The following is a 72,089-nucleotide window of genomic DNA, read 5'->3' as shown; positions in this document are numbered from 1 at the left end:
GTTCTGTCAACCATTATTGAGCAGATTTTGTTCAACCATTATTGAGAAGCTAGTATTGCTTTACTTTCTGAATATAAAGGTAGTGGAGTGTGACATTTTTCCTTAATCCATTCATATAGATGCTGAAAGAAAAATTCAGAGTGTAGCCTATATCCTTGAATGAAGCCAGTACTCTTTTGATCTCATAATACTGGGTGAAGAAAATAAGTATCTTAATTAGTTGGCCCTTAATGAAGACAAATTGATTTTAATTTTTGGTACACTCTTATAGTTGAAAACTATTTTATTTATGAATTCTTATGAATAATCACTTCCATCCTTTTTTCCATGTTGAATAAAATATTTATGTTTATTTAAAAAATAAAACTCTATTGAAAATATTTATAACATAGTAAGAGTTGGTCCTATTTTAATAGGGGAAAAGGGTTTTGAATCTGTATTATATTTCACTTTTACTTATTGTCAACAGGTAAATATGATTTCCAAGTGAACCACTTTGCTTTTAATTCATATGTAAGTTGCATATCATAATAGAATACAGTGTGTTTTTCAGTATTGGTGTGAAAGGAGCAAAATATATTTTTAAAAATCACTTCATTCAAACGTGACTTTTGTTATATATCATTTTATGTAGATTATAGGAATAAATAAGTAAGCCCTTACTGGTGCTAACAAATATTATTTCAGATAAATGGTAGAAAATATAGTGGGTCAACTTTACTAAAGTTAAAATAGCTATGTATAAATATTCCACAAACCTAAGACTTTTAAAAAAATAATAATTTTAATTATATGCAACAGATAAATTCTAAGTAAATGGAAGCTATAAAATGCCCCTTGAAGGAAGTAGTAAATGCATATGTTGGTTTTCTGCAAATTAATATGTAAATATAGCATAATCACAAACCACAAAATATTCTTTTGAAAAATTGAAAGTGCTATTATGAATATTATTTTAAAAGTTAGTGGATGGCACACAGTAAGAAGAAATTGGCCAGGTTGGTTTTTGGGGGTGGGGGGCGTGGGGCACGGAGGATAGAGTTTTGCATTCCCAGACACTGAAATTCTTTGTAATGCTAAAATAATTTTAAAATATGTGTACTAGTGCCATGAGAGAAAAACGGAAATACAAACAAAGAAATATAGAATAGATATTCATTTCTAATTCATTATGTTATACTTGGAACATCTATTATTCATGAAATCCCACCAATACAAATCCTATACTTTTCCCCAAATTGAATGGAAATGCATTATTTATATATAGTTCAAAAAGGACTATGTAGAGAAAGTTATTGAATAACATACTGGCAGTATTTTCCTATTTTTAAAAGGATTATATTAAAATTGGTAGTGATATTTAAAACATTTAATAAATAGTGTTTGGATAATCAATCTGTTATCCTGTAAAATAAATTTCAGATGTAATTTATAATAAAAACATAAAGCTGTACTTAAATGAAAATCATATAAAATTAAATTAAAGGTCATAAAAATAAATATTTCTAGAACAAGAGTGGTAGAAGGCAGCAAGAGATTTGCTTTGGGTTTTCAACAGTAAGTATGTGCATGCATCTTTCTCATATAAGGAACTACTGAATCTATAATCATGTTAGACCCTAGTGGCATGTCTTAAACATTGATAATACATGATTGTATTACTCAAGCTATCTCTGCAACAGTCTCAGATAAAGTTTGTACTTGCATAAAGGTAGAACCAAATAGAAAGGGGAAAAATAAAGAGAGAAAGCTGCCCAGATATAACAAGGAATTGGGAAAAAAAGTGAAAAAGTGAGTGAGAAAGTTCTGGTTTCCCACCTCCACAGCTGTTTTGATCATGTATGCTAATGTAAGTTCACTCCTATCATCTGGGCAGATTAAGATCTGATTGGGAAATTCCCACAGAATTCATATATTGTGGGGTACAAAGGGACTGCACTCTCTTTATGTTCAGTCACTAAGTCGTGTCTGACTCTTTGTGATTCCCATGGACTTCAGTACACCAGGCTTCTTGGTCCTATACTATCTCCTGAAGTTTGCTCAGATCTCAGATTCATGTTGATTGAAGTCAGTGATGCCATTCAGTCATCTCAAACACTGTCACTCCCTTCTCCTCTTACCCTAAATCTTTCCCAGCATCAGGGTGTTTCCCAATAAATCAGCTCTTTGCATAAGTTGGCCAAAGTATTGGAGTTTCAGCTTCAGCATCAGTCCTTCCAAAGAATATTCAGAATTGATTTCCTTTAGGATTGATTGGATTGATCTCCTTGAAGTGCAAGGAACTCTCAAGAGTCTTCTCTAGCACCACAATTCAAAGGCATCAAATCTTTGGTTTTCAGCCTTTATGGTCAATCTCTCACATCCATACATGACTACCAGAAAAACCATAGCTTTGACTACATGGACCTTTGTTGGCAAAGTAATGGCTCTGTTTTTTTAAACATTCTAAAAAAACTAACTCTTCCTGAAAAATCCTTCTTCTCTGCCTTCTTCCAATCCATAACATATTTTCAATTTCATTTCCTAAAATTGTTTGAACTTATCCACTCTTTAAGTGGATAAAGATTTTTCACTACTGCAACTTCATAACAGTACTTCTAGGAGATTCTTCAAAATAATCTCTTTCCATTTACTTTGATACTCTTCTGATCTTTTATCCCCATTTTCACTGAGAGAGTATTTTTATTGAATAGCATTGAATAGCATTCAATACCATTGAACAGCAGCACAACCAGGCATTCCTGTCCATCACCAACACCCAGAGTTTACACAAACTCATGTCCATCGAGTCAGTGATAACATCCAGCTACCTCATCCTCTGTCGTCCCCTTCTCCTCCGGCCCCCAATCCCTCCCAGCATCAGGGTCTTTGACAATGAGTCAACTCTTCCCGTCAGGTGGCCAAAGTATTGGAGTTTCCGCTTCAGCATCAATCCTTCCAATGAACACCCAGGACAGATCTCCTTTAGGATGGACTGGTTGGATCTCCTTGCAGTCCAAGGGACTCTCACCAGTCTTCTCCAACAATACAATGAGAACATCAATATTTCAGTGCTCAGCTTTCTTCACAGTCCAACTCTCACATCCATACATGACCACTGGAAAAACCATAGCCTTGACTAGATGGACCTTTGTTGACAAAGTAATGTCTCTGCTTTTTAATATGCTATCTAGGTTGGTCATAACTTTTCTTCCAAGAAGAAAGTGTCTTTTAATTTTATGGCTGCAATCACCATTTGCAGTGATTTTGGAGCCCCCCAAAATAAAGTCTGATACTGTTTACACTGTTCCCTCATCTATTTCCCATGAAGTGATGGGACCAGATGCCATGATCTTAGTTTTCTGAATGTTGAGCTTTAAGCCAACTTGTTCACTCTCTTCTTTCACATTCATCAAGAGGCTCTTTAGTTCCTCTTCACTTTCTGCCATAAGGGTGGTGTCATCTGCATATCTGAGGTCATTGATATTTCTCCTGGCAATCTTAATTCCAGCTTGTGCTTCATCCAGCCCAGCATTTCTCATGATGTACTCTGCATTTAAGTTAAATAAGCAGGGTGACAATATACAGCCTTGAAGTACTCCTTTTCCTATTTGGAAACAGTCTGTTGTTCCATGTCCAGTTCTAACTGTTGCTTCCTGACCTGCATACAGGTTTCTCAAGAGGCAGGTCAGGTGGTCTGGTATTTCCATCCCTTTCAGAATTTTCCATAGTTTATTGTGATCCACACAGTCAAAGGCTTTGGCATAGTCAATAAGGCAGAAACAGATGTTTTTTTGGAACTCTCTTGCTTTTTCAATAATCTGTCAGATGTTGGCAATTTGATCTCTGGTTCCTCTGCCTTTTCTAAAACCAGCTTGAACATCTGGCAGTTCACAGTTCACGTATTGCTGAAGCCTGGCTTGGAGAATTTTGAGCATTACTTTACTAGCGTGTGAGATGAGTGCAATTGTGCGGTAGTTTGAGCATTCTTTGGGATTGCCTTTTTTGGGGAATGGAATGAAAACTGACCTTTTCCAGTCCTGTGGCCACTGCTGAGTTTTCCAAATTTGCTGGCATATTGAGTGCAGCAGTTTCATAGCATCATCTTTCAGGATTTGAAATAGCTCAACTGGAATTTCATCACCTCCACTAGCTTTGTTCACAGTGATGCTTTCTAAGGCCCACTTGACTTCACATTTCAAGATGTCTGGCTCTAGGTAAGTAATCACATCATCGTGATTATCTGGGTCATGAAGATCTTTTTTATACAGTTCTTCTATGTATTCTTGCCACCTCTTCTTAATATCTTCTGCTTCTGTTAAGTCCATACCATTTCTATCCTTTATTGAGCCCATCTTTTCATGAAATGTCCCCTTGGTATCTCTAATTTTCTTGTAGAGATCTCTAGTCTTTCCCATTCTGTTGTTTTCCTCTATTTCTTTGCACTGATGGCTGAGGAAGGCTTTCTTATCTCACCTTGCTCTTCTTTGGAACTCTGCATTCAAATGGGAATATCTTTCCTTTCCTGCTTTGCTTTTAGCTTCTCTTCTTTTCACAGCTATTTGTAAGGCCTCCTCAGACAACCATTTTGCCTTTTTGCATTTCTTTTCCGTGGGGATGGTCTTGATCTTTGTCTCCTGTACAGTGTCACGAACCTCCGTCCATAGTTCATCAGGCTCTCTGTCTATCAGATCTAGTCCCTTAAATCTATTTCTCACTTCCACTGTATAGTCATAAGGGATTTGATTTAAGTCATACCTAAATGGTCTAGTGGTTTTCACTACTTTCTTCAATTTAAGTCTGAATTTGGCAATAAGGAGATCATTACCTGAGCCACAGTCAGCTCCCAGTCTTGTTTTTGCTGACTATATAGAGCTTCTCCCTCTTTGGCTAAAAAGAATATAATCAGTCTGATATCGGTGTTGGCCATCTGGTGATGTCCATGTGTAGAGTCTTCTCTTGTGTTGTTGGAAGAGGGGTTAGTTCTAAAAGGTCTTGTAGGTCTTTATAGAACCATTCAACTTCAGCTTCTTCAGCATTACTGGTTGGGGCTAGGCTTGGATTACTGTGATATTGAATGGTTTGCCTTGGAAACGAACAGAGATCATTCTGTCGTTTCTGAGATTGCATGCAAGTACTGCATTTCAGACTCTTTTGTTGACCATGATGGCTGCTCCATTTCTTCTAAGGGATTCCTGCCCACAGGAGTAGATGTAATGGTCATCTGAGTTAAATTCACCCATTTCAGTCCATTTCAGTTCGCTGTTTCCTAGAATGTCGATGTTCACTCTCGCCATCCCCTTTTTGACCACTTCCAATTTGCCTTGATTCATGGACCTAACATCCAGGTTCCTATGCAAAGATATACTCAAAGCTATAGTCCATATGGTCAAAGCTCTCTCTTTTCCAGTAGTCGTGTATGGATGTGAGTTGGACTATAAAGAAAGCTGAGTATCAAAGTATTAATGCTTTTGAAGTGTGGTGTTGAAGACTCTTGAGAGTCCCTTGGACTTCAAGGAGATCAAACCAGACAATCCTGAAGGAAATCAGTTCTGAATATTCATTGGAACCACTGATGTTGAAGCTGAGACTCCAAAAGTTTGGCCACCTGATGAGAAGAGCAACTCGTTGGAAAAGATCCTGATGTTATGAAGGATTGAAGGCTGGAAGAGAAAGGGACAACAGAAGATGAGATGGTTGGATGGCATCATTGATTCGATGAACATGAGTTTGAGTAAGCTCTGGGAGTTGGTGATGGACAGGAAAGCCTGGTGTGCTGCAGTCCATGGGGTCGCAAAGAGTCAAATACGACTGAGAGAATGAATTGAACTAATGTCTGCTTAAACTATGTAATGTCTTTTTATCCATCAATTCTTGACTCAAAAATTAGTACCTCAAGGAATGAGAGGTCAGGTCATCAGGATAAAATGTTTGCTCCAAAGCTTACCGAGATTTATAGCTAGTGCATAATTTTATCAAAACAACACAACAAAATTGATTAACATTCACAAACTTACTTACCATTTACAATGATATCCTATGGTAGACACAAGTGTTATTTGATATCATAGATTTGGAGAATGAGGTTTGGAGAGCTGATATAAATTGTTCAATATCACACAGCCAATATGGAGTGAATGCATGCTGCATACCTAGATAATTTGATAGGCAAGTCAAATATGATAATATGATACTGCCTCAGAATCAGAGTTCCCTTCTGAGAGGTTAACAGGCAGAAAGGCTAGGGGTTTCCAAGCTGAGGAAATCTACTGCAAGAGTCAGACTTTTTTTTTTCTCACTCTTAAGCGTCAGGAGGAAACAAACTACAGGTGTCAAAGTTTTGTTCCTTCTCTATATAAAATTAAAAGGAGGTTTCTTTTAAAATTCTGACTTGCCATGAGGACACCTGGTTCCACTTGAACTTTTCTCAAACCTTGAGCTAGCAAGTCTGTTTTTGTTAGGAAATGGTTTTCTTAAGCTATGCTAATGAACTATATATTTTCCTTAAACTTTGTCTTTCTTCAGGTTGATTTGCCTAAGGCTCAGAACTGATAATGGCTGGACAAACCAGTATGTTTACTCATGGAAATATTCTCTTAAGCTATGTTAATGAAACTGTATTGCTTGGAAACCTGCCTTTCTTTAAGATTTCTGTCAACTGCTTTATGGCCAGGAATGACTCATCTTGTGCCACTGTGATCTCAAAATGCATATTGTGGGTGAGGAATCTGGTACCACTCTCAGTTTTGAGACATTTGTTTTCTTTAATTTAGCAGCTTAATTTCTCTAATTAGCAGGTGGCTAATATAATATAACTAATATATAATATAACTAATATAATATAATTAATATAATACAACTCCTTGCTAAAAACTAGCAAGAGGGCATTCTTTCTGCCCCCTTCTGATATCTATGTCAGAAGCTTCCTCTATCTTTTTTGTACTTCAATAAAACTTTATTACACAAAAGCTCTAAGTGATCAAGCCTCATCACTGGCCTTGGATTGAATTTCTCTCCTCTGGAGGCTGAGAATCCCAGCGTCCTTCACGGCTCATAGCAACAACCTTTCACTTCTGCATTAAGCAAGTTAAAAATATGAAATGTGACCTGGGTGATGAGTGTCTTTGGGTTGTCATGGAAATGGTGATTCTGCTTGATCTAACAGACAGTCTAAATGGCTTTATTTCCCAATGATATTTTTAAAACATTTTAAATTGGAGGATGTTTGCTTTACAATACTGTGTTGGCTTCTGCCATACAAAAGCGTGAATCAGCCATAAGTATACATACGTCCCCTCTGTCTTGAACCTCTCCATACCTCCCGCCCCATCCCACCCTTCTAGGTTGTCACAGAGTACTTCATTGAGCTCCCTGTGTTACCTAGAAACTTCCCACTAGCAGTCTATTTTGCATATGGTGATGTATATGTCTCAGTGCTTCTCTCTCAGTTAGCCCTACTTTCTCTTTCCCCTGCTCTGTAATTCTGCCACTGGGCATATACTCTCAGAAAACCATGGTTGAAAAAGACACGTGTAACCCAATGTTCACCTCAGCGCTATTCACAATAGCTAGGATATGGAAAGAACGTAGATGTCCATTGACAGTTGAATGAATAAAGAAGATGTGGTACACATATACAATGGAGTATTACTCAGCCATCAAAAGAAATGCATGTAAATGAGTTCTAGTAATGTGAATGAAACTAGAGTCTGTTAATCAGAGTGAAATCAGAAAGAGAAAAAAATATCATATATGAACACATATATATAGAATCTAGGAAAATGGTACTGATGAACTTTGCAGAGCAGTACTAGAGACACAGACATAAATAACAGACTTCCCAATGAATTTCTTCCCTGACCTTGGTTAGAAATATTTTATTAAACAGATTTATCATTAGTACTATACGTCATAGTTGAAAGTGTTAGCTTGTATCTGAGAAAAGATATCACCTTAAAGAGTGATGTTTTAATATTACTCATTGAATGATAAAATAAAATACAGGTTTCCTTTCACTCTTACAGCACTAGTGGTTTTGGCATTTTAAAATTGAAATTGCATATAAAAGAGTTTATGAGTGGGAAAATTTGGGAACTGAAGAGCTGATCGTAATTTTATTTGCTAATGATTCAGGAAATATTTACTACTAAATACACTATTATACTAGATCAGATTTGTATACAATAGTTCATCAAATAGCCATTATAGATTAGATAAGGAGAGCAAGAAGAAAAAAGTGAAGCATGACTTTGGAAGTAGGCAGCTAAGATCTAGGCCATAATGTTATCTATTGACATAAGCCATTCCATAAAACATTAACATCAGAAAAAACACGTATGAACTCTCATTTTTTAATAATTTTATTTATTGATTTTTTTTTTTTTTTTTTTTGGTTGTGCTTGGTCTTCATTGCTCCTCAGTCTTTCTCTAGTTGTGCTGAGTGGCAGCTGGTCACTAGTTATAGCCAGTGGGCTTCTGATTGTGGTGGCTTCTCTTGTTGAGGTGCATGGGCTCTAGGGTGCCCAGGCTTCCATAGCTGCAGCATGTGGTCTCAGTAGTTGTGGCCTCAGCAACTAGAGCACTAGCTCGATAGTTGTGGCACATGGGTTTAGTTGCTCCACAGCATGTGGAACCTTCCTGGATCAGGGATAGAACCCACATCTCCTGCATTGGCAGACAGATTCTTTACCACTGAGCCACCAGAGAGTCTTCTATGCACTCTCAAATCATGTCTGGAAGCAGGAAGAAGGCAAAGAACTATGCCACTACAAACATCACCAGAAGAAATTTTTTGCCACTTCTTTACTAGTGATACTACCAGCCTTCCTTCAATACTTTCACTTTGTATATAAGAATTATTTAGACAACCACTTCATGAACCACTTTGTGAGTGCAGCCATGAAATTAAAAGACACTTGCTCCTTAGGAGAAAAGTTATGATCAACCTAGACAGCATATTAAGAAGCAGATATGTTACTTTGCCAACAAAGTAACATCTTGCCATCTAGCCAAGGCTATGGTTTTTCCAGTAGTCATTTATGGATGTGAGACTTGGACTATAAACAAAGGTGAGCACTGAAGAATCAATGCTTTTGAACTATGGCGTTGGAGAAGACTCTTGAGAGTCCCTTGGACTGCAAAGAAATTCAACCAGTCAATCCTAAAGGAAATCAGTACTGAATATTCATTGGAAGGACTGATGCTGAAGCTGAAACTCCAATACTTTGGCCACCTGATGTGAAGAGCTGACTTGTTTGAAAAGACCTGATGCTGGGAAAGATTGAAGGCTGGAGGAGAAGGGGACGATAGAGGATGAGATTGTTGGAAGGCATCACTGACTCAATGGACATGAGTTGAAGTAAACTCTGGGAGTTGTTGATGGACAGGGAAGGCTGCCATGCTGCAGTCCATGGGGTTGCAAAGAGTTGGACACAACTGAGTGACTGAACTGAACTGATAAATGTTAATTCTGTTTTTTGTTTGTTTTTTTTTGTATCTTTGTTAGGAATTGATATTGTTGATCAGTGGCTAAGTTGGGTAGGACTCTGTAACTTCATGGACTGCAGCACACTAACCTCTTCTGTCCTCTACTATCTCCCCAGAGTTTGCTCATATTCAAGTTTTCATGCTTAGTTTTCCAAGTTTGCTGGTATATTGAGTGCAGCAGTTTAACACGACATCTTTTAGGACTTAAAATAACTCAGCTGGAATTCCATCACCTCCACTATCTTTGCTCATAGCAATGCTTCCTAAAGCCCACTTGACCTCATATTCCAATATGACTAGCTCTAGTTGAATTACCACACCATTGTGGTTCATGAAGTCTTTTCTTGTATAGTTCTTCTGCATATTCTTGCCACCTCTTCTTAATATCTTCTGCTTCTAGTAGGTCTTTACAGCTTCTGTCCTTATCATGGCCATCCTTGGATGAAATGTTCCTTTGATATCTCCGATTTTCTTGAAGAGGCTTCTAGTCTTTTCCGTTAAATTGTTTTCCTCCATTTCTTTGCATTGTTTGGTTAAGATGGCCTTCTTTTCTCTCCTTGCTTTCTCTGGGACTATGCATTCAGTTGGGAATATTTTTTCTGTTTCTCACTTGCCTTTTGCTTCTCTTCTTTCATCAGCTATTTGTAAAACCTCCTCAGACAACCACTTTGTCTTGTTGCATTTCTTTTCCTTTGGGATGGTTTTGGTCACTGCCTTCTGTACAGTGTTATGATCTCTATCCATAGTTCTTCAGGCACTCTGTCTACTATATCTAATCCCTTAATCTATTCATCAAGTCTACTGTATAATCATAAAGGATTTGATATTGGCCATAACTGAATGACCTAGTGGTTTTCCCTACTTTCTTTAATTTAAGCCTGAAATTTGCAATGAGAAGCTCTTGCTCTAAGCTACAGTCACCTCCAGGTCTTTTTTTTTTTTTTTTTTTGACTAGGCAGAGCTTCTCCACTTTGGCTGCAAAGAACATAATCAATCTGATTTTGGTATTGACCATGTGGTGATGCCCATGTGTAGAGTCATCTCTTCGGTTGTTAGAAAAGGGTCTTTCCTCTGACCAGCATGTACTCTCAACAAAACTCTATTAGCCTGTGCCCCCCTTCATTCTGTACTCCAAAGTCAAATTTGTCTGTTACTCTTACTTTTGCATTCTATTCCCTATGATGAAAAGGGCATCTTTTTTTTTTTTTTTTGGTGTTCTAGAAGGTCTTGTACTTTCAGCTTCTTTGGCATCAGTGGTTGGGGTATAGACTTGGATTACTGTGATGTTGAATGGTTTGCCTTCGTAACGAACTGAGATCATTCTGTCATTTTTGAAGTTGCAACCCAAGCACCGCATTTGGACCCTTTTGTTGACTATAAGGGCTAATCCATTTCTCCTAAAGGATTCTTGCCCACAGTAGTAGATACAATGATAATCTTAGTTAAATTTGCCCATTCCCATCCATTTTAGTTCATTGGTTCCTAACATGTTGATGTTTAATCTTTCCATCTCCTGTTTGTTCACTTACAATTTACCTTGATTCATGAATCTAACACTCCAGGTTCCTATGCAATATTATTCTTTATAGCATTGGCCTTTGTTTTCATCACCAGACACATCTACAACTTAATGTCATTTCTGCTTTGGCCCAATCACTTCCTTTTTTCTGGAGCTATTAGTAATTTCCCTCCATTCTTCCCCAGTGAAATATTGGAAGCCTTCCAACCTGGGGGGCTGAACTTTCTCTGTCATGTATTTTTGCCTTTTCATACTGTCCACGGGGTTCTCCAGGCAAGAATACTGGACTTTTTTGCCATTTCCTCCTCCAGTGGACTGTATTTTGTAAGAACTCTTCACTATGACCCATCCATCCTTGATGGCCCTGCATGGCATGGCTTATAGGACTTGATATGTTGCTTTAAATTAAGCCTGTATATGTGTTTATTTTATTATTCCAATGACATTTTAATGTGGCGCCATGTTTTTATATCAATGTGAGTTTCTACTTTTTTAAAAATAAAGTCATAACTTAGAATATAATGATGCTCTTGCTTCATGAGTTTCAAACAAAATATCCTGTAACCTTAGCCCCCAAGTTAAAAAACTGCAGACTTATGTTACCAATGGAGCACCATGACACATGATATGGAACTTTTAGGGTATAAAACTGTAAGGGAAAATAAAAAGCAAAGCAAAAACCCTATTATCCCTAATGTCTTTTGAAACTCTCCAGAAACCTTAAGAGAAAATGCACAAAAATACCCATTTCTTACTTCATTTTATCTTGAAAATGAGAGTAAAGGGATTCAAAATTATTACCTTCATCAATATTATTCAGAGATAAATTAGTGGAAAATTCTTTGTATCCTTATCCATAAGAACAGAGTTTCATAGAGCATTGCTGAATGACTGCAAAGCCTTAATATGCAGAAATCAGTTGATTTTTCACGATCTAGCCAAAGATATGCTATTATTTTATATATTGTGCTGTGCCAAAAGCATTGCCTAATCCATACCATCTTTGAGTTCTTTCTACCATTTGTCCAATACTGGGAAATTAATTCCAAGGCAGACTTCTAGAAGAGAAAAAACCCACCAAGCAGATTAATTAATTCTTTATTTTCAAATAATACCTCACACCAGTCAGAGAGGCCATGACCATAAAATCTATAAACAATAAATGCTGGAGAGGGTAGGGAGAAAATGGTGGATGTGTAAATCAGTACAACAGTCTGGAGGGCAGTATTAGAACTTCCTTTAAAAAGTAATATTAAAGAGGAGAAGGGAGGAGAGGGTGAGATGTATGGAAAGAGTAACATGGAAACTTTCACCACCACATGTAAAATAGATAGCCAATAGGAATTTGCTGTGAGGCTCAGGAAACTCAAACAGGGGCTCTGTATCAGCCTAGAGGGGTGGGATGGGGAGGGAGATGGGAGGGAGGGTCCAATGGGAGGGCATATATGTATACCTGTGGCTGATTCATATTCAGGTTTGGCAAACAGCAAAATTCTGTAAAGCGATTATCCTTCAACTAAAAAAAAAAAAAAAAACACTAAATTAAAAAGAAAACAAAAAGTAGTAATGGAGCTACCATTTGGCCCTGCAATCCTACTTCTGAGCATATACTCAGGAAAATCATAATTTAGAAAGATAAATACACCTCAATGTTCACTGAAGTACTATTTACAATACATAAATTAATAGAATCCCAAATTCAATACATTTGAACATACCAAAATTTTAGTTATTGAGAAGGTTTTTTTAAGTTTATAGAATTTAATGTGTTATAAGAATTGATGCTTTCAAACTGTGGTGTTGAAGAAGACTCTTGAGAGTCCTGTGGACTACAAGGATGTCAAACAAGTCAATCCTAAAGGAAATCAGTCCTGAATATTCATGGGAAGGACTGAGGCTGAACCTGAAGCTCCAGTACTTTGGCCAGCTGATGAGAAGAGCCAACTCACTGGAAGGGACCCTAACATTGGGAAAGACTGAAGGCAGGAGGAGGAGGGGATGACAGAGGATGAGATCACCAGTTCAATGGACATGAGTTTGAGCAGGCTCTGGGAGATGGTGGAGGGCAGGGAGGTCTGGCGTGCTGCAGTCCACGGGGTCACAAACAGTCAGACACGACTGAGACTGAACAACAACAGCAACAGAAAATTTTATTATGACTCAAAGGAATGAATATTATAAGAGTGAATTGTGTATAATTTGGGGAAATATCGTTCCCATTTCAAATGATATTTATACAATTTTATGATGAATAAATATGTCATATGAATATAGACTATACATATTTCATACAGCACTACCTACCAGGTAAAATCAGTCTAGTTAAAACAGAAAGAAAAATTATATCTGGTCTCTTAGGGTTATAGTTTGCTAATAGTTTGTTTCTATTATTTTCAGATAACTGTGCATAGTATTGACGCTTGTCCAAATTCTTTATAAATGTGCCTTTTCATTTTTTTTTTTTCTCATTTCAATCAAAACAACTGACCTTTCTTTCTTGTCTTGGATTTATCCTGATGCTGAGACTTTTGTCATTGGATATAATGTTCTTACAACTGTATCTGATCATTGTTGTACCTTTGCAACTATATGCATTGTATTCTGCAGGCTGTGATACTGTAGCCTCAGAGATCACTGTTACCTGTAACTAATGGGAATCATTTCACTGGGCCTCTATTGTAGACTGAATAATTGTGTTCCTCCTGACATAATCATATGTTGAAACTTTATTGCCAATGTAATGGTATTTGGAGGCAGGGCCTTTGGAAGGTGATTTGGCCATGAGAGTAGAGCCCTTGTGAATAGAATTATGTCTTATGAAAGAAACCCCAAAGTACTCTCTTGCCCCTTTAATTGTGTGAGGTCACTGAGAAGATGGCAGTCAATGAAACAAGAAGTGACATCTCATATGCATGTACTGCTGCTTTGACCTTGAACTTCTTAGTTACCAGAATTGTGAAAACTAAATTTATGCTTATAAGCTACCTCGTCTTTGATAATTTCATTACAAAGGCCAAAACTGACTAAGGTAGGCACCAATGTGTAGAGTTTGTCCTGATTTCAGTGTTAAAGAAGAAGAATCCTATCTTTAGGTGCATTAGAATAATCCATTGCTCTTAAAGGAATTTTGTGTTTCACACTGGAAATTTCATCATTTTTCATTCATACTTCAATTTTTCATTCAATATTTCATATTCAATATTTCATATTCAATATTTCAGGTTTTTTTTTTCTTCACCCACTCCTACTTCTCACCATAACAGTCAGATACAAGTCTACCAGAGCTGATCTTAAAGACTAGTTCAATGACAGATAAACTGGCAAGTTCAAATATGCATCTTCTTTGTTTTCTGAGTCAGTATTAGTGTAGCAAGTTGACCTACCTAATTCATGTTTATCTTCAGTTCAGTTCAGTTTCTCAGTCATGTCCAACTCTTTTTGACCCCATGGACTGCATCACGCCAGGCTTCCCTGTCCCTCACCAATGCCCAGAAGCTGCTAAAATTCATGTCCATCTAGTCGATGTTGCTATATAACCATCTCATCCTCTGTTGTACCCTTCTCCTCCTGCTTTCAATCCTTCCCAGAATCAGGATCTTTTCCAATGAGTCAGTTTTTCACATCAGGTGGCCAAACTTTTGGAGTTTCAGCTTCAGCATCAGTCCTTCCAATGAATATTAGGGACTATTTTTCTTTAGATTGACTGGTTTGATCTCCTTGCAGTCCAAGGGACTCAAGAGTCTTTTCCAACAACACACTTCAGAAGTGCCAATTTTTTTGGCACTCAACTTTCTTTATAGTCCACATCTCATATCCAAACATGACTGCTGGAAAAACAATAGCTTTGTCTAGATGAACCTTTGCCAGCAAAGTAATATGTAATATCTCTGCTTTTTAATATGCTGTCTAAGTTGGTCATGGATTTTCTTCCAAAGACCAAGTGTCTTTTAATGATGGCTGCAGTCACCATCTGCAGTGATTTTGGAGCCCAGAAAATAAAGTAGGTCACTGTTTCCACTATTTCCCCATCTATTTGCCAGGAAGTGATGAGACTATTTGCCATGATCTTCATGTTTTGAATGTTGAATTTTAAGCCAGCTTTTTCACTCTCCTCTTTAACTCTCATCAAGAGACTCTTAATTCTTCTTTGCTTTTTGCCATATGGGTGGTATAATCTGTATATCTGAGGTTATTGATATTTCTCCCTGCTATCTTGATTCCAGTTTGTTCTTAATCCAGCCTGGCATTTCACATGATGCACTCTGCATATCTGTTAAATAAGCAGCGTGGCAAGATGCACACTTGATGTACTCATTTTCCAATTTGGAACCAGTCTGTTGTTCCATGTCCTCATTATTCCATGTCCTTGTTGTTCCATGTTACATATCCAGGTCATGTTGCTTCTTGACCTGCATACAGATTTCTCAGGAGGCAGGTAAGGTGGGCTGGTATTCCCATCTCTTGAAGAATTTTCCAGTTTGTTGTGATCCACACAGTCAAAGGCTTTGACTTAGTTAATAAAGCAGAAGTAGATGTTTTTCTGGAACTCTCTTGCTTTTTCTATGATCCAACAAATGTTAGCAATTTGATCTCTGGTTCCTCTGCTTTTTCTAAATCCAGCTTGAACATCTGGAAATTCTCAATTCACGTACTCTTGAAGCCTGGCTTGGAGAATTTTGAGCTTTACTTTGCTAGCTAATTCTCAGAAGATTTTCCTTTCTACCACTAGGGTTCCAACAAACTGTTTTCCACTAATTATCCAGTAATTATCAGAATTTTGATTAACAAGTTAGGCTCAAGTAAAATCCTCTGCTACAGTCACTTTAGAAACAAAAGATTGTTGACATTTTAATAGTGGTAATTTACAACTGTAAAACATATATCAACTTGTTAAGCCCTGGGGGAAAATGTAATATAAAGAGATTCATTAGACGGTAGGAAAAAAATTATAACCATCACAGTATATTCCCTGAATACTGTGTACTATCGACACACAAAATGAGTTCAATAGTTATTAACATTAATAGTTTTTCTTGTTCACAGTTGGATGCAATTCAATTTAATCAAGGCATACTTATTGAATATATCTTTTGTAGTGTTTGCAAATCACTTTTTAAAGTAGAAAATAACTAGATTTAGTTTCAAGGCATCTAGTTTCTTCTATAATTGTTATAGCACACAACATAAGAGAGAAGCAGTGTATTACATGTGATCCTAAAGGGGTTGTATCTGTCTGAGAAGCTGAGGATAACCCCTTGTAGAAACTTGTATTTGAATTGTTATTTGAAGAATACAGAGTATTCTGAAAACCAGACCAGGAGAATTCTAAATACACCCATCCAAGCAGACAAAAATTTGGTGTTTGAGATAAAGGGTGTTATTAAGAATGAGTTAGTACTTCAATTTAAATAAAATATTCAGGAATAAATAATTGAAATTAGAACAAAGATGGTAATACACAATACCTTGCATAGCTAGAGATTGTTTTATTCTCAATACATCATTTTCTTAAAAAATGAAGTTATTAAAACAATTTTTAAATAAAAGAATGCATGATCAATTTTTTAAAATAAATAATTGGTAGTTGAGTATGTCATTAAGTAAAGATTAACATTTTATTTATTTTCTTGTTATACATGTTTTTAGGTTGTGTGAGAATAGGATCATGGGGAGAGGGTGACAGTTTGAAATTATTGTAAAAGAACTCTAGATTAGTGAAGTGACAAATAAAATATTTCTGGGCTATCATCACTTCTAAAATTTTATGCACTATGATATATTTATAAAATGGAATAAATAATAGCACTTTTTCAAGCTCCATAAATGGGTCTATAGCTCTGCACTTCATAAATTGGTCCATATCTTCATGCCATAACCAACCAAATAGCATACTTCCTGGAATTGTTCACTCCAGGAGAAAATAAAAGTAATAACAAAAGCAATTGAGTAGAGAACAGGATTTAAGACTTCAAACATTTTTAAAACTCGAATGAAGTTACTCATTTTTAGTCTATTTGTAACTTTAAAAAACTATTATAACCATTAAGTTCAAGAGTCAGACAAATGTCTTATGACACTAACAGTTATGGAAGATATTTCATTTTAATATTAAATGTAATCAATGGCAACATATGGTACTCTGAAACCTTTATTTACACAAGATCTAAATTTTATTATTTTTCATCATCTTTTCCCTCCTGTGTGTTAGATTATAGACAGACAGAAAACCATTTTACAGCATTTACTTCTTTGCAGAGAGTAAGATTTCTTGTATGTTTCATTATGAACCCATAGTTTACCGATTTCCTAATGGAAAATATGACTTCCATGTGTCCCTTCATTCAAATACTAAAATTTCAATTAGTGTTGAAATTTACTGAGCACATAGCCAGAAGAATAAAATTCCACCTTTTGCATAGGATTGTGTGTATGTTAAAAAAAAAAAAAATGCTCCATATTGTGTAAGTATCAAAGAAAACTATTATTTTGGATAATATAGCAACTCTGTAATCAGCTCTCCCATTCTGTTCTTTTTTGCTACTGATATTCTTCGCTGCAGAATTCTCTGCCTATGCTCTCTCTTTCTTTTAAACCTGTATTCTTGGGGTCACTCTTGGGTCAGTCTACCTTAATGGTCAACCAATGATTGTTCAATGGCTCAGATAATTTTATTAAATGGCTTAAGCCAGTAAGTCTTCAATGCTTCACCAAAGGGATAGATAGATAGTTTCCCTTAATGGAGTTCGCCTTAAAAACCCAAGCAGTTTAAACATACATCAATGCCTTACGTCCTGCTTGTATAGGGTTTCAGCATGAGTAAAAGTTGAGTACCTGATTCCTTCTCAAGATTTTTGCTTCTTTGTTTGTGCACCCCCTTCCCCAGGCACACACACAGCTCTCTACATCACCAAGAATATTGCAGACTATTCAAAGTCCACTATCATCTCCTTTCTCAAATCTTCATTTTCAATTTTTGGCTTATATCTTGTTTTTCCACATTCATATTTCAGCCTTAAACAGCATCTAGTTTTGAACAATTTTTCAAATTGATTTCAATTGTTTTCAATGAGCACCTTGCAGATCAGGCTTTTCTCAAGGAGTAAGTTCTGAGTCACACCAGTCTAAGACAATGCCCTGAAAAATGTGGCTTTTCTGGGAACTTTCAATCAATTCAAATAATGACAATTATATATCAGAATAGGAATTTTAAAAAGCTCCACACGAGGTTTTTTTCTTCTAGTAGCTGTAAGCCTTCAGGCAATTACATTTACTGTAGTTTTAAGGCAGCTGTTTTCAAGGCTAACACAGACCCTGCACATGGGTAATTTGAGTTGCAATGCTAGAAACCCTATTCTTGTCAAAGTCCAGCTACTTTTCTTGAATAAGCAACATTCTTAGTAGATGTTATAAGAAAAAGAATAAGTACAAAGTAATCAGAAACATCAAAAAATGTCCATTGAGTACATTAATAATCTCAAATCAGAAATTCAGTAATTCGGGAAAGATGTATCAGGCCATTAGATAAATTAAGTGAGAGAGTCTAGAACTCAACAAAAAGAAAATAGAAATTCTAAACTACTTAAAATTTCAGATGTATATCTGTTATAGCAAAGCTTATTACTACAGACACAAGCATTAAAAATAAAAGATGAGAGCAAACAGGCAGAAATGGAAGAAAACAATTACTTCAGAAATATTTTGAAAGCATTCTGAAGTGAGAACTAAAAGATTAAAAAAAATCAATATAATAAATATGGTTATAAAGGGGAAGGGGGAGGGATAAATTAGTAGGATGAGTTTAAGATACATATGCTACTATATGTAAGATAGATAACCAGCAAGGACCTACTGTATAGCACAGGAACTAGACTCAGTATTTTATAATAACCTATAAAGGAAAAGAATCTGCCTGTGATACAGGAGACCAAGGTTTGATGCCTGGGTTGGGAAGATCCCCTGGAGGAGGGCACAGCAAGCCTATTCAGTATTCTTGCCTGGAGAAGCCCATGGGCAGAGGAGCTTTACAGGCTACAGTCCATGGGGTAGCAGAGAGTCGGACATCACTGAGCAACTAACACACACATAAAAGAAAAGAAACTGAAAAAGAATACATATGCGTACACATGCTGCGTATAACTGAATAGATGTTTTGTACACCTAAAACTAACACAGCATTGTAAATCAACTCTACTTCAATTTTAGAAAATGAGGATAGGCACACAGATCAAAATGGTTAACGAAACTTGATCCATTGTGTCCACATTGAAACATATTCTTGGAAAGATATTTGATGTGAAATATCAAAATTTTTAATGGCCTGGGAAAGCACAACAAAACATAACACAGATCACAAATAAATAAGTAAATAAATAAATTCTCTATCTCTATATAAATTGTCTCTCTCTCTCTCTTTTATATATACATATATATGGATGCAATACTTGCAAAAATTAGGCATTCACATTAAGTAACTTCTTCAATCTTTTCCTGCTCTGAAGAACTATGATTATGTATACATAGACTGCAATCATTAAAAAATCATGTCTTCTTTTACTGATATGTGTTCTAGCTAGAGACTTTGAAATGGTTTTGGAGTATCTGCATATCAGTGGGAAGGAAAACTTGAAGATGAATTTCCATTGCCTACAGGAAACACACTCCAATCCTAATTGGATATCTTACATAGTGAGTCTCAGTTTATTAGAAACTTCTGATTTATACCCTCCTGGGGTGGGAAATGAAATATGCGGATTTGGATGTCATCACTCTAGGGCAGTGGAATCAGGAAAGTGCTTGAATCACTAGTGGAGGGAAAATGAAAAGAAAATAGAAGCCAGAAAGATAGGACTTCAGGACACACCTAAGTTTTGGAGTGGAAAAGGGGAAGAACAGTCAATAACAGAAGCAGAAGAAAGCATTAGAAAGGAGGGAAAGATGACAAAAGAGAAGAAAATCAAGAATGAGGGATAGTCAATATGGTTATGATCTATAATAAGCATTAATACTACAAATTACATATTTCTAGAGAATGAATGCTGCCAAAGAGCACAATAAAGGGGATTAAGGGCTGAAAAACAGGGAATATTGGAGACAATGGTTGGAAAAGGAGAATTCTAGGGAGTCAAATGTTGTTATTTCCATTTATATTACAAAATGTCCCTGGGCTGCTATTATTTCTAAACTATGTTACTACTAATTAATATGATATGATTTTTCAAGTAAAAATAAGGGGAATATGTCTTTTACTTGATTTTCAGAATGCATTGCAGTCTCCTAATTTGCTAAGCAATGTGAACAATTCAATTTCTGCTCTCCAAAAATTTTTCTGAAAATAATACAGCAAAATTAGGTTGTGATATGCATTGAGATCACTACAAAACACTTTTCTCATTGAAGGTGCTTCATACAAGACAGATGTTTTGACAACCACACTTATCATCTCTCTGTATATTTCTCTGTGCCCTTCCCCTTGCTAGCATTTACTGACAGGCAGTGATCAGTGTTAGCTCTTCTGATGTTGAGCATCTAGCCAGCAAGCCTCCTGCAGGCTAGGAGCAAAACAAAATTCTCTGTTTCACAGCTGAATAATTAATTAAACATTGGTAAGTCTGTTCTGTTGTTCTTATTGAAATTGAAAAGATGATATCTTAACTGGTAATGATATTATGCTGGAGCAAACCAGGGCCGCATATAAATGAACATTAATGGTAAAGTGCAATACGTTCTGCTCTCCTGCTAGCAAAGTGATGTTATTGAGGAGGAAAATTGCCCTTTGAATTTTTATCATTGTCATGTAGGATTTATTAAACACTTGTAGAGTTTTATTGAGCTAGGTCTTCTCCAAGAAAGTTTTACAAGCTCTGACATTTAAGAGCAAGGACTTTAAACCAGCAAGTGTTGATAAAGTAGATTGCAAAATGCTGTTTGAAAAAGAGAAATTAAAAAATCAGATGAGGGAAGGGAAATAATACTGAGGGCAGAGGGCAGAACAGGAAAGAAAACAGCTCTGCAGTTTATTTCTAGGAGATATAAAGCAAGTTAAAACAAGAACTCTGTGTCCAAAAAAAAAAAAAAAAAAAAAAAAGATCTAATGCTGGAAGTGTGCTCTTATTTGCTGATAAATAAAACGATTAAAAAGTAGCTTGGATGACAGACTCCAGTAAGTCAGAAAGAGAAAAATATATGTTTATATTAACACATATATGTGGAATTTAGAAAAACTGTACAAATGATCCTATTTGAAAGACAGGAATAGAGACTGAGATGGGAGAATGAATGTGTGGACATAGGGTGGGAGCCGGGATAAATTGGGAGATTAGGACTGAGGTATGTGCACCGCCACGTGTAAAACAGATAGCCAGTAGGAATCTGCTGTGTAGGTCAGGGAGCTCAGCTCAGCGCTTTGTGTTGACTAGATGGGTGGGATGGGGGGGCGGGGTAGAAGGGAGGGCCAAGAAAGAGGGGACATATGCACACAGAAAGCTGATTCACTCTGTTGTACAACATTGCAAAGCAATTAAAATCCAATTGAAAAATAAAGTTTGTAAGAAAATATCCCAGTTAGGATGAAGTAAGTTCTGCAAGGTACAGCCACTATCTTATTATAAGATTATTCTGTGAAGAAGTAAAATTGTATAACTATTTGTATGTGAAATGAGTTTGAGGAAACTCCTGACTTACTAAGAATTGTTCTCCTTAGATCATCAATGATCAGTGATAACTATTTTAATTAAAGTTTCAGTACATTTTTTCTTTCCTCTGAGCTCTACTATCTCTCAGCGGATAATTTCCATGAATGGTAAAATGGAGTAGAAAGCAAATGAATATTTGAAATTAACCCAGGCTGAACTACAAAGCCACTTAAGATTACATACAATTTAGGAATCATGTGGATTTCCCAGGTGGCTCAGTGGTAAAAGAATCGGCTTGACAATTCAGGAGACACTGGTTCAATCTCTGGGTTGGGAAGATCCCACGGAGGAGGAAATGGCAACCCACTCCAATATTATTGTCTGCAAAACTCCATGGACAGAGGAGTCCAGCAGGCTACAGACCGTGGGGTCGCAAAAAGTCAGGCATGACTGAGCACCAGCCTTAGGAATCACGTATTCTTTCACATAACGAACTGTTTACAAATTAGGAGAAAAGGGACTAAGTAGCCACTAGCAGCTAAGACTAGACAAGCCAAAAAGGAATATACAGAAATTCTCTTTTAGCTTTCAATGAGTTCCCTTGCCCACTCCCTCTCTAACCCACTGTAACTAAAGTGCATTCATTGAATCTTGAAAACTTTCATTAAAAAACTTTGCCTGCATGCTATGTTGCTTTAGTCGTGTCTGACTCTGCGATCCTATGGACTGTAGCCCACCAGACTCCTCTGTCCATGGGATTCTTTGGGCTAGAATACTGGAGTGGGTGCCTGGTGCCCTTCTCCTGAGAATCTTCCAGACCCAGGCATTGAATTTGTGTCTCTAACGCCTCCTGCATTGGCAGGTTGGGTCTTTGCCACTGGAGCCTCCTGGGAAGATCCTTAAAAAAAAAAACAAAACAAAAAACAAAACCATGTAACTTCAAATTCTTTGACTGTGGCTCAGCCAGTATCAATACTTCAGTGTCAGTTTTCCCCTTCTGAGTGGATATATACAAAGCATTTAAAAGACAACTTATTTGATAGTTTATTTCATAGTATAGAAGGCTTCACAGCTACTTTGAGATGCTCACTGCCTTGAAAATGTAAGCATTAGAGATTTATATATACTAAAATTGGGGGAAAATATTATTGTGTTTAGATAGTCAATAGTCTAAAATCAAGTTTTAAATTGTTAAAATGTATTTCTAAATTCTTTTTAATTTGATTACCAGATAAGCTTTAATAAAAAAAAAAAAAAGGTTCAGATGTCAGATTATAATTCAAAAATCCATGAGAAAAATAATTTTGGTAGGAATAGTTTATCACTGGTGTTTGGAATAACCAGATTATAATTTATTATATGATATAATTATACATTTACATAACTAAAAGTTTTGTTATTTTCTTTAAAATGTAATTTGCTTGACAAAGATCCCATTTTAAGATGGTAATTCTGTGTCATTTTAGCACATGGTAGACATTTTTTTATAGATTTCTAGGAATATTGACAGAAATTATTTTATTTTTATGTTTTAAAGTGAGGGGAAGCTCGAAAATTTGTTTTAATTTTGTAAAGAAGACTGAATAGAAATGTACCTATGAAGTTAACATAGTTGATAACATAAAATTTTTCTTTCTGTTCTAAGGTACTCTCATATTTACAAGGTTTTGGAAAAGTCTGTGTCAGAGTATCACTTTAAAGATCAAGTACATGAGATATGAAGTATCTGTCATTCAAAGTTACGTGTAGAAAAAATTTTTGGAGAAAAAGTTCAAAACTTCACTAGACATCCTTTTCACTGACTCACAGCTTTAGAATTGAAATGAGGCATCATTCTTTAGAAGCTTGTGTTTTCATTCTATGACTATTGAAGGACACATATTTGAAATCACACCTTCTCCCTTAACAGGTTCCCTTTGAAATCAATAGAGCATTTTAACAAAAGGGAAAACTCCTATACCTGTCTGAACATCAAGGAAGATTGAAATTTAGAATATTCAACATGAAATTTGTTACTACTTTGTTGCGATCTGTAACAAAGATTGTTATAACAATTTGTTACAATCTTTAGATCAGATTGAATTTAAATAAGGGAAGATTCCACTCAAATAGAATGTTCCACAGATTAAAAGAAAACAACAACTAGAATAAAACAAAAATAAATATACAAAGAAATAAATAGTCTCACAGGGCTAGAAAAACAGTTAAATATTCTCTGCTCTGATGTTAGGACTGAAGTCAGGTTATATAAAAGAGACATATTCTAATAAGTGAGGACCACAACTGTGATTGAAATAAAGCACAATATTTCAGGATTCTTAAAGAGCTGGATGTTTCTTTAAGTGTAAATGTATTTGACATTAAAGATTACACTAGACTGTAATTTTTAACAGCTGATGATTCGTACAAAAGGCAGCCCTTTCATAATAAAAGTGGACATAATCAAATGCCAAGATAAAATTATATATTTCATTGCAAATAATAAAATAAAATATAAATAAATCATTTAGTCAAGGGACAGTTTATCTCTGAGGACTGTCCCATACTTTGTCTTCATTCTTAATCATTTCTTCTTCCATTGCCCTACTTATTACAATGACTTTAAACACACATACACACACACACATATATATGTAATTAGTAATATTTTGTTATTATAAGGTACTCATACTACCATGAAGTGATATAGTGCAATTTTAAAGTATAATTGAATTATTTGGAAATGTAAATACATATTGCAAACTCTAGGATAATTACTATAAAAAATAGAAAAATATGTATAGTTAGCTTTCAAAGAAAAAAGAGAAAACAAAATCACATAAAATGTTTAATTAAGACAACAAAATGCAGAAAAAGTGGAGAAAAAAACAGGAGAAAAAACAAAAGCAACAAATAAAAATATTGAATATGGTAGATATTAATTTTAATATAATATTAATAATCTCTTTGAACGCCAATGGTCTAATACACAATTAAAAGGCAGAGATTGTCAAAGTAGATCAAAAAACAGGATCCAGATACATGTTATCTACAATAAATATTCACTTCACATATAAAGACACATAGTTAAAAGTAAATGGATGGAGAAAAGTATATCATGCTAACACTAATCAAAAATAAATAAATAAATAAGAGTGCTGTATAGATTTCAAACAGAGCTGACTTAAAATCAAGGGTTACCCTAACCCTAACCCTTAAATAAGGGCATTATGAAGCTATAAAAGGGTCAATGCTTCAAGATCTAACCATTTTTGAATATGAATGTGCCTACCAAGAGAACATCAAACTATGTGAGGCCAAAACCGAAACAACTGAAAGGAGAAAGGGACCAATCTACTATCACAGTTGGAGACTTCAGCACCCCTCAGTCAGAAATGATTACACCTAGGAGAGGCAGAAAACCAGGAAGGACATATCTGAACTCAGCATCACTATCAATCAGCTGGTTATAATTACTATCTACAGACTTCTTCAACCAACTGCAGCAAAATGTCTTTTTTTCTCAAACTCACAGGAACATTCACCAAGATTGATCACATTCTGGACCATGAAATATGTTAACAAATTTAAAAGAATATGGTTATAAACAATGTCTGCTTTGCAGGCCATAATGGAATTAAACTAGAAATCAATATCAGAAAGATATTTAGAAGATCCCAAAACACATGGAGATTAAAAAACATACTTCTAAATAACATGTAGGTCAAAGAATAAATTTCAAGAGAAAATTTAAAAAAAAAATTTAACTGAGTGAAAATAAAAATACAACTAATCAAAATTTGTGATATGCAGTGAAAGCAGTATTTTAAAGAAAGCTAACAGGATTGAATGCATATATTAGAAAAGAAGAATGACAAAATCAATAATATAATTTCCATCTTAGGAAAGTAGGAAAACAAATTAAATCCAATTAAAATAAATAAATAAATAAATGAAATTGAAGACAGGAAACCAGATAGAGAGAATCAATGAAACCACATAGTCATGTAAATACATGCAGAAAAAGCATTTGAGAAAATCCAATTCCCTTTTATGACAAAAACTTTAAACTAGAAATAGAGGGAAACTTCTTTAACTTGACAGAGTATCTACAAAAACCCTGTAGTTATCATCATACTTAATAGAGAGGAACTCAGATCATTCCCACTAAGATCAGTCATGAGAGAAGAGTATCCCTTCTCACTTGTTACTTTTCAACATTATACTGGGATTCCTTACTAATGACAGAAGTCAAGGGAAGGAAACAAAAGATGTACAGAAAGGAAGACATAAAACTTTTTTCCTTGAAGATGATTGTCTATGTACAAAATCTGAAAGACTAGAGAAGAATAATTTTGGAATTAGTGAACACTTAAAGCAAGGATGAAAGTTTTAAGGTTAATATACAAATATCAGTTACTTTCCTATATACCAACAATGATCAAGTGAATTTTAAATTAAAACCACAATACCATTTACATTTGCACCCACAAACTCAGGATACTTCAAATGAATCTAGCAAGCTATGTAAAATATCCACATGTGAAAAAATACAAAATGTGACTAAATGAAAACAAAGCAGAATTAAATAAATGGAGAAACACTGCATTATTCATGGATAAGAAAACTCAATATTGTCAAAATGTCAGTTGTTCTCAAATTGAGCTATATATCAATGTAATTTCAATCAATTATCCCAGCAAGTTATTTATGGATAGCAGCTAGATGATTTTAGAGTTTACATTGTAAGGGAAAAAACTCAGTATAGTCAACACAATATTGAAGAAGAACAACTTTGGAGAACTATTGCTACTAGACTTCAAGACTTACTACAAAGCTACAGCCATTAAGTGGGATGGTAATGGCAGAATAATCAAATAGATCAATGGAACAGAATAAAAAGTATAATAATAGCATTAATCTATGAACTTTCTATTTTGTGCATGTGCATTTTCTTAAATTCCCTGTACCTTCTAGTATAATACTGAATATGTTACTATTTCCCCTCAGCTATCAGAAGAATATACTTAATGTTTATAAAATCATAAGTGCTTTCACTGCTAAAGAATATTTTAATTCTTAGGTGTTTTAATAATCCTCATCTTCTCTACATTATATGACTAAAAGTTGTGAATGAAAATTACCAATAATAGAATGTTTTCTGAAGATTCTAGTTTCAGAATCTGGCTAATTTTCTGACTCTTCCTGATCTCTCATCTTATCACAGTATCTACAGATATTCAGATAAGCCTGGAAAATGGCAATAACTAGTTTTCTCTATCCAGATATGCTCAAAGAAGGGGTTATCATATTGATGTTTGCAACAGTTGACCTTCATAGAAAGAGAAAAAGAAGACCACCACAAACAAAAACATACTTCTAAAACGAATGCATACTTCTCGCAAATGTTGAAACTAATCAAGTGTATACACGGGAGAATTTTTTTTTAAGTTTTCTTGCAATTTTCTTTTACATTTATGTTGTTTACTTTTGAGTAAATTACATAAGCAAATTGGATTATTGCACTTTCAGTTAAAAGCCAAATTACCTTTTTAAAGTAACATCAAACATACAGAAATATGATGAATTTTTAGGTCTATTAATTTTTCAAATGTGAACATTTGCACTTGTTTCTGTAGGAAGATTATTGCATATGTAGCTCAACTACCTCATTTCAGGGTCACCATCCCTCTTGTTAGCTGTCCCACAGCTCTGAATGCATCATACCATGGTCACTTGTCACTCATTTTATCTACCACATGCTTATTAATAAATCATCTCTTTATATCTGATTATCAGACTATGATATATTTGTTGCTAATTAATATTTGAAAATTTATCATCTATCTATAGACCTAGTAACTGGTAAATACTTGTTGATTTAATAAACATAATATTTTTGGAATGAGGATAAGTGGAAGTATTTACTAAAATGACTTTGTTCAATAATTTTAATTCCAGCTATAATAATTATCAATTGTGAAACAAACAATATCTGTTGTCTTAAATTTATGTTTCCTTTCTTTGTAGATTGTGATAATTAAACTCTCTGTAGCACACACACTTGGATGTTCACTGTCTTCCATGAGTTAAAATATTCAGGAAGTAAAATCTGTATTCAGCTCCAAAAAGGATTAATCTTGTTTGGGCTATTCCAATGACATGAATTATATTTCTTTTCCCAAAAGCTGACTTTAAAAATATTTTGCTCCCTCTGTCAATTAAGATGCCAGGGGAAATTTGTTTATGCATAAGTAACACTGATTCTAGGAAAACCTTCAAAGCCTCCGTTTGTTTAGTGTAAGAATGTATTGCCCAGAACTACTGTAGTTGGCCTTGCTGAGGCAGTGAGGTGGCTGAAAAAACAAGAGGAAAAGATGAAGGCAACCTAAGAATTTTTATAGCATCTTGAGTCTCTAAATACACCACAGTGCATTGAGATTTCTTATTATGGCATGTAATACATGTCCTGGGGCTTCCCTGGTAGCTCAGGGGTAAAGAATCCACCTGCTAATGAAAGGCACACGGGTTCAATCCCTGGGTCAGGAAGACCTCCTGGAGAAGGAGATGACAACCCCTTCCAGTATTCTTGCCTGGGAAATCCCATGGACAGAGGAGCCTGGCAGTTTACAGCACATGGGCGTCGCAAAAGAGTTAGACACAACTTAGTGACTAAAAAAGAAAAACAAAAAAAAAAAAACATTTTTTAGGTTTTAAAATCTTTAAGTTGTGTTTTTGTTACAGCCAAAAGATCCTTCACAAATATAATTGTTTAGCATTGTTTAATGAAAAGCGATTGTTGCCTAACCAGGTGTCTTACATCTACTAAGTACTCAATCTATTGAGTACTAAATCTATTTTGAGTACTAAATTCTGCTTTTCAGAATTAGAAAGTTACTAAAAGGATGAAAATAGCCCTTGGTAACAAAGAATTCAATGTGAAAATCTTTCCTAGTGATATATTATGCATGCTATCCAAAATATTTTAAAATGTTTGTTAAATGTTTAAATGCAAAGCAGAAACTTGTATTTCTAAAATCTCTATTTCTGGCCATTTGGAAATGTCAGAAGAAACATATGAAGCTAGCACCATTATATAAGAGAGGAAAAGGTTGTTAACATTTACATATTTTCACACTCTGAAAACAAGATCATTATTGAAATCTTTCAAAAATGCTTTAATGTCATCAACCTAAACTAATAGAAGATTGAGTAACTAAGAGATTTTCCACTTAGTGTGCTAGAGTTGAGTGAATAAACAAACCATTAAGTGTCATTTCATTTGAATAGCAAGCTGATGGACCATTTTACAGTTAGAATGAATTCTAATGGAGAATCATATTATCTCAAGCTTTGAGTTCTCTTGATTTTTATTTTTCAACAACCACACTCACATAATGGGGTGTCTCAGCACATACTTCTAAAATATATAATGTTTGTAAACTTTTTTTATATAATATATTCATGACAAATATTTTGTTTGCATTGTTATTTCTTTTGTGTTCCTGGTTTTACTAACAATTGCTTTACTGTTATAAAACATAGAGCCAGACATGACTGAGAGACTTTCACTTTGATTCCTTATATTATAGCATAATTGAAATCACAAGAGATACTTAAGCAATATATCTACTTTTAATGAGATAAGTGTTGTAGGTAAGTTCAAGAAAAGCAAGTTCCATTTGTGTAATTTTCAGAAAGTTTAATCCATAAAACTACTAGTGAGGAGCAAGCAAACAACATGATTTGGTTATTCAGCAAATACATGTGGCAAAAACATTGTCTTGAGACATTTAAACATAGGCTTACCTCCTTGGAATTCTTTTTTGCACAAGTGAGAAATCAGTAGCTTTGCATCTATCAACAAACTGTTGACTCTTTGTGACCCCATGCACTATACAGTCCCTAGAATTTTCCAGGCCAGAATACTGGAGTGGATAGCTGTTCCCTTCTCCAGGGGATCTTCCCAACACAGGGATTGAACCCAGGTCACCTGCATTGGAGGCATATTTTTTACCAGCTGATCCAACAGGGAAGCCCATCAACCAGCCACAACCTTGTAATACAAAGTTGTTGACATCTTGAACATAATACAGTGAGATAAAATCAGAAAGGTGTCAATATTGAAAATGCTTTGTAGTACTTGACATGAGGGTCTTTACTATTTTTATTGTTAGTTTGGTAATTTCTACTTAGTATGAGCAAAAATGATGATTCAAGAAATTATATTCTATATGAGACATTTTCCACTATTTGGTTTCATGAACACTAATCTTTATTACACAAGAAGATAGACTTTTTAATCTTCATATATCACTATTTATTATGAAAATAATCACATCATAGTCATCCTCTGCAAAGTCTTTGATTATCTATCCCTTCCTATCTTATATTATTGATATTATATTAGGGAATCTTATTGATACAGTTATTCAGAGGTAAATTGGTACACTGGCTTTCCAATGATCATCTGTATAACCAGACTTTTACTCTCAAACTAAATAATTAATTTGCCCTCAAATTTAGGATTTCCTACTATGCAAACTCTATGCTTTAAAGCATTCATTGATTTTATTGAGACATTGAGGAGGTTTGAATTTTCTGCTTGCATTACAAAGTCTTTGATATGTTTTATTACTCTATTTATCAAGTTCTGTCATTCTCCAAAAAGGAAATCAGTGCTGAATATTCATTGGAAGGACTGATGCTGAAGCTGAAACTCCAATACTTTGGCCATCTGATGTGAAGAACTGACTCATTTGTAAAGACCGTGATGCTGGGAAAGATTGAAGACAGGAGGAGAAGGGGACGAGAGAGGATGAGATGGTTGGATGGCATCACTGACTCAATGGACATGAGTTTGAGGAAGCTCTGGGAGTTAGTGATGGGCCTGACGAGCTATGGTCCATGGGGTCGCAAGGAGTCGGACTTGACTGAAGGACTGAACTGAACTGATCACTCTCCAGTGTTTTAGACATGTGGTCCTAAGTTACAAAAAACTATTTTAAGAGAAGTTACCTCTTGGGACCATAGTGTACCATGTCTTTCTGTATTTTCACGGTTTCATTTCATTTCTAGCTGCTTGAAGTCCTCCTCTTCCAACCATTTCATCAGTTATGACTGAACTCAAACTCAATTTTCTTATTAAACATACATTGAATCTTTATGTTATGAAACCCTTACTGTAGCTCCCATAAGCCTCACTCATTAGAGCACACAAGTTTTATTCAAGTATATGACTTATCATGTGTGTATCATGCTTCCCTAGTAAGATTGAGGGTATAAAAGCCATTAATGTGGAATTAACAAGAGAGAGGATGGAGGCACATGTATTTTTGCAAGTTTCATGAAGGCAGGGGAACCATGTACACATCCCTTATTCTCTTCATAGAATCCATCTTAGTACAAAAACAAAACAAAGCATATTTTGTGCTCTGTTTTTATTTGTTCAAAATGACATATTTTGGACAAATGCAATATAAAGGAGATTATGGAGGGAATAAACCATGTCTACTGTTTAACATTTAAGCTGTAACCATTCTCTCCTCTTAGTGTTTTATCTGATGGCATGAATCATATATATCTCCTTGTCAAGGACTACTAGTAGAAAGCATTTCAGTTTGTAGCCTAATGTAACTGCCCTGAAATGTGGTCTCATTAGAACTAATGTCAGTGGACCTGTCAGATTAAAACACTAAGACCTGTCATTGTCTCAGGAGCAAAGACGTATTACTTTGATTGATCTGCATAGTTGCCGACTGCTTGACATCACTCAGCTTTGATTTGGGTGTTGATGAATTCATGGCTATCAATCTATTTATCCATTTATTTTTCTATCTATCTATCTATCTATCTATCTATCTATCTATCTATCTATCTATCTATCTATCTATACATAAACTTGAAATTTTTTATATGGAAGGTCTTGTAGCATTAATAATACTAAATCTTGTGTGTTTGAGTCAAATATATGATTTTAAAAATCTATCATCTGTGGATGGTGCAAGGGATAAATAAAACTTTCAGTTATATTTCAGTTATATTCAGTTTTTCACAAATGGGCTTTATTATATTGAGCTATGTACCATTTTTCAATTTTGATGAGAGTTTTTATCATTAAGGGCTTCCCTGGTGGCTCAGATGGTAAAGAATCCTTCTACAATGTGAGAGACCTGGGTTTGATCCCTGAACTGGGAAGATCCCCTGGAGAAAGGAATGGCTCTCCACTCCAGTATTCTTGCCTGGAGAATCCCATGGACAGAGTAGCCTGACAAGCTACAGTCCGTGGGGTCGCTAAGAGTCTGAGAACTGAGTAACTTTCACTTTTACTTTCTTTTAGCGTTCAGTTCAGTTCAGTCGCTCAGTAGTGTCAGACTCTTTGCCACCCCATGAACGACAGAACGCCAGGCCTCCCTGTCCATCACCAACTCCTGGAGTTGACTCAAACTCATACCCATCGAGTCGGTGATGCCATCCAGCTATCTCATCCTCTGTCGTCCCCTTCTCCTCCTGCCCCCAATCCCTCCCAGCATCAGGGTCTTTTCTAATGAGTCAACTCTTCACATGAGGTGGCCAAAATATTGTAGTTTCAGCTTCAGCATCAGTCCTTCCAATGAATACCCAGGACTGATTTCCTTTAGGATGGACTGGTTGGATCTCCTTGCAGTCTAAGGGACTCTCACGAGTCTTCTCCAACACCATAGTCCAAAGCATCAATTTTTCCATGCTCAGCTTTCTTCACAGTCCAACTCTCACATCCATACATGACCACTGGAAAAACCATAGCCTTGACCAGACAGACCTTTGTTGGCAAAGTAATGTCTCTTCTTTTTAATATGCTATCTAGGTTGGTCATAACTTTCCTTCCAAGGAGTAAGCGTCTTTTAATTTCATAGCTGCAGTCACCATCTGCAGTGATTTTGGAGCCCCAAAAAATAAAGTCTGAAACTGTTTCCACTGTCTCCCCATCTGTTTCCCTAGAGGTGATGGGACCAGATGCCATGATCTTAATTTTCTGAATGTTAAGCTTTAAACCAACTTTTTCTCTCTCCTCTTTTACTTTCATCAAGAGGCTATTTAGTTCCTCTTCGCTTTCTGCCATAAGGATGGTGTCATCTGCATATCTGAGGTTATTGTTATTTCACCCAGAAATCTTGATTCCAGCCCAGTGTTTCTCATGATGTACTCTGCATGTAAGTTAAATAAGCAGGGTGACAATATACAGCCTTGACATACTCCTTTTTCTATTTGGAACCAGTCTGTTGTTCCATGTCCAATTCTAACTGTTGCTTCCTGACGTGCATCTAGGTGTCTCAAGAGGAAGGTCAGGTGGTCTGATATTCCCATCTCTTTCAGAATCTTCCACAGTTTATTGTGATCCACACAGTCAAAGGCTTTGGCATAGTCAATAAGGCAAAAATAGATGTTTTTCTGGAACTCTCTTGCTTTTTCAATGATCCAGCGGATGATCCAATTTGATCTCTGGTTCCTCTGCCTTTTCTAAAACCAGCTTGAACATCTGGCAGTTCACAGTTCACGTATTGCTGAAGCCTGGCTTGGAGAATTTTGAGCATTGCTTTACTAGTGTGTGAGATGAGTGCAATTGTGTTGTAGTTTGAGCACTCTTTGGGATTGCCTTTCTTTTGGGACTGGAATGAAAACTGACCTTTTCCAGTCCTGTGGCCACTACTGAGTTTTCCAAATTTGCTGGCATATTGAGTGCAGCACTTTCACAGCATTATCTTTCAGATTTGAAATAGTTCAACTGGAATTCCTTTACATCCACTAACTTTGTTTGTAGTGATGTTTTCTAAGGCCCACTTGACTTCACATTCCAGGATGTCTGGCTCTAGGTGAGTGATCACACCATTGTGATTATCTGGGTCATGGAGATCTTTTTTGTACAGTTCTTCTGTGTATTCTTGCCATCTCTTCTTAACATCTTCTGCTTCTGTTAGGTCCATACCATTTCTGTCTTTTATCGAACCCTCTTTGCATGAAATGTTCCCTTGGTATCGCTAATTTTCTTGAAGAGATCTCTAGTCTTTCCCATTTTGTTGGCTTCCTCTATTTCTTTGCATTGATCACTGAGGAAGGCTTTCTTTTCTCTCCTGGCTATTCTTTGGAACTCTTCATTCAAATGGGAACATCTTTCCTTTTTTCCTTTGCTTTTTGCTTCTCTTCATTTCACAGCTATTTTTAAGACCTCCTCAGACAACCATTTTGCCTTTTTGCATTTCTTTTCCATGGGGATGGTCTTGATCCCTGTCTCCCGTACAATGTCATGAACCTCCATCCATAGTTCATCAGGCTCTCTGTCTATCAGATCTAGTCCCTTAAATCTATTTCTCACTTCCACTGTATAGTCATAAGGGATTTAATTTAAGTCATACCTGAATGGCCTAGTTGTCAGGGAATGTTTGACGGGAGGATTCCTACATGCTGTCTCTCATGAGTCCTTTGTCCCTCTTTAAGCGGAACAGCACGCTGCTCCCAGGGACTGAGGTCATTATGTGAGGCAAGCATGAGTCTCCTTTAGTAAACATTCTCCTTAGGACAAAACAGCTTAATCTCCTTCCCCTTTCTTGAGATATGGATTGTCTCCTGACCTTGTGGTAACAGTTGCTGTACATTTGGTTTTCTGATCTCTATCATTCCCGAAAGAAGTTTCTTGTACTGCAGCCTATATATACTCATAGAAAAATCATTAAAGCACCTTTGTTCCATCAGAGCTTAGGTCCCCGGGTCTTTTTTGTCTCTCTCTCTCTCTCTTTCTCTCTCTCTCTTTCTCTCTTTCACTTTCTTATCGTCGACTCCGCACCACAAGGTTCCGGTCCATTAAAGGACCCCAACACCTAGTGATTATGAAGAAGGAATTCATAGGGCCTGGACTCCATCTCAGGCCTGTCCGTGCTGGTCGTGTGTGGCCACCTCTCCAGTGAACTCTGAACTCTGTGTTTAGTGCCTGTGGGGATGACAATGGAAGGATAAGACCTCACTCTGGGCAGGGGAATCTTGAAGAGTGCCTGTGGGAATGACAATGGAAGGATAAGAGCCCCCTTTGGGCAGGGAATCTTGAAGACACTAATCACCCCTGCCTCCGGACAGTATCTTATCAAAATGTAGCCATAGGCTTATCATTAACTGGTTGGAATGTAACCTCTGGCTTATTGATTACTAACTGTTTGAACACATAATACGTGAATGATGGGGTTATTGTGATTGTATTTACCCTTCCTTTGTAAGCCTCAAGGGATTTGGACTGGTGTGTTTGGATACACATGGGGTATAAAAGATTATCACAAATGCTGGTCGGGGTCCTTGGCTAAAAGGAGACACTGCCTTGGGCCCGCCGGTGTAATAAACTGCACTCCACTATCTGCATTGTCCTTCTGAGTGAGTTTGTTTCCTGGAACGCGTGGCTATAACAATTATCCCTACTTTCTTCAGCACACACACATATATCCATCTCATACACACACACACACACACACACACACACACACGCACTTCTCCACTGCCCATCTGATTTTCATATACAAATAAGTAGAAATGTTTAATGTTTCTGAAATACAGATGTGTGCTCTGATTTCCCCCCAAAGGTGCTAGTTAGATATGCATATCTGGATTATATATATATATCTTTGTTTCTAAAGTGACATATTTATATCTACTCTATCTATAATTAGTATGAAGTGAAGTGAAATGAAGTCACTCAGTCATGTCCGACTCTTTGTGACCCCATCGACTGTAGCCTACCAGGCTTCTCCGTCCATGGGATTTTCCAGGTAAGAGTATCAGAGTGGGTTGCCATTTCCTTCTCCAGGGATAATTAGTATACAAATATACAATTTTTCTCTTTCCTCTTTTTCTTTCTTCACTGTGAGGTAGAAATTACAAAGCAATCAATGCAGAACTCTGTGACCTAGGTTTGTTTACAGTAAACATCCTGCTCCATTGTCCTGAAATCCTGGAATATGTCTTTAGTCTGATAAATTATCAGCATTCAGATCCAGGGAAGGGCAGTAATTAAGTTCCTTTCCATATCCTTGAGGGAAAAACAACTGGTGATCATTAATCTTAAGCCCATACATCAGGTTCATGGTAAAATTGCCAAGAGGGCATGAAAAAGTGTGGTGACTTAATCCAAGGATCTAGAAAAGCTATAAAGATGTTAAGTATCTCGACCTTTAAATTTATTGATTAGAAATAATGTGATTTAAGGAAGGATATAAAAACTGCTCTAAGTCCCACCTTGGGTAGACTCTTTACTCCTCTTATTGTCTTTGCTGAGAACTATCTATTTTCTCCTCTTTAACAAATCTTATTTGCTTGCTACCTCGATTGTTTGCATGTTCCTAGATTCCATTCTTTGGCTCCATGGACAAGAATTCAGTTTAGAACATGGATAAGACCATGGACATGATCTCTTTATTAGCATAGCCCTGTCTTACTGCTATTACTATGCTTCTAGTTATAGTTCAGTGTTTTTCTACCATCAAGTTAGAATTTTCAACAACACTGTATTCTTTACTGATTTCAATATGGATTTGAAGATGTTATTATTTTAATTTTCACTTTCCTTTTTTAAATTTGCTTTTAATTTTTTTTTATTGAACGATAATTGCTTTACAGAATTTTGTTATTTTCTGTCAAACCTGAATATGAATAAGCCATAGGTATACATATATCCACTCCCTTTTGAACCACCCTCCCATCTCCCGCCCCATTCCACCCCCCTAGATTGATACAGAGCCCCCTTTTTGAGTTCCCTTAGCCATACAGCAAATTCTCATTGGCTATCTATTTTACATATGGTACTGTAAGTTTCCATGTTACTGTAAGTTTCCATGTTAAGTTTCCATATATCTCACCCTCTCCTCCCTTCTCCCCATGTCCATAAGTCTATTCTCTATGTCTGTTTCTCCATTGCTGCCCTGAAAAGAAATTCTTCAATACCATTTTTCTAGATTTGATATATATGCATTAAAATATGATATTTATCTTTCTCTTTCTGACTCAATTCACTATGTATAATAGGTCCTAGGTTCATCCACTTCATCAGAACTGACTCAAATGCATTCCTTTTTATGGCTGAGTAATAGTCCATTGTGTTCATGTACCACAACCTCTTTATCCATTCATTTGTCGATGGATATCTAGGTGGCTTCCATGTTCTAGTTATTGTAAATAGTGCTGACATTAACAATGGGATACATGAGTCTCTTTCAGATTTGGTTTCCTCAGGGTATATATACCTAGGAATGGGGTTGTTGGGTTATATGGTGGTTTTATTCCTAGTGTTTTTTAAAGGAATCTCCATATCGTCTTCCATAGTGGCTGTATCCATTTATATTCCTACCAACAGTGCAAGGGCATTCCCTTTTTTCCACACCCTCTCCAGCATTTACTGTTTGTAGACTTTTTTTTTTCTCCCCATTTCTTTTTATTAGTTGGAGGCTAATTATTTTACAATATTGTAGTGTTTTTTGCCATACTTTGACATGAATCAGCCATGGATTTACATGTGTTCCCCATCCCGATCCCCCCCTCCCACCTTCCTCTCCATCCCATCCCTCTGGGTCTTCCCAGTGCACCAGCCCTGAGCACTTGTCTCATGCATCCAACCTGGGCTGATGATCTGTTTCACCCTTGATAGTATACTTGTTTCAATGCTGTTCTCTCAGAACATCCCACCCTCGCCTTCTCCCGTAGTCTAAAAGTCTGTTCTGTACATCTGTGTCTCTTTTTCTGTTTTGTACGTAAGGTTATTGTTACCATCTTTTCAAATTCCATATATATGTGTTAGTATACTGTATTGGTGTTTATCTTTCTGACTTACTTCACTCTGTGTAACAGGCTCCAGTTTCATCCATCTCATTAGAACTGATTCAAATGAATTCTTTTTAACGGCTGAGTAATATTCCATGGTGTATATGTACCACAGCTTCCTTATCCATTCCTCTGCTGATGGGCATCTAGGTTGCTTCCATGTCCTGGCTATTATAAACAGTGCTGCGATGAACACTGGGGTGCACATATCTCTTTCAGATCTGGTTTCTGCAGTGTGTATCCCCAGAAGTGGGATTGCTGGGTCATATGGCAGTTCTATTTCCAGTTTTTAAGGAATCTCCACACTGTTCTCCATAGTGGCTGTACTAGTTTGCATTCCCACCAACAGTGCAAGAGGGTTCCCTTTTCTCCACACACTCTCTAGCATTTATTGCTTGTAGACTTTTGGATAGCAGCCATTCTGACTGGTGTGTAATGGTACCTCATTGTGGTTTTGATTTGCATTTCTCTGATAATGAGTGATGTTGAGCATCTTTTCATGTGTTTGTTAGTCATCTATATGTCTTCTTTGGAAATGTCTGTTTAGATCTTTGGCCCACTTTTTGATTGGGTCATTTATTTTTCTGGAATTGAGCTGTAGGAGTTGCTTGTATATTTTTGAGATTAATCCTTTGTCTGTTTCTTCATTTGCTATTATTTTCTCCCATTCTTTTGCACAACAAAGAAAACTATAAGCAAGGTGTTTGTAGACTCTTTGATGATGGCCATTCTGACTGGTGTGAGGTGATATCTTGTAGTTTTTATTTGCATTTCTCTAATAATGAGTGATGTTGAGCAAATTTTCATGTTTGCCATCTGTATGTCTTCTTTGGAGAATTGTCAGTTTTAGTCTTTTCCCCACTTTTTGATTGGGCTGTTTGTTTTTCTGGCATTGAGTTGTATGAGCTGCTTGTATAATTTGGAAATTAATCCTTTGCCAGTTGTTTCATTTGCTATTAATTTCTCCCATTCTGAGGGTTGTCTTTTCATCTTGCTTATAGTTCCCTTTGCTGTGCAAAAGCTTTTAAGTTTAATCAGGTCCCACTAGTTTACTTTTGCTTTTATTTTATTTTATTTTACTTTAGGAGGTGGATCATAGAGGATCTTGGTTTGATTTATGTCTTCAAGTGTTCTAAGTTTTCCTCTAAGAGTTTTATAGTTTCTGGTCTTACATTTAGGTCTTTAAGCCATTTTCAGTTTATATTTGTGTATGGTGTTAGGAAGTGTTCTAATTTCATTCTTTTAGATGTAGCTGTTCAGTTTTCCCAGCACCATTTATTGAAGAGGTTGTCTTTACCCCATTTTTTATTCTTGCTTCCTTTGTCAAAGATAAGGTACTCATAGATGCATGGGTTTATTTCTGGACTTTCTATCTTGTTCCATTGGTCTATATTTCTTTTTTGTTTTTTGGCCAATACCATACTGTCTTGATGACTGTAGCTTTGTAGTATAATCTGAAGTCAGTAAGGTTGATTTCTCCAGCTCAGTGCTTCTTTCTCAAGACTGCTTTGATTATTTGGCGTCTTTTCTGCTTCAATATGAATTGTGAAATTTTTTGTTCTACTTCTGTGAAAAATTCCATTGGTAATTTAGTAGAGATCACATTGAATCTGTAGATTGCATTTGATAGTGTAGTCATTTTCACAATATTGATTCTTCCTACCCAGGAACGTGGAATGTCTCTCCATCTGTTTATATTGTCTTTGATTTCTTTCGTTAGTGTCTTATAATTTTCTATGTACAGTTCTTTTGTCTCCTTAGGTAAGTTTATTCCTAGATATTTAGTTCTTTTTGTTGCAACAGTGAATGGGATTGCTTTCTTAATTTCTCTTTCTGATTTTTCATTATTAGTATGTAGAAATGCAAGTGATTTCTGTGTATTGATTTTATATCCTGCAACTTTGCTAAATTCAGTGATTAGCTCTAGTAATTATCTGATACTATCTTTAGGGTTTTCTATGTACATATCTTGTCATCTGCAAACAGTGAGAGCTTTACTTCTTTTCCAATCTGGATTCCTTTTATTTATTTTTCCTCTCTGATTGCTATAGCTAGGACTTCCAGAAATTTGCTGAATAATAGTGGTGAAAGTGGACACACTTATCTTGTTCCTGATCTTAGGGGGTATGCTTTGAGTTTTTCGCCACTGAGAATAATGTTTGCTGTAGGCTTATCATATATGGACTTTACCATGCTGAGATAAGTTCTTTCTATGCTAATTTTTTGAAGAGTCTTAATCATAAATGGGTGCTGAATTTTGTCAAAGACTTTTTCTGCATCTATTGAGATTATCATATAGTTTTTCTCTTTCAATTTGTTAATATAGTGTATCACATGGATTGATTTGTACATATTGAAGAATCCATGTATTTCTGAAATAACCCCAGCTGAACTGATGGTGGTGTATCAGCTTTTGATATGTTGCTGAATTCTGTTTGCTAAAATTTTGTTGAGGACTTTTGCATGTATGCTCATCAGTGATATTGGTCTGTAGTTTGTGTGTGTGTGTGTGTGTGTTGTCTTTGTCTGCTTTTGGTATGAGGGTGATAGTGGCCTCGTAGAATGAGTTTGGAAGTGTTCCTTCCTCTGCAATTTTTTGCAAGAGTTTTAGAAGGATAGGCATTAGCTCTTCTCTAAATGATTGACAGAATTCTCCTGTGAAGCCATCTGGTTCTGGGCTTTTGTTTTTTGGGAGATTTTTGATCACAGCTTCAATTTCAGAGATTGCCATTAGGTTGTTCATAATTTCTATCCCTTCCTGGTTCAGTCTTGGAAGATTGAACTTTTCTAAGAATCTGTCCATCTCTTCCAGGTTATTTGTTTTATTTTCAACCGGTTGTTCATAATAGTCTCTTATAATCCTTTGTATTTTTGCATTTTCTGTTGTAACCTCTCCTTTTTTCTTTTCTAATTTTGTTGATTTAATCCTTCTCTATTGTTTTCTTAATATATCTGGCTAGAGGCTTGCCAATTTTGTTTATCTTCTTAAAGAACCAGCTTTTAGTTTTATTAATCTTTTCTGTTGTTTCTTTCATTTATTTTTCATTTATTTCTGCTCAGATCTTTATGATTTATTTCCATTTACTGATTTTTTTTTTTTCCCACAGCATCATAGTTGGGATTTGAAATAGCACACCTGAAATTCCATCAGCTCCACTAACTTTATTTGTAGTGATGCTTCCTAATGTCCACGTGACTTCACATTCCAGGATGTCTAGATCTAGGTGAGTGATCACACCATCATGATTATCTGGGTCATGAAGATATTTTTAGAATAATTCTTCTGTGTATTCTTGCCACCTCTTCTTAATATCTTCTGCTTCTGTTAGGTCCATGCCATTTCTGTCCCTTATTGAGCCCATCTTTGCATGAAATATTCCCTTGGTATCTCTAATTTTCTTGAAGAGATCTCTAGTCTTTCCCATTCTATTGTTTTCCTCTATTTCTTTGCACTGATCACTGAGGAAGGCTTTCTTATCTCTCCTTGCTATTCTTTGGAACTCTTATTTCAAATGGGAATATCTTTCCTTTTCTCCTTTTCTTTTCTTTTTACAGCTATTTGTAAGGCCTCCTCAGAGAGCCATGTTTCTTTCTTGCATTTCTTTTTCTTGGGATGGTCTTGATCATCCCAAGATGATCTTGTATAATGTCACGAACCTGCGTCCATAGTTCAACATGCACTCTGTCTGTCAGATCTAGTCCCTTAAATCTATTTCTCTATTCCACTATATAATCATAAGGATTTAATTTAGGTCATACTTGAATGGTCTAGTGGTTTTCCTTACTTTCTTCAATTTAAGTCTGAATTTGGCAATAAGGAGTTCATGATCTGAGCCACAGTTAGCTCCCAGTCTTGTTTTCGCTGACTGTATAGAGCTCCTCCATCTTTGGCTGTAAAGAATATAATCAATCTGATTTTGGTGTTGACCATCTGGTGATGTTCATGTTTAGTCTTTTCTTGTGTTGTTGGGAGAAGGTGTTTGATATGACTAGTGCATTCTCTTGGCAAAACGCTATTAGCCTTTTCCCTGCTTTATTGTGTACTCCAAGGCCAAATCTGCCTGTTACTCCAGGTATTTCTTGACTTCCTACTTTTGCATTCCAGTCCCCTATAATGAAAAGGACATCTGTTTGGCATGTTAGTTCTAAAAGGTCTTGTAGGTCTTCCTAGAACTGTTCAACATCAGCTTCTTCAGCTTTCCTGGTCAGAGCATAGACTTGGATTACTGTGATATTGAATGGTTTGCCTTGGAAACGAACAGAGCTCATTCTGTCGTTTTTGAGACTGCATCCAAATACTACATTTTGGACTCTTTTGTTGACTATGATGGCTACTCCATTTCTTCTAAAAGATTCTTGCCCACAGTAGTAGATAGGCCATCTCATTTAAATTCACCCATTCCAGTCCATTTTTGTTAGCTGATTCCTAAAATGTCAACGTTACTCTTACCATCTCCTTTTTGACCACTTCCAATCTGCCTTGATTCATGGACCTAACAATCCAGGTTCCTATGCAATATTGCTCCTTACACCATAGGAGCTTGCTTCCATCCCCAGTCAAATCCACAATTTATTTTTATTTATTTATTTATTTATTTTGGCTTTGGCTCCATCCCTTCATTCTTTCTGGAGCTATTTCTCCACTGATCTCCAGTAGCATATTGGGCACTTACCGACCTGGTGAGTTCATATTTCAGGTTCCCATTTTGTTGCCTTTTCATACTGTTCATGGGGTTCTTAAGGCATGAATACTGAAGTGGTTTATTATTCCCTTCTCCAGTAGACAGCATTTTGTCAGAACTCTCCTCCATGACCTGTCCACCTTTGGTGGCCCTACATGGCATGACTCATAGTTTCATTGATTTAGACAAGGTTGTGGTCTGTGTGATTAGATTGTTTAGTTTTCTTTGATTGTGGTTTTCAATCTGTCTGCCCTCTGATGGAGAAGGATAAGAGACTTATGGAAGCTTCCTGATGGGAGAGACTGACTGAGGGGGAAACTGGGTCTTGTTCTGATGTGGGGCCATGCTCAGTAAATCTTTAATCTAATTTTCTGTTGACGGGTGGAGCTGTGTTCCCTCCCTGCTATTTACCTGGGCCAAGCTATGGTGAAGTTACTGATGATAATGGTGACCTCCTTCAAAAGATCCCATGCATTTACTGTTAAACTCAGTGTCCCCAACACTGCAGCAGGACAACACTGACCCAAGCGTCTGTCTTTTCTCTTGTATTTCTTGACTATATAACTCCTTTTAACATTTGTTGTAAAGCTGGTTTGGTGGTACTGAATTCTCCTAACCTTTGCTTGTCTGAAAAGCTTTTTATTTCTCTATCAATTTTGAATGAGATATTTGCCAGTACAGTAATCTTGGTTGTAGGTTTTTCCCTTTCAGTACTTTAAATATATCCTGCCATTTCCTTCTGGCCTGCAGAGTTTATGCTGAAAGATCAGCTGTTAAGCTTATGGGGTTTCCTTTGTATGTTACTTGTTGCTTTTTCCTTGCTGCTGTTAATATTCTTTCTTTGTGTTTAGTCTTTGTTAGTTTGATTAGTATGTGCCTTGGCATGTTTCTCCTTGGTTTTATCCTTTATGGGACTCTTTGTGCCTCTTGGACTTGATTGACTATTTAATTTTCCATGTTAGGGAACATTTTTAACTATAATCTCTTCAAAAATTTTCTCATACCCTTTCTTTTTCTCTTCTTCTTCTGAGATCCCTATAATTCAAATGTTGGTGCATTTGACACTGCCCCAAAGGTCTCTAAGACTATCTTCAGTTCTTTTCATTTTTTTTACTTTATTCTTGTCTTCAGTAGTTATTTCCACCATTTTGTCTTCCAGCTCACTGATTTCATTCTTCTGTTTCAGATATTCTGCTACTGATTCATTCCAGAGTATGTTTAATATCAGTGATTGTTTTGTTTGTCTCTGTATGTTTGTTATTTAATTCTTCTAGGTCTTTGTTAGCTGACACTTGAATTTTCTCCATTCAGTTTTCAAGGTTTTTTATCATCTTTACTATCATTATTCTGAATTCTTTTTCAAGTAGTTTGCCTATTTCTTCTTCATTTATTTGGTCTTCTGCATTTCTAGTTTGTTCCTTCATTTGTGTAGTATTTCTCTGCTTTTTCTTTTCTTTCTTTTTTTTTTTTTTTTAAATTTATTGTGTTTTGAGGTCTCCTTTTCCCAGACTTCAAGGTTGAATTCTTTATTTCTTTGGGTTTCTGCCCTCCTAAGGTTGGTCCAGTGGTTTGTGTAAGCTTTGTATAGAGTGAGATTTGTGCTGAGTTTTGTTTGTTTGTTTCTTTTTCCTCTGATAGGCAAGGCTCAGTGAGGTGGTAATCCTGTCTGCAGATGATTTGGTTTGTATTTTTGTTTTGTTTGTTGTTTAGATGAGGCATCCTGCACAGGGTGCTACTGGTGGTTGGGTGATGGTGGGTCTTGTATTCCAGAGGCTTCCTTTGTGTGAGTTCTCACTATTTGATACTACTTAGGGTTAGTTTTCTGGTAGTCTAAGGTCTTAGAGTCAGTATTCCCACTCCAAAGGCTTGGGGCTTAATCTCTGGTCAGGAATGAAGGTTTCACAACTATTTTTTTTTATGGAATTAAGTGAGATTGAAACAAATATCCAAAAACAAGAAACCAAAGATGAACTCCGGAGAAGTGGCAATTACAAAATCAGGCAAATAGTAATTAAAATAATGGAATATACATATATACATATATACCCATGAGCAAAATCAAAACAGTCCAACAAAAATAAAGTACAGTAGATTGACAAGTGAACAAAGGAAATAAAAAAAATTATATTTACCAGTTAAGACCAAAACTAACTAAAGCACAAACTGGAAAACAAAACTAAAGCAAGGTGCCAAGTGGAGATTAAAGCAATGGAAAAAAAAAAAAAAAATCCTAACAAATATGTTGAGAGGAAAGGAAGAGAAAGAAATAATAGATATGCAAAGTTAAACAGAGGTAGATGAAGAAGATATGTATACATTAAAGATTAACTGCAAGGGGAAAAGAACAGTGGGAAAGGGAAACAAAGGAATAAATGTAGAAAAATATAATAGGTTTAAAAAATTAAAATTATAAAAAAGATTAAAAAAATGGAAGACGAAAGAAAAAAGAAAAAAAAGGAAAACTCCATAGAACTTCAAAAGCCCAAAGTAGAGGCAGAGGTTTATAACAACAATAAAAGTTGTGACTGAATATACACATATACGTATATACCCATAAGCAAAGTCAAAACACTCCATCAAAAATAAAGTACAATAGATTGACCTGGTGAACAAAGGGAACCAAAAATTGTATCTACTAGAACAAAACTAACTAAAACACAAACTGGAAAACAAAACTAAAGCAAGGTGCCTATTGGGGAATAAAGCAATGAAAATAAAATTAACAAATATGTTGAAAGTTAAGAAAAGAAAGAATAGATATGCAAAGTTAAATAGAAGTAGATAAAGAAGATTTATATACATCAAAGATTACCTGTAAGGGAAAAAGAACAGTAGGGAAAGCAGACAAAGGAATAAATGTAGAAAAAAAAATAATAATAGGTTTAAAATATTAAATTAAAAAAAGAGAAAAAAAAAAAAGAAAAGAAAAACTCCACAGAACTGCAAATGCCCAACGTAGAGGCAGAGGTTTATAACAACAATAAAAAAATGTGACTGAGAAAAAAAGAAAGCTCAAGAGCTTAACTAGATTTCATAGTGCCAATAATAAAACTGACAACTACAACAAAGTGGGGAATTAAAGAGGGAAAAAAATCCAAAAAATCTACAGAACAAGTCAAAACATATGAATAATAAAAGTTTTTCCTGAGTCATTGCTGTCAGAGTCCCTTCCCTTGCTGGGAGTCACAGCCCACCTCCCCTCCCTAGGATGCCCTCCAACACGTGCTGATCTCTGGACCTGCTGTGGGGGCAGCTCAGATTCTAATCTGGTCCTGCTCCTGTGTGTTCTTGCCTCCAATGTCCACAGCTATCAGAATTAGTGTGGTTTCTTTTGTGGGCGCTCTCAATGACCTTTTATATATTCCACAGACACAGAGTCTGCCTAATTGATCATGTGGATTTAATCTGCAGATTGTACAGCTGGTGGGAAGGTTTTGGGTCTTCTTCAGCCACACTGCCCCTGGGTTTCAACTGTGGTTTTATTTCCACCTCTGCATGTGAGTCATCCACTGTGGTTTGCTCTTGAGGCTGTCCTGGCAGACTTGGGTCTGCCCCTGTGAGGGCCAGGGGAGGAGGTGGTGCAGCTGCTTGGGTTGCAGGGGTCCTCACAGCACCAGGTACTCAGGGGGGTTGGCAGCTAGGGCAGCAGTAAATATAGTGCTCTAGAAGCTCTAGAAGGGTATGACAATCAGTATTGGCCAACATGCTCCAATATTCTTGCCTGGAGAACCCCCGTTCCTGACAGAGAAGCCTGGCAGGCCACAGTCTACAGGGTCTCAAAGTGTCAGACACTACCGAGGTGACCCTGCACACATAGACACAAGACTTTTTTAGCCTGTGGCAGCTCTGCCTAGTAAGAGTTGAGTTTTGAAGGTGGCACAGCTGCTTGGCTCGCGGATACCCTGGTGGTGCCAAGTGTGCAGGGACACAAACTGCCTCTGCCACAGAAGTCATGGCCCCATCAGAGTCTTGTTTCGAGCCTCTTGTAGCTGGCGATCAGAAGCCCTCTGGCCAGTCTTTCTCTGTAGCTCCACCCACTCAGGCTCATAGAGCGCTCCCTTGCCTGGGGTCCTTCTCTAGTTCCACGTGTCAGGGAGGTGTGCCCCTGGCTGGGTTGCTACTCTGCAGGTCAGGGCATCGGGCACTTACAGGAGCACCCTGGCTGGGGTCTTGCTCTGTAGTTCAGTCTGTCGGGTGTTTGATGGGCCAGGCTCTCTATTGTTCCGCTGCTGCTGATGGCATGTGAGAGAGAGGCTATGGTGACCCAGCAGTATTGCCTTGCTTCCATGGCTGCCTGGCTTTCCTCCACTGGCATTTCTCACCGCCATCTCCTCCCTCACCTCCTCTTGATCCGTCTCTCTGCAGTCAGCAGCAGCCCTTGCCCTGGGATCACGCCACAATTCCCAAACTCCAGCTCCCAACCATTGCACCTTCCAGGGGACCAATGTTCCTGTCCAGGGTATGTATGGCTGAGGCAAGGATTGCCTGATTCTCATTCCATTTAGGCTGCCACGGATCAGCTATTTCACGCTCAGCCTTAAATGTTTCTTCTCTGACTCAGACAATTGCCCTGATGTGGGGATCAGAACCCTGCTTCAGTTCTCCCACCTGCCAAGGGTAGGTCCAGTCCTACTAACACTCCTGTTTTCCCCCCCTAGTTCCTTCACCCTACCAAGTTTTGCGTGGTTCTATACATTCTTTTCCTCTGGTCAGTTCCTCCTGTCTCAACTGGTGTTCTGCATGCACTTCTGTGTCTGAAGGTACATTCCTGATGTATCTGTGGAGAGAGATGTAGTCCACATCCACCTACTCCTCCATCATCTTGTTCACCCCTTCACTTTCCTTTTAACAAGTATGGCTTTGTCTATCCTCATTTCCTGTTTTATTTTATTTATATGTTATAAAATATATATATTTCCTGTTTTATATATTTATATATTTTATATATTTATATATAAATGTTGTCTGTCCACTCACACTAGTTTTCTGCTATAATTTTTTCAATGCCATATTTCACTTTTGTGTTCAAGCATTTATATATATTGTATTGAAAATTTCAAAGACTCTTATCTTTATTCCTTCCCAAAGGTAATTGTTAGAATGTATCAATTGCAAAACTTTTTTTTTTTACATATTTAGCACTCTTTTTATCTACCAGGTAGAAATTATAAATTCTTGTTATGGAATATGTTTTACACAAAATATAAAAAGCAATAACATTTTGAGCATTGGTCTGAGACTCAGCCTAAGAAGGAATGTAATACAGATGAGGTTAAGTAGAGTAGAGTGTGTTTTTAACAATTGATGTGACTTTAGTTTTTATATATATATATATATTTAGTAGAGTGTGTTTTTAACAATTGATGTAACTTTAGTTTTTATCTTCTCTTTCAACTCATCCTATACTGACAGAATTCAACTGTTATGTCTACAGGTTAGGTCCAACACCAGTTCAAATTCTGTTCTATGCTTAATATTCATGTAAAGCACATATGCTTTCCAAAATTCAGAGTAAAACGTACTCCTCAGACTATACTCTTTATTAGTATTTTTCATATGAATGTTTATTGGTTTCTGTAGGTGCTTTATCTGAATAGATTTGGGATGATAATGGTTGTGACATAACTTTGCCATATTCTCTGACAACCTCAGAACTATACTATGAAGGAAGCATAAACTTCATAGCAGAGAATGGATCTCCAACTCAGACTAGAAACTCATGATCTTGGATAAAGGTCTCTACTGAAGTACAGTTGTCTTCTGGACTTACTTTAGAAATTATTTATTTAAAAGGCAATATCTGGACAACACAAGCTGTTAAACCTAGAAAGTTTTCTAATTTCTATTTTTGGAGGAAAGTGGAAAAATGATACTAGAAGGCATGTATCTAAGTGATTTTAGATTTTGTTTTGAACACTCAAAATAAATTTCTAGTATAATAATTTCTAGAGAAATGTAAAAATGATAAAATATATGATAGTACTACTTTGGAGAAGTCATCCAATTCCATAGTCACATGCGGGGGAAGAACATTTCTATATTCCCCATAATTTCTGACCAGTATCATCACTAAAGCTTAATTGATGACGCACTATTTTCCATATCTCTTATTACTGCAAAAATGTGGCAGCAACTTTCCGATTCAATATTTGTTAACGGAAAATGATTGGAACATTTTTTTTTCTATATTTTACCAAGAGATGATACAACTAAAATGTTCCAGTGCTATTTTTTCTTCAATCGCTAATTTAATGTGTATTATCATTACCCCTTTTTTGTCAATGTATGGACTTCAGCATTTTGTCAGTGACAATTTAATATTTAAATTGTTCTCAAAAGTTTCACTGTACAAATTTCTGCCATGTCAAACTTAAAATCATCAGACCAGGTTTATGTTAACAATTGTTCACATTTATATTAATCTTTCTGTCAGGCCATCAACAGTGTGAGAACTTTTTATATAAAATGAATAATATAATAACCTTGCCAACTCATGGCTTCCCTGATAGCTCAGCTGGTAAAGAATCTGTCTGCAATGCAGGAGACCCAAGTTGGATTCCTCGGTTGGGACGATCCCCTGGAGAAGGGATAGACTACCCACTCCAGTATTCTTGGGCTTCTCTTGTGGCTCAGCTGGTAAAGAATGTGCCTGCAATGTGGGAGACCTGGGTTCTATCCCTGGGTTGGGAAGATCCCCTGGAGAAGGGAAAGGCTACCCATTCCAGTTTTCTGCCTGGAGAATTCCATGGACCGTATAGTCCATGGGGTCACAAAGAGTCAGACACATTCACTTCACTCACTTGTCAACTTGTTGACTTGGCATTGTTAGGATCTTAATTTACTTATAAAGAAACTGAAGTTCTGAGAAGTCAAGTGTCTAAATTAAACCCAAAGGACCACCAAGTAGCAGAACTCTGATTATAAACCTGCTTTCAGGTCTCTTTTTTTTTTTTTCCCCTACAAATACTATGTTCTCATCCCATCAAAAATCCTCTAAGTGTACTTATTTTTGTGTGGTATTTTCCTTATTTCTGTCATTAGTTGGGCTCTTCAATATAGATGGAGTATTTCCCCCTGGCTTCTCTATGTGTTATCTATGATCTCATATTTACAGTCTTTAATAATCTCATGTTATCATAATCATTCCTTAAATATCCATCACTGTGTGTCTAGCACAGGTTTCATCATATGTTATTCTGCAGTTATATAACATTGGTCTGCTCTTTCATTCAGGGAATAATTACTGAAATTCTAGTGTTTTCTAGGTAAAACCTAGAACTGAGAAAATACTAAGATTCAAGACAAAACCACTATATCTGCCTTTGTGAAGGTTATATTTTGGACTATAGTCGGTCAAAATAGAAAAAGATGTCCATGAAAAATTTCCTTTCTACAGATACTGCTGAGGTGTATTTAATTATTTTTATCTAAGAGTTTGTTATTTAATTATAAAGTTTAAAATACATGTAAAATTTGACTCTGCAGTCAATTCTAGTCATTTACCAAAGCACAATTAAAACAAAACAAACAAACAAAAAAGTCTCTCAGTTGTGTCTAAATCTTTGCAACCCCATGGACTGTAGCCCTCCAGGCTCCTCTGTCCATGAAATTCTCCAGGCAAGAAAAATGGAGTGGGTTGACATTCCCTTCTCCAAGAAACCTTCCTGATCTAAGGATTGAACCCAGGTGTCCTGCATTGGAGGCAGATTCTTTACTATCTGGGAAACTTTACAGGGAAAATTTGTGTTCACACAAAACTTGTACATAAATGTTTATAAGTGCTTATTTGTAATTATCAGAGCTTAAATTGCCTTTAACTGATGAACACCTTTAATAAAATACCTTTAACTGGTCAATCTTCCCAACCTAAGGATTCAACTGGTGTCTCCTGCATTGGCAGGCAGATTTCTTACCAGTGAGCCACCAGGGAAGTCTGAGATATTGACTAATCAGTTTCCAAGACTGATGAAAAAATCAACTTAATACTTTAAAAGTCTATCAGATGTTATGCAGGAGAAAATCACAGTCCCCCACATTACAGACAAATGTAAGAAAACAAAGGAAACAAATTACAAACAAACAAACAAAAACCTTGAAGATAGTGAAGTATAAAGGCACACGTATTAAAAAGAATTAGGACAATTTCAAAGAGAAATTATGGAAATCAGAGACAATAGGGTGAAGTTTACAGTTCTGAAATGGAAGGAAAATAGTCACTGCAGATTTGTAAAACCAGTTAAAATACTCTTCAAAAACTAAAGCAAAAATAAAGTTAATTTTTGAAATACAGAGTATAAAATCATTGATTGCTAGCACTTTGCATTACTGTTGTTGTTTAGTTACTAAGTCATGTCAGACTTTTTCTGTGACCCCCTGGACTGTAGTCCACCAGGCTCTTCTGTCCATGGACTTCCCAGTCAAGAATACTGGAGTGGGTTGCCATTTCCTTCCCAGCCCTGGGATTGAACCTGCATCTCCTGCATTGGCAGGTGGGGTCTTTACCCCCGAGTCACCAGGCAAGCTCATTTTTGCATTATAAAAAATACCGAGTAATGTTCTTCAATCTGAAATAACTGATCCCATGTGAAAACTAGAAATCTAAGAAGGCATAAAGATTAGTGAAATCAGTAAATGTGTACCTAATGCAAACCAATATAAACTATTTTAAACAGAAAAAAATTGTATTGCCTTAGTGCCTATTTCACAAAGGATGAAATAATTTTAATGAGTTGAATAGTTATAAGGTTCTTACCTCATTTCTTAAGTGACAAATAATTGATTTACTGATCTATAATGAGTCCAAACTCTACATTTTTTTCAGATTAATATAGAAATATTAAAATGAATAGCATAAACAAAAAGTTAACATAAAAATCAGGGATAGGAATTTCTCAAGTAATCAAAAGAAAGAAAGAAAAAAAAAAGCATTTTTCTCTTTATCTCCTTCACATCTCATTTCATCTCTAACATGTTTTCTGAAGTAATGTTGGGATAAAGATTAATTGCTTTATAAATAATTGTGTGTTTTAATAACCAAGAAGAAATAATGAGAAAAATCAAAGGAGGTACACCAACAACATGGCAAACAAACACAAATAAACAACGACGAAAGCAATAAGAATTGACATACTTCATGCAGAACGGTCCTTGTTCACCAGTCTGGAGTTTCTAATGATACACTATTTAAAACAGAGACATCAAAATGATATATTCTGTACATCTTTATATAATACACGTATCGCTAAATCTGTGTATATCATAAAGATACACCTGCTTATATTTTACAAAGCTATGAATTCTGTATTTCATTTGTTTACTTTTAGGAGTGGTACTATTTGTAAACTACTGGGATAAAAATATTTATTGGAGATGAATAAACATTGAAAGTAGGTATCATATTATCAGAAATCATCCATTGAAATGTATGACAAGTACCTTTTTGTTCAGTTTCAAAAGTGGGTAAGATGTCAAACTGAATATTTGTGACAAACATTGGGCTATTTAATGCACTCTGCTTTTGTTAAACTATATGTGGATGAAAATGTTATGCCTTTAATCATCTACATTCACAACTGATGAGAAAGGCAAATTAGAAAGTAATAGCTAAAATCAATATAGTTGGAAATGCAAGCGAATCTCTGTATCTTTTGCTATTTAAGTATTAAATTCTCTGTTTTTTAATACAGTGATTCTCAATGTATTGTATTTCTTGGATACTTACTCACAAAAAAAATATGAGAAAAATTAAATATTGATGTTCACAGTAGGATAGTTGTAATATTTCAGAGTTTCACCAAATAAGCAATATTTCTACTTGCTAGGACATTCTTTGTTGATGAAAGATTATTTTTCTTCCCACTCCAGAGGAAATCAGTGAAGTCATTTTAAACTATATTTAGCTGTTATGGAATTACTTGCTTATTTTTTTTAGAAACAAGTAGACATGAAATGCAATAGAATTATTGACTGAGATGACTTTTACTGTGACAAATTTGATGATCTCTGTTTTAAAACAAGCTGTTCTGCAGCTTAGAAGTGTGGCTGTGTTCTATTTGAAATGTATGTATTATTTTATGATTGAAAATATGTTGACTTCTTTTTTAGCAATTCCTCTTCTACTGTAATGCAAAATTTTGAAATAACTATACAAAAATACTCGGATCTTACCAAAGTATTGAAATTGACAATAATTAAAAGATAAAACATTACATGACTCCTTATTCATAACTACAATTTCTCAATATCTCTGATATAGCAAGGAAAATATATGCCAATTCTTTAAATATCTTTAAAATATAACTTGAAATTTTCTATGACTATCTATGTAGGTATGCTTTGCTGCTGCTGCTGCTGCTAAGTCACGTCAGTCGTGTCCGACTCTGTGTGACCCCATAGACGGCAGCCCACCAGGCTTGCCCATCCCTGGGATTCTCCAGGCAAGAACACTGGAGTGGGTTGCCATTTCCTTCTCCAATGCATGAAAGTGAAAAGTGAAAGTGAAGTCGCTTAGTCGTGTCAGACTCCCAGCGACCCCGTGGACTGCAGCCCACCAGGCTCCTCTGTCCATGGGATCTTCCAGGCAAGAGTACTGGAGTGGGTCGCCAGTGCCCTCTCTGAGATATGCTCTAGGATATAACATTAATGACTTAAAAACCATTCAAATAAACACTCCAACTGTCTTGTAGTTTCTTTATTATATTAATGGTCATTTTGACTGAGGTAAGTAGACACAGATGTTGGCATTAGGATTTATTTTTCTCAGTGATTGATGTAGTAAATCTCAAGAGATTTGCCATAGGCAATAATAATAATTTGGGAATTTAAAGTTGTAATTAAATAAAAAATAAACATTTTAAAAGAAGAAAATATACGCCTTGAGAATACAATTAATGGAAATTCTTTAAGGCAGTAGAGATTGACAAATTTATGAAAACACCTATTTTTACATGTGGAATGCTTGGTAGAAAAAAACTGAGCTCTGTGCTATGAATGATAGGATGCTCTATAAAACATCCTCTCTGTCCTTGACCTCTGGGAGCTTCCTGACTACTTATGCAAATTGAGACACATACTCATTTTAAAGAGATAAAAAATAAATTTTTATAATCTGTATAAATACTTTTAGAAAAAACAAGAATAGGTTTTAGGAAATCAAAGAAATTCTTCAAAAACATTAGAAAAAGACATTATGAAACTATTTTATTTGAGATAACCTTTGAAAAAGAATTCAAGCTGCAATGAAAAGGAAATGTACAGAGAGGTAACTAAAGTTAGATAAATAAATGTATTAGGTGTGCACAATGTGGTGGGTGCCACGGTAAGTATTTTGTATTTCTTATCATCCTCAATATCCCCAACATTTTGAAGGGCATGTGCAATTATTGTTTCATTTTAAAAATAAGGAGCTGAGGCGTGGGAATAAAAGTCAGCCCTAAATTGTAGAGCTATTAAGCGTAGATTCAGAACTCAAACTCAGGCTAACATCTGAGCCTGCTTTCTTAACAACACTGCTATATTTCTTACACTTGGCATGTACATGTGTGCTCAGTTGTATCCAACTGTACGAGATCCCAAAGATTGTAGCCCATCAGGCTCCTCTGTCTATGGAATTCTCCAGACCAGAATACCAGAGTGGGTAGCCATTCCCTTCTCCAAGGGATCTTCCCAACCCAGGGACAGAATAAGTGTCTCTTGTGTCTCCTGCATTGACAGGCATATTCTTTGCCACCGAGCCACCTGGGAAGCCAAATAAAAACTGCATACGGTATGCTCAGGGCTTCCCCGGTGGCTCAAATGGTAAAGAATCTGACTGCAATGTGGGAGACATGGGTTCAATCCCTGGGTCAGGAAGATCTCCTGGAGAAGGAAATGGCAACCCACTCCAGGATTTTTGTCTGGAGAATTCCATGGACAGAGGAGCCTGGTAGACCCATGGGGTTGCAAAGAGTCAACTGAGTGCAAAGACACAACTGAGCAATTAACACCAGCAGGGAATGCTTATTATATACCAGACACTATGCTACACTTAAAACATCCTGATATAAATTGGTTTTGCTGCTATAAAAGTTTGCAGAAAGAGTCAAAGTCAGGCTAATATTTAGGAATTCCCTGGTGGTCCAGTGGTCAGGATTCTGCACTTCCATTTCCAGGGCCTGAGTTCCCTATTAGGGAACTAACATCCTACAAGCCTTACAGTGCAACCAAGGGAAAAAAATAAATAAAGTCTAATATGATAGTAACACTTTGGGTATTCTACTTTATGATCTAGGAAAGAAGCCACCTGCCAATGCAGGAGACATAAAAGAGGTTGGTTCAGTCCCTGGGTCAGATAGATTCCCTGGAGTAGGAAATGGCAACCCATTCCAGGATTCTTACCTGGAGAGTCCCATGGACAGAAGACCCTGGTGGGCTACAAGGAGTAGCCCATGGGGCCATGAAGAGTCAGATGCAACTGAAGTGATATCACATATCAACTGAAGTGAATGCACCCTATGATCCATAGAGATTTGGGTAATATATAAAATTGTTTATACCTCAATATATAAAGAAAATATATGCATGTATGAATATATATATATGTAACTATACATAATTGATTTTTTATACATAGTGTCAGGAACACACATAATTTGCACATAAAATTATGTAAATATGATTACTAAGATGCACCTTTTATATCAGAGTTAATTTTTTTTTTAACATGACTATCTCTTCCCTCTGTCTTATTTGTATGAGTGCGTGTGTGCTAAGTCACTTCAGTCATGTCCAATTCCTTGTGAACCTATAGACTGTAGCTGCCAGGCTCCCCCATCCATTGGATTCTCCAGGCAAAAATACTGGAGTGGGTTGCTATACCCTTCTCCAGAGGATCTCCTCAAACCAGGAGCTGAACCCACATCTCTTCTGTCTCCTGCATTGGCAGCTGAGTTCTTTATCACTAGTGCCACCTGGGAAGCCCCATCTATATGTGACCCATCGTTAAAATATTGTGAGTCACTTCAAGTTAATAAAGTAGCTCTTATTTATTCATATTTTTGTTAATATATACTTTTCCATATAGATATACATGCATTTACATGTTAGTCTATGAGAGCTGCCATAATAAAATACCATAGACTACACTACTGGTCTCTTCCTCTTCTTATAAGGATACCACTCATATCAGATTAGGGCCTCACTTTTCAATTTAATTAAATCCTTTTTTTTTTAATTGCCATATTCTTACTTTTATTTTGATATTCGTCTTTTTCATTCTATAATATTAATGCAGCCCTAGCTAGGTGTAAAGGTCTTGAAGTGTAAAGCTATAGCAGAGCTGTGTCTCTGGCTTATATTCCAGTGAAGGGAATTGCCATTTAATATGTTTGCTTGACTACATAAGTCACATGAAGCTTTTGCACATAATGTTGAATCTTCTTATGAGTAACAGAATTTCAAATAGTAGCAGGTAGTCAATACAAAGACTCTCCTTCTGTATTATTATTATATTTTCTCTGTTGCTTATCTGTTTCTAGACCAATCAGATCATGAGTGATGGAAACTACTAAGTATATTTCCAAGAAATGATGCCTGATATTTCAACTTTGGCTACAGTCTGGTCATCATGTAATTAACTTCTTCCACTTGGTGTGGGTTTCAGTTTCTACAAGACAACTCAAAGGATACAACTCAGAACATTATCTCTAGCCTCTGAAGAGGAACTTAATGCCCTTGACTTTGTTCAGTGACTGGGCTGTTTTCATTCAGTTTCAGAGCTTAGGTTTTTCTAGGGAATAGACCCTGAATTTCCCATTTTACAAAAGGCAAAAGGGATACCAGTCTCACAAATGGAATAAGCATTCACACATCCGAAGACAGAACCATCACAAATCCTACAAGAGGATTATCGATACTGAGTCCCAGACAAACACTTCCCCAACACAAAGGGTCCTCAATGGCAGATGTGCGGCAGAGTCAATTGGCAAAAATGCCAAAATAGCACTTTATGCTCACAAAACATCCTCAGTGGCAGACAGACACCAGAACCAATTGACGAGATGCCCCCAAATCACTTCATGTTCTAAAGAGAAGTTTGCCCAGGTGCACACCAGTGGATGTATGGCAGACTTATTCAGCTGGTCCAAATGCATGTTTCCCTTCCACCGAGGAAAAAGTGTAAATTGGCAACCTGTGCTAAGAAGAGGAGAAATAGAAAGGATATACAAAACAGACAGTTAAGGCAGCTGCTAGGAAAGTCCCCTAGATCCCCACCTTGGGGTTAGCTAGCCAGGAGCAGGTGGCTCATGGCAGCCATGGAAGTTCATTGCTGTCCTTGAGGTTCTACTGTGGAAAACTCAGGGGAGTCAGATACTGCGATAGCACAGCCTCACATTCAGTTCAGATCAGTTCCTCAGGCGTGTCCAACTCTTTGCGACCCCATGGACGGCAGTGCACCAGGCCCCCCTGTACATCACCAACTCCCAGAATTTATGCAAACTCACGTCCATTGAGTCGGAGATGCCATCCAACCACCTCATACTGTCCTCCCCTTCTCCTCCTGCCCTCATTCTTTCCCAGCTTCACGGTCTTTTCAAAAGAGTCAGCTCTTCGCATCAGGTGGCCAAACCCACATCAGGTGGAGTTTCAGCTTCAACATCAGTCCTTCCAATGAACACCCAGGACTGATCTCCTTTAGGATGGACTGGTTGGATCTCCCTGCAGTCCAAGGGGCTCTCAAGAGTCTTCACCAACACCACAGTTCAAAAGCATCAATTCTTTGGTACTAAACTTTCTTTACAGTCCAGCTCTCACATCCATACACGACCACTGGAAAAACCATAGCCTTGACTAGATGGAACTTTGTTGACAAAGTAATGTCTCTGCTTTTTAATATGCTGTCTATGTTAGTCATAACTTTTCTTCCAAGGAGTAAGTGTCTTTTAATTTCATGGCCACAATCACCATCTGCAGGGATTTTTGAGCCCCAAAAAATAAAGTCTGCCACTGTTTCCACTGTTTCCTCATCTTTTCGCCATGAAGTGATGGGACCGGATGCCATGATCTTAGTTTTCTGAATGTCAAGCTTTAAGCCAACTTTTTCACTCTCCTCTTTCACTTTCATCAGGAGGATCTTTAGTTCTTCTTCACTTTCTGCGATAAGGGTGGTATCATCTGCATATCTGAGGTTATTGATACTTCTCCTGACAATCTTGATTCCAGCTTGTGCTTCCTCCAGCCCAGCATTTCTCATGATGTACTCTGCATAGAAGTTAAATACACAGGGTGACAATGCACAGCCTTGGCGTACTCCTTTTCCTATTTGGAACCAGTCTGTTGGTCCATGTCCAGTTCTAACTGTTGCTTCCTGACCTGCATACAGGTTTCTCAAGAGGCAGGTCAGGTGGTCTGGTATTCCCATCTCTTTCAGAATTTTTCACAGTTTATTGTGATCCACACAGTCAAAGTCTTTGGCATAGTCAATAAAGCAAAAACAGATGTTTTTCTGGAACTCTCTTGCTATTTCGATGATCCAGTAGATGTTGGCAATTTGATCTCTGATTCCTCTCTGATTTCCTCTCTGATTTCCAAATCCAGATTGAACATCTGGAAGTTCACAGTTTATGTATTGCCAAAGCCTGGATTGGAGATTTTTGAGCATTACTTTGCTAGTGTGTGAGATGAGTACAATTGTGCAGTAGTTTCAGCATTCTTTGGCATCACCTTTCTTTGAGAGAGGAATGAAAACTGACATTTCTGCCCCATGTCCACTGCTGAGTTTTCCAAATTTGCTGGCATATTGAGTGCAGCACTTTCCCAACATCATCTTTCAGGACTTGAAATAGCTCAACTGGAATTCTTTCACCTCCACTAGCTTTGTTCATAGTGATGCTTCCTAAGGCCCACCTGATTTCACATTCCAGGATGTCTGGCAGTAGGTGAGTGATCACACCATCATGATTGTCTAGGTCATGAAGATCTTTTTTGTACAGTTCTTTTGTTTATTCTTGCCACCTCTTCTTAATATTTTATGCTTCTTTTAGGTCCATATCATTTCTGTCATTTATTGAGCCCTTCTTTGCATGAGATGTTCCCTTGGTATCTCTTATTTTCTTGAAGAGATCTCCCATCCTATTATTTTCCTCTATCTCTTTGCACTGACCACTGAGGAAGGCTTTCTTATCTCTCCTTGCTATTCCTTGGAACTCTTCATTCAAATGGGTATATCTTTCCTTTTCTCCTTTTCTTTTCACTTCTTTTCACAGCTATTTGTAAGGCCTCCTCAGACAGCCATTTTGCTTTTTTGCATTTTTTTTTGGGGGGGTGGTCTTGCTCTCCGTCTCCTGTACAGTGTCATGAACCTCTGTCCATAGTTCATTAGGCACTCTGTCTATCAGATCTAGTCCCTTAAATCTATTTTTCACTTCCACTGTATTATCATAAGGGATTTGATCTAGGTCATACCTGAATGGTCTAGTGTTTTTCCCTACTTTATTCAACTTAAGTCTGAATTTGGCAATAAAGAGTTCATGATCTCCCACAGTCAGTTCCCAGTCTTGTTTGTGCTCACTATATAGACTTTCTCCATCTTTAGCTGCAACGACTGTAATCAGTCTGATTTTGGTGTTGACCATCTGTTGATGTCCATGTGTAGAGTCTTCTCTTGTGTTGTTGGAAGAGGGTGTTTGCTATGACCAGTGCATTCTCTTGGCAAAACTCCATTAACCTTTGCCCTGCTTCATTCCATACTCCAAGGCCAAATTTGCCTTTTACTCCAGGAGTTTCTTGACTTCCTACTTTTGCATTCCAGTCCCCTATAATGAAAAGGACATCTTTTTTGGGTGTTAGTTCTAAAAGGTCTTGTAGGTCTTCATAGAACCATTCAATGTCAGCTTCTTCAGCATTACTGGTTGGGGCACAGGCTTGGATTACAGTGATGTTGAATGGTTTGCCTTGGAAATGAACAGAGCTCATTCTGTCATTTTTGAGACTACATCCAAGTACTGCATTTTGGACTCTTTTGTTGACTATGATGGTTCCTCCATTTCTTCTAAGGGATTCCTGCCCATAGTAGTAGATATAATGGTCATCTGAGTTAAATTCACCCATTCCAGTCCATTTTAGTTCGCTGATTGCTGGAATGTCAACGTTCACTCTTGCCATCTCCTGTTTGACCACTTCCAATTTACCTTGCTTCATGGACTTAATAGTCCAATTTCCTATGAAATATTGCTCTTTACAGCATTGGACCTTGCTTCTATAACCAGTCACATCCACAACTGGGTGTTGTTTTTGCTTTGGCTCCATCCCTTCATGCTTTCTGGAGTTATTTCTCCACTGATCTCCAATAGCATATTGGGCACTTACCGACCTGGGGAGTTCCTCTTTCAGTATCCTATCATTTTTCCTTCTCATACTATTCATGGGGTTCTCAAGGCAAGAACACTGAAGTGGTTTGCCATTCCCTTCTCCAGTGGACCAATGCTGTCAGACCTCTCCACCATGATCTGACCATCTTGGGTGGCCCCACACGGCATGGCTTAGTTTCACTGAGTTAGACACGACTGTGGTCCTGTGATCAGATTGGTTCGTTTTCTGTGATTGTGGTTTCTGTGTGTCTGCCCTCTGATGCTCTCTCTCAGCACCTACTGTCTTACTGGGGTTTCTCTTACTTTGGACATGGAATATCTCTTCACAACTGCCCCAGCAAAGAGCAGCCACTGCTCCTTACCTTGGACGTGGGGTATTTCCTCAGGGCCTTCGCTCCTGACCTTGGACATGGGGTATCTCATATCGGCTGCTCGCCACTCCAGCACCGCAGCAAGTGGCGGCTGCATGGCATCAAAAGCCAATAAAGAGGCAAGAGTGGTGGAAAGTTTGCTTTATTCCAGAGGCTGGCAACAGAAGGAGTGTTTGGATTCCTGTCCACTTTCAAAAACTTTTATAGGCAGCTGGAGGGGTCTACATAAAGAAACAGTACAGTTAGCTCTGACGGTCATCCTAAAATTGGCCATGTGATGGTCTGACCTGAATCATGTAGATTGTTTTAAGTACAGTTAATCTTCAGTTCCAGAGTCAGTTTCTTCCCGTTCTTTAAGGGAATAGCTCAGAATTATGTCAGTTTATGTCTTATCTACTATCTCATCGTCACTTGGTTAGCGTCCACCTGGTGGGGGTTTCAGTCTCTACGCGTGTGTGCATGCTCACTTGCTTCAGTTGTGTCCAACTCTTTGTAACCCTGTGGACTGCAGCCCACCAGGCTCCTCTGCCCCTGGGGTTCTCCAGCAAGGATACTTGAGTGGATTGCCATGCCTTCCTCCGGGGGATCTTCCTGACCCAGGAATCCAACTGCGTCTATGTCTCCTGTATTTGTAGGTGGGTTCTTTACCGCTAAGCACCACCTGGCCAGCCCCTCAGTATCTGTAAGAAGGCTCAAAAGACCTGGCTCAGAATATTATCTATAGCTCTTGAAATGAAACTAAAGGGCCTCTACTTTGTTTAATGACTAATCTATCATTATATTGTCTTATTTGATTGTTTTCCTTTGTTTTTACATTTTCTCACTTCTCTGATTAAGCTTATTCTTTGACCAAAGTTTTTCAGTAGGCAAAAGGCTGGCTGAAGACACGGGGGGAGAAGAACCATAGGATCCTGCTCCCTTTCAAATGATTATGTGACATTCCACTGTGTGGTTAAACTGTAATTTAGTCAGTCATCCCCCGAGTGATTAGCACACAATACTTTTTGTGACCTGCAAGCGTCTCTGCAGTAAATACCTTTGGGCGCATACTTTATGTACTGAATTTTAAAAATACATTCTTAAAAGTGTGAATGATTTATTGTGAATGACTTATTCATCCTCCCCCAAAACCCCTTCACTAAATTGTATTAACTATGTACTCCTGTGCGTTCCCCACATAAGCCAACAGCTATGTCTCACTTATCTCTGCAAGTACTTGTCTTCCTCTACATATTGAATTATATACCACCCCCCGTCCCCCCACCAATCATTTTGTAAAGAAATGTCATGGTCAAGAATAGTCATGAATTTGCAGTCTATCCAGAATCTTTCTTTATGTGGATAGGAGTGAAAGTCTTTCCACTTCTTTACATTCTAAGAAAAATTTGAAAGTCTGTCCCATGATTAATAAAGAATCTTGATTTGCAATTTGATGAAAGTCAGTTGAATAATAGATGGTTACAACAGGGACATATAAAATCAAGATTCCTTGACCATTTGATGTTGGGTAATTGACTTTATCCATCTATAACTGAATTTATTTATTTGTAAAATGAGAAAATATATTGCATGAAAGGAGTTTGAGAAGTTAGAGAAGTTCCTAATCCATAGTAGATTCCCTATAAATATGGATAGTCATTATTTTCTAAGATGGGCATCTAACATTGAATGTCTAAACTTACTAAAATTTTTCTAGTTACAAACATTGATTATCAGTATTTTAAGAAAGTAATTTATGTGCATCAATAACGCTATCATATAATGGCTACTTTATTTCATATTTTTGTTTGTATTTTAGTAACATAATACTTATATTATTTTAATAATACATAGTTATAAAAAAGCAGAAAAGAGAAAATATTCCAAATATAATTTAAGAGGTAAGTGTTCACATACTTTACTAGCTTTAGGGAAGTTCTTGTAAAACCAAAAATATTTTTTTACCTAGAATTTGAATCACTTAGCAACGTTTCAATACATGCATGCTAAGACACTTCAGTCGTGTCCAACTCCCTGTGACCCTATGGACTGCAGCCTGTCAGGCTCCTCTGTCCATGAGATTCTCCAGGCAAGAATACTAGAGTGAGTTTCCCATGCCCTCCTCCACGGGATCTTCCCAACCCATGGGTTGCACCCACATCTCTTAGATCTTCTACATTGGCAAGAAGGTTCTTTACCACTGGTGCCACCTGGGAAGAGCCACCTGGATTTCAATAGAAGTAAAACCAGGGAAATCTTGTCCAAGAATTAAATTATTAGTTTTTAAATTTAACTTGTTTTTTAAAATGGCAAATATATTCCCTGCTTTATCCTCTTAACTAGGCTAGAGAGAAAAATAAAATAGATTCAATCAAGTATATCTTATTTCTAATGTGTCTTTTCAACCTCATTCTTTGCAAACTCTAAGAAGTTACTTAGAAATTTCTGAGGCTACCTATACTATTTTTGGAAAATTGTTTTTGTTGTCACACAGGAAATATTGGCCACCACTCCACTAAGTACTTTTTCTTGACCAAAATTATCTCTGAAAGCAAATAAAAGCAAGTTTCTGTCTATATTTAGAATTCTTCATGCTATTAGAGCTTTTTATAAGCAATTCAACTTTACCATGCCTATGAAAAAACAAAAACAGTCTTTTTGTATATAACAAATAGAAAACAAGAGTTAGTAATATATTCATATTTTCGTTCATTTATTTACTTGGTTACTAGCAGCTACTGTGTGAAAGTGTGAGTGTTCAGTCTCATCTGACTCTGCGATCCCATGAACTGTAGCCCGCCAGGCTGCTCTGTCCATGGATTTCTCCAGGCAAGAATACTGGAGTGGGTAGCCAGTCCCTTCTCCAGGGGATCTTCCCAACTGCGTTGTAGGTGGATTCTTTACCATCTGAGCCCCCAGGGAAGCTCTGAAGCTACTGTACACACATTGCCAATTATATCTAGGTTGACTGTATGAAACTACTTAATAAAAATTGTTGGTTTCCAAGCTTATCTTTTAATATGCTATGTTAAATACAGAAAATTGTTACATTATTATTTTTTCTATGCTATTCCCCTTTTTATATTGGTAAGCCTTATTTGCTTTACTGCACAATAGTCAAGAATGTGAATTAAGGAGAGAACAAAGCATATTAAAATTTTAAGTCATAGTCAAAATCTTTGGCAGTATTTGTTTAAAGTACAACTCAAGGTAAATCATCTCTAAAATAAAAATTGGCACTGGAATTGTATTATTATCTCCAACATTTCTGATAATTTTGAATAACTCCTTTGCTAAAGGTAATACTTTTAGGCCATGTCCTTTAATGAATCTACAACTAATATTATCCAGTTCTTATGCTGAATTCCGTGGAAGTTTCAAAATGAACATAATTTATTTTGCAAGTAAATATAGAGTTATAAACTGTGTAGAGTAGCTACATTTGTAAGGTACATTACCAAACAGGATAAATTCAGACAATTCCATGTGCAGCAATTTTTAAAAGTTAAAAAGAGAAACAGATGGTAACTGGTTTTGATAAGTCCTTTAAATTCCCATGTATATATTAATATATATCTCAGTAAAAAGAGCAAAACATTACATAACAACAGCATCTCTATTTCAGCTAGTAAAACTCAATTCTCTATTACAATTTTAACTACTGAAAATCATAATAACCACATTTTCAAGAGTGAAGGTATTAATTTCTCTGGCTGAAACATAATTTACTGGCCAACTTTAATAGGCATCATTAAGAGTCTGACATGGATAAACATACTAAAAGCATTTGAAGTTGCAGAAAGCAATACAGTGTATCCACCACATACTTTATTATAGCTACAAAATTGAAGATTTCTTGTGGTGATGATAACACATTGAAGAGAATGTTACAACTTTCATTGCAAAAATAACTATGGATTTAAATAGAAGAGTAACTTTTTATTTGTCTTGTTCCACAATTTCTCCAAATTATTGAACAGATATTGCATGTTATTTTACACAAAATAATACATTTTATTCTGACATACATTTTTGATGTTTTGGCTCCTATAAATAGAGGAAAATCATCCACTATAGAATCATTTGAAAGTGTTTCCATTTTACTTGAGAAGAGGTAGTATAGCCCTCTGGTGCTCTTTAATCATCCATAAAAATATAAGTAAAATATTTCTTCACCAAGTTTTAGGGTCACTGAAGTCACTTTATTCTCATGAATAAAGCAAATAAGAGCTAATGTGTAATTACTCAGGGTAGAATACAGTAAATGACTTTCTGTTCAAGTAGTAATTAGTGAATTTTGGTTTAAATTTCTGTAAAATAAAATCTAAACCAATTATATTTCCTTATCTATTATATATACCCATTATTGCATTTATTCTGAGTAATTCAAAGTACCTGAATTGCTTTGCTTATTCTTAATGGTTTATATATCCTGACCTGAAATTTCTATAATTTGCTCTTTTAATTTAAATAGAGTCCAACTATTCTCAGATATCACTATCTGGAAATTTCTATATAGAAATTATAATGATATACAGTGTTATTTGTGAAAAAAAAAGTTTCTTTATTCATGAGGTTCCTGGATACTGAACTTGAAAGAATGAACAAAGATCATTCCATTAATATTTTCTTTTATATGTGATCATGAATTCTAAACAATTTGTGTAATCAACAGTAATGTTTGAATCATTATGATTTCAAAGAAGTTGCTTCCTATAGTAATTATTATTTTATTATAGAAATCATAAGTATTCAATAAAATATTATAATTAAAGCAAACAATATTACTGTAATATTCTTTCTTAGGGTAATAAATGGATTCTCAAAATAAGTCTTTTTATCACTGAAAGTTCTTACTATTTCAGCATTCATTGGTCACCTAATGAATTTTAATTTTTTCCCTGTCTAGATGTATTCTTTTTTAATGAAATCGTTCATGATTAGAAGTGTTTATTTCTCATGAAATGGACAGTTCAGTTTTATGTTCTAGAGAATTCTGGGAAAAATGATTTCTATCTGTTTTATTTTCTAATAGTGAAATTTTACCATGGTATTTTCAGTATGGCTTAGTTAATCTTCTTTCCGGTTTTGTGGCCCCTACTCAGGCCAGTAGGGGAAGGAAGATCACATGACAAGGCTAGGATCTTTCTGAAAACTGTACATGGTCATGAGCCTTTCAGTGTGGTTGAGTCATCACATGACTTCTCAGAAACTGACATAAATCTAGAGGAACGAAGTTTTCAGAGAAATGATGGATTTGTTTCTTAATGTCTTTACAGTTTCCTGTCTTCATAGATTCATGGGAGAATGAAGATTGATGCAGATAGGGTAGGTTGGATAATCCTTGAGATTTTAGGTACAACTCTTTCAACCTCTTCTTACTACATTGTTTTGCTCTTTGTCTGAAAATTTTTGCTGACTTCAAAACTGAAATACTTGCATCTCTATCAGAACAACTATAGAATATGGAAGGCCATAAATGTGAAAATAATATATAGGTAGAGCACATGTCATAGCTACCTCTCACATGAAATTAATATCATGAACATTTCTCTTGCAAGATTAGTTTTCATCTATAATTTATTTTATTAATTCTCCAACTTATGACTTCATACTTGACCTGAATACCAAGCCCTTAATTTTCAATGTATACACCTATTGGATTAAGCAACATAAATGCTTGCTCAATGACTTAAAATTCAACATTTGACCTGAATCATATGTGCTTTACTCATCTTAAAATGTTTCCTACAGAGATGACAAACAGGTAGAAAGATTAAGAGCTTAGTTTGCAACTGAGACTATGTTGATATGAATCTCAAATTTTCATTACATAATGCTCTAGTTACACTGTAAAGCCTTACTTTCATTTCATACATAAAAAAGATCATAAAGATCATATAAAATAATTTTCTTAGTATCGACTGTAGTATGTTATATATTATACATTAGGTATCTTTTTGTAGAAAATTCATAGATAATTTAAATACCATGGGTATTAGTCAAAAATATTATATCTGTGTACTGTTTATAAATTGTTTGTATGCTTTCTGTAAGAACAAAAACATAACAACAAAAATAAACGTTTTGAGTAGTCCTCTCACTACCCAGTGAAATGGAAACTGACTCCAGTACTCTTGCCTGGAAAAATCCCACGGACAGAGGAGCCTGGTAGGATACAGTCCATGGGGTCGCAAAGAGTCGGACACGACTGAGCGACTTCACTTTCTTTTCTTTCTCTCTCACTACCCAAAGGCTTCCCTGGTGGCTCGGATGGTAAAGAATCTGCCTGCAACCTGGGAGACCAGGGTTTGATTCTTCGGCGGGGAAGAGGAAATAGCAACCCACTCCAGTATTCTTGCCTGGGAAATTCCATGGACAGAGGAACCTGGTAGATCATGGTCTCACAGAGTCCGACACGACTGAGCACCTAGATGACCTGACTTACCAACCAAAAGGTTGTTTTTTTGTTTTTTTGTTTTTTTTTTGACAAATGATGAGACCTATTTTTTTGGACAAATAGTGTCGTTTTAGTTGTTACTATTTCACTGGGATGGGCAAAGCTAAGGGAAAGGGGCGGGGCTGTGGATACTATCCAGAGGGTCCTGAGACCAGTAGACTTGAAGGTGCAACCTCAGAACAGCCTCAAGGTGGCGCGGAACTGCACAGGCTGGTCTGTTTCCCGGATGTGCTGTTGGAGGCTGGGGATCTGTTAGTGATTCTGGGGACTTCCAGGAGGGGGCCCTACGATGGTGGTGGCCCAGAAAGCGCCTATCTCAAGACTCAGAGGGGTTTCCCTCAGTACTGAATCCCAACCCCCGGGACCAGGCTGGCCTTCTGCAGTGCCCTTGTGTCTGAGGTGCAGTGGGATGCTCCCGACCTAGGAACTAGGTCCCGCCGGCGTCCTGGGCAGAAGGGCAGCACCGCGTTCCTTCCTGCATAGCTGGTGAGGTCATGGCAGAGAGGACCTCAGGTCACCAGGTTTCCGCGCAAAAACTCCTGGCAACCACCCCAAGGAGGTGAGACTAGAAGACCGAAAGGACGGTTCCGTGGGGCTGAGGGGAGCAATTCAGGTAGGCCCTGCGCCCCCACTGCTTTCTAGGTTCACGCGAGAGAGAGAGAGATGGGACACAGCAGAGGGCTTGTGCGCACATGTGTGTGTTTGGTAAAATTTATTCCGTATGATTATGTTTATTTATTCTGAAAGGGTACTTCCCTCCAGGAGTCATGAAGTCTTTATCATTTATAGACTTTTTTTTTTTTTTTAGCCATTTCTATTTTGGAATAATTATTATTTTATCCTAATTGGTTTGCTGGGCTTCCTAGGTGGCTCAATGGTAAAGAATCATCCTGCCAATGCAGGAGGTTTGGATTTGATCCCTGGGTTGGAAAGATCCCCTGGAAAGGGAAGCGGTCATTCACTCAAGTATTCTTGCATGGAGAATTCCATGGACAGAAAAGCCTGGCGGACTACAGTCCAAGGGATTGCAAAAGAGTCAGACGGCTCAGTGAATAAACAGCAAATTGGCTGTTCATCTATCAGGATAAAACTATAAATAACTGATGAAAATTAAAAGAGATTTGTTCTATGGATGTTTGCTGTTATAGACACTTTGGCTCCATATGTCGTTTGTTAGTAAGGTCATTTTTCCCAGAAGCACATTACATTTTTGGCTTTCTGTTAATGACCAGTGTGCATTATTTAGCAGAAAATTGCTCTGATTTCTTTTTTCCTAGATAGTAAATAAAAAATATATATAAATGTACAATACCAGTATGATTGGCTTATAAAGTTTCAAATAGAGTCCATTTTGGGTGTTGTAATTATCTCCAGAAAAAAAATCAAAATGAGCATCAGCTTTTTTGTGGGCCAAGACAATGAAGATATGTTCACTTTTGTCCTTGCCTCAATATGTGATTAAAGCTAGATTCACTTTCTTTCAGCTGGTCACATTTCTGAGTCAATGCAATCTTTTGAATGAATAATACATCAACTTAAATTGGTACATTTAAAAAAAAAATTTCAAGATGTAAACTAAACATCACCTTGAACAGATTCACTTTAGAATGCATATCAAAATGTAAATTCACAGCAGTTTTTGCAGATAAATTTACCCAAATACCCTCCAGGCAACTTTGCTCTTTGTCATTAAAAAGAGGGACAGAGTTTCAACTCATTTATACATATGTTTCAGATGCTTTATGATCTTCCCGTATAATATTTGGTTACTTTAAAATTTTCATAACATATATGATCTGATAATGTTTAAGCTTATTTATATATTTAACTTTAATAAAGAAATATCATGTCAATTTTTCCTTTCTTCTTCAAAATAGTACTCAAAATCAGGGCATTATGATCTAAAAAAAGTGAGTTTTAATATTAATATTGTACAGTGGAAAAAGCAATGGCTAAAATGCTGTGTGTTTCTTTGTTTTTATTGTGTATGTGTGTGTACTGGGTCGTGTCCTACTCTTTGTGACCTCATGGACTTTAGCCTACCAGGCTTCTTTATCCATGGAATTTTCCAGCCAAGAATACTGGAGTGGGTTGCCATTTCCTACCCCAGGGTATCTTTCCCACCTAGGGATCGAACTCACATCTCTCGGGTCACCTAAATTGGCAGGCAGACTCTTTACCACTTGTGACACCTGGGAAATCCTGCTTTATTGTCTGTTAACATAAATTAGCTTTGCCATATTGAGTCAATCTGATGTATCAGGGAGGCAATTAATGCCTTAAATAAGCAGAATGGACTGGAATACAAACAGTGTAAACCTAGAAAACAGCAACTCCCCTTTTTTTCCATATAGGCTAGTAATTGATTAAAGAAACCAGCTGAATTTGTTAAATGTCTCCAAGCCATTGTGTGCATGCATACATGCATGCTAAGTCACTTCAGTTGTGTCCAACTCTTTGCAACTCTATGGACTGTAGTCTGCCATGCTCCAATGTCCATGGGATTTTCTGGGCAAGAATACCAGAGTGGACTGCCATGCCTTCCTCCAGGGGACATTCCCAACTCAGAAACGGAACCCGCTTCTGTTATGTCTCCTGCATTGGCAAATGGGTTCTTTACCACCAGCACCACCTGAGAAGCCCAAGCCATTATACAAAACTAGGCAAATATATTTAGTTTGAAAATGCCAAATCCTGAATCACTATCTCATTTGTTGCAAATAGTTTATACTCTTAAACATTTTAGATGGATTATATTACTATTCGCTATATTACAGGGAATTTATAGGAACATAATGATATTACTCAGCAATCATCAATGACTAAATTAGACCTACATTAAGTTACTAAAGAAACACTTGAATATGCAAATCTGATTGAAGAGGGTGACATAATGAATTGAGTGATATTTCAAAGGGCTATGTGAAAATATATCATTCTATAAGATTCCAAATGCCTCAGAAGGGATTATATGTCCCTCAGGAAATTCTCTTCAGGGTAAAATGACCATATAGCCCTGTGTTCCAACTAATCAAACATACATAAAAAAGATAAAAAATTATGTTTTGTTCCATTTGATTCCAATAGCTGTAATTTCCTGATTCTCTTAGAAGAATCATCTAAATTTAGTATGATTAGTTGAATGATATTCTTTGCAGTAATAGCTAATAGACTCAACTGTGATAGTTGAAAGCATTGAAAAAACATTGTATTTTAGGGTTTTAAAGCCTCTGGTTCAATTAATGAAATCACAGGAAAGTTAGCTGCTAGCATGACAGAGATGACACAAAACTTGCTATGGGAAACTGGAAAGTGGCATTAATGTTCTCTAAGATTTAATAAGATATGGAAGTGGGGAGCTTATTGGGCTGTCTGCCAATTAAGTATTACTGGAGACTTGATATTGGAATTGCTGTGAAATAAGCATGTTAAAACAAAGCCATAGAGAGAAGGGCCATAGAAATATGTTGCTTTCCCCTCTCCCTTCAAACTGTTTAGTCTCCTGAAAACTGCATTTCCTGGAATTACAAAGTGAATTATACCATGCAGAGGAACAGGTCTTGCCCTGAAGCATTATGGCAAACCTGCAACAATTTTAGGTCTGACATTTCCTGCAGTCACATGTGATGAGAAACAGATCAAAGTCAAGGTGAAAGTTTTTCCTCATTTCCTCCTGAGAATCAGGGTTAGATTGTATAGCAATTGGTACAAAAACTTGCTAATAACAACAGAACAAAGAGATCTTCCAAGACAATCTGAGTTTATTATGAGAAGCATAAACATTGCCATTTTGAAAATTTTACATTTATCATTTGGCTATTTTGCTGTCTTCTTTTGAAGAAATTAGATATATCTTAAACTAGATAAACCCATTACATATATATTCATGTTTAGGCAATGTCCATTTTTATGATTTTTTTTCTGCCATAGGACCATTGCATTTTAGTGAGCAAGATATAGAATTGCCTTGAGAAAATGTTCTCAAAAATAACTAAACATATCGGAGCTCTAAGGTCTCACTTGCTTAGCATCCTTTGATGTACTATCCCTCACCCAACACTAGTTTTCTGTTAGCTGTCAAGTTAGAAATAATGTAATTAACTCACAAATGTAAAATGTTCATGGTGTATTTATGCACCTTAGGTCATCCCTCCAGTGCATGCTTGCTTTTATTGATACAATGTTTGAATTGAAAATAAGTTAATTACATCAATTTTGGCATGGATACAGGGTTTACAAATTAAGAGATTTGTTCATTTATGCTTCTTAATGAACTTGAAATAATATTATTTATTAATTGTCTAGTTAGATATAACCTTAACTTTGTCTGCTATATTGATACCTATTGCATTAAAGGATTATCAACTAAACATAGCACACATACTGTTTCAGGTGATCACAGGAATAAATCACTGTGAGATTGTCAAGGTATACATACAATTTAATAGCAGAAACTGTGGTTAATTAAAGTGATTATTTCACTATTTTAGATTCCTTCAAAGAGACTGCATATAGACAAATTATATAGATAGATAGATAAATAGATATATATATACACACACACACACAAACAATAAAAATGTGTGTTTTCTTCTGATAAGAATGTGGATCTTTATATTGTAAATAAGATAACATATGGACTATCATGCAATGTTAAAATTAATGTATAGCAAATTTTCAATCAGGACAAAATATTTCTTTTGTTTGATTAAATTTAGAAAGTGAAGCTATCATCAAGCTTTAAGAAGCTGGTATCATAAAGCTATTTCAGTTATATCGTAAAGTCTAAAGTGTCGGGTGAGTGTGTAATTTCCTTGGTTCTGTCTCATTGCAGCAAAAATTTGAAGCAGTGGACCCGTGTTACAGCTTTGTTACAGCTCAGTTTAAATGACAGACTAGTGTTATAGTTCGGTTACAACTCAGTTTTATTTGGCAAGCAAAGGAAAATACATCGTCGAGGTTTGAGGGCAGGCCGACCTAAAAGAAGCCCGTGACTCAATTGTGGCTCCTCTTTTGATCTGTGTTTTCTCCTCGCCCCTGAGCATGCCCTATGTAAATTGGGCTGTTTGCTTAACCTGAGGTTCTCATTCCAATCCTTGGACCTTTCTTTGTCCTATTTTCAAGGGCTTTTTCCTTTCTTTGTCTTTTAGCCACCACCATTTTGGACTCTTTTTTCCTATTCTAACTACCTAACAGAAGAAAATGGAGAGAAAAATATTAAGAGCCTTTGACAGAGGTTCCCATAGTTTCCAAGTAATATAAATGCCAAAACTTGACCATTGCATGTTTTGAAATAAGCAATCCTGTTGGAACCTGTCATATCTTTACACCTTATTAGAGTGGGAAAAGGCTATATACAATGGGATACATAACTAGAAAGAATCTCATTCATCTAGGACAACCCAACAGAAACAAAGCAAGGAAAACCGTGTCTATGGGAAGAGATGAGTTGCTAATTTGAAACAATGAACGGGTTAACAATATGTGTTTAATAAACTTGTTATTCAGTTGCTAAGTTGTGTCCGGCTCTTTGTGACTTCATGGACTGCAGCAGCTGGGCTCTGACTTCTGCTATCTCCTGGAGTTTGCTCAAAGGGATGTTCACTGAGTCTGTGATGCTACCTTTCCATCTCCTCCTCTGCTCCCCCCTTAAACCTAGTAAACCCATCAGTTCAGTTCAGTCACTCAGTCACATCCAACTCTTTGTACCCCCATGGACTGCGGCACGCCAGGCCTCCCTGGCCATCACCAACTCCTGGAGTCTACTCAAACTCATGCCCATTGAGTCAGTAATGCCATCTGACCATCTCATCCTCTGTCATCCCCT

Source organism: Cervus canadensis, chromosome 27 (assembly GCF_019320065.1).
Source record: "Cervus canadensis isolate Bull #8, Minnesota chromosome 27, ASM1932006v1, whole genome shotgun sequence".
NCBI lineage: Eukaryota > Metazoa > Chordata > Mammalia > Artiodactyla > Cervidae > Cervus > Cervus canadensis.
Note: the sequence above shows the minus strand (reverse complement) of the source record.